The sequence below is a fragment of the Amphiura filiformis genome, chromosome 9 (genome assembly GCF_039555335.1).
Source record: "Amphiura filiformis chromosome 9, Afil_fr2py, whole genome shotgun sequence".
NCBI classification, from domain to species: Eukaryota; Metazoa; Echinodermata; class Ophiuroidea; order Amphilepidida; family Amphiuridae; genus Amphiura; species Amphiura filiformis.
Genome location: NC_092636.1, coordinates 69,296,149 through 69,368,237, shown reverse-complemented (window position 1 = coordinate 69,368,237; position 72,089 = coordinate 69,296,149). Strand labels below are relative to the sequence as shown.

Here is a 72,089-nt window from a genome sequence, read left to right as displayed (position 1 = left end):
GTGGCGACATCTTCAAATCCCTTCAACACTTTGTTGCACTCAGTTGCACTCAGTTGCAATTGACAGACGCATCTTGCAATAAAAAGTGCAAAATTCTGTAGCTGCTTCTTGTACATCTGATGGGAGGGAGCTTGTCCCAATTATCATATGCAGCGGATAGCAAAGTAGAACAGATAGATTTCAGTTTGTCTTCGGTCATGTATTGTGCCTTTGTGTCTGCATCCAGGTTCTCCCGTCTTAGTATGTGTCCACATATACTGAGCGCCTCTAAGGTTATTTTCTGGGTCGCTGGTTTCTGCCGTACGAGTAGGTCCAAAACTGCGAAGTCCCGTTCACCCACCATGTTCGTTGCAGGCACATTGCTCCATCTGCTCTAGCTCATCTATATCCCAATAAATGCCTCCTGGCAGTTGGTCCTGGCATTGTCTTTCAAGTATTAGCAGCATCGCTGTACACAGGAGTTCAAGGGCCTGTATGCATAATGCTTCCTGAGCAGGATCATGATCCCCAAAGAGACAATCATAAATATCATCCTTCTTGATAGGAGCCATTGTAGTGTCAAATACTTCTTGGCCATTGAAGAGAGGCGTTGCATCTGCACTAAATCTTTGAAGAGCTGTTTGAAGCTGGTGGAGAATTGGATTCATACTGATGGATGTTCTTGCTGGTTTTGACAATATGCCAAAATGGAGCAGTTATTATTTTGTGTATTATACCAAGTGTCAAGAGCTCTGCAACATAAATAGGTTCAGTTAAATCTTCATGGACAGCTTTCAGCAACTGATTAGGAGCTGGAATAAGTTGAAGGAAGAAAGTCTTGTGATTAAGGTGGAAAAATGCTGCAGCAGAACCTTCAAATAAAATGTTTGCACGGTTCCCTATATAGTGCACCAGGTGATTCTTTGTGTCATGCTCCTGTTGTAAATAAGGTGTGAAAAACTCTTCCACTCCAGATTTATCACATCCATGGTGGTGGAAGGACTTGCTGGTAGTTCGTACAACGCAGGTTTACACCTGGTTCAGTACTCAGGAAGGTATGTACATTCTTGCCTGATGTGGCAACATCTTCAAATCCCTTCAACACTTTGTTGCACTCAGTTGCAAAATTAATTAACAGATGCATCTTGCAATAAAAAGTACAACATTCTGTAGCTGCTTCCTGTACATCTGATGAGAGGGAGCTTGTCCCAATTATAAGCAGCTGGTAGCAAAGTTTTATTTATTTATTTATTAGATCTTATTTTGCCTGGGGAAACCCAATCAGTGTGAACACTGTTTTTCATGGGTGCCCAGGGGTCAAACAAAATACATCGAAATGGTTAACAATTTACATAAATAATAAATATTATATATTAAAATACATTCAAAGTTACAACTCTGGAAATAAAAGACACTTAGGTACTAGGTACAGATAGCAAATATATATTGAAAATATAAAAATATATTAAAATTCTTTTAAAAGTTCCAAGCTTGGCTGGAAGTGGTGCTTTTGCAGCAGTTGGAAGGTTGTTGAATGCTAAAGCCCCCTATAACTAAATTTTCTACTGTCGGATGTGTTTCGACAGAGAGATAGGACCAAATTTCCCTGAGAACCAGCTCTTGTCCCGTAACTATGAATGTCAGAAACAGTTTTAAAAATATTGCATAGATTTGAGGGTAGACTGCCAGTAGGACTTTGTAGACCATAATATTAAGGTGTTCAAACCATGATCACAAAGTTTTTCCCAGCTCAGTCTTAATAAAACATCAGTTTGAAAACGACGTGGTAGACTGAGAATGACTTTACCAGCAGTATTTTGAACAAATAGATTTCAGTTCTGTCAGAAAATTATGGTATAGTAGGCTCCTGGTTGGGCATTAAAAAAAAAAAAAAAAATGTGGCATTTTCATCTTCTCCTGTTGCAAATTGAAGAGCATCATCCAACTCTGTGATGCGACTGTTGATGAGACTCTGTGATGCAATCCATAACTGCATCTGTATCACTGCCCCCCCCCCATTGGTTGACAAGCAAATGTTCTCTGTGTGCCATCTTGAGGGTGACCCAGAAGTTTTGGTACTTTGGTAATTCCATCACCATGAATGGCATTACCAAGCACATCCTCCAAATTGGCTCCTTTCATTGCCTGTGCCACTTAAGCCAAGTAAGCCAAAAATGTTGCTTCCATCAGTATATTGCAATGACTTGCCATGGTTGGAAGGAAGTCTGTCACTGTTGTTTTGTTGTTGTTGTTGTTTGCAAGTTTTGAGATTACTGTCATGATTACCTGATTTACTTTGTTCATGGACACGTTTAATGACCTCCCTCACTATATCATCATACTTTCCATCTTGAAAGGTCTCAATTTCTTCAGATTCGAGAAGGATGAACAACTGTTCGACTTCTTTGTTACACACATATAAAAATTTCATCTTTTTTCTTTCAGCTCTTTTACGTACTCTTCTCCAAAGATCTCTTTATCAGATTCTGCTTTTCTCCTTGTCTGTCCATAGTTGCTTGGATCGATGTTATCAGTGATTCATACACTCTTAGATAGCGAGAACCAATCAGAGCAAGCGTTAGAAAAATCCAAACCATGCATTGATTGTGTCTAATTGCACTCAGCATTACTACGCGCAGTGTTTTCGCTGCGTTCACGCTTTCGTGAGGCTTGATTCATTTTTCGGGCGGGTTGATGCATTTATATTTGGTTCTATTTTCCAATATTTTTAGTGATAAATTTGTTATAAAAACAGCAAATATCACATGTTTTTTTCTTCTTGTGTATGAAATAGGTTAATGAACTTGTATTAATTACTTGTTGCTCGAGAAATTAGACAAAATAATGCACTTGCGCTGATGTTGATGCGCCTAATGCACTCCCCCCTTCGGGCTTGTGCATTAGACGCATCAACATCAGCGCGCATGCATTATTTTGTCTAATTTCTCTTCCAACAAGTAATACGCGTTCATTAACCTATAATTGGACCGCTTTACACGAGGGACAGAACCATGTAGGGCATTATCCAGAGCTGTTCACACCAGCACATTGAGTATGAAATTCCTTTTGACACATACTACACTCGATAGGTTTACCTATTACCTGGTGGTTCAAGATACAGTTAGATAGACATTCTATGGTGTTGTCGTTACAGTGGGTACAGATGTGGACGTGTCTAAGTGGAGAAGCCATTAGAAATCAGTCAGCGAATTTTGTATTCTGTCCTTTACTCGTTCTGAAAGCTGCTGATCATAATGACACTGGCATTGGCAATTTCAGAATTGGCAAAATTGCCGTCAATGTCTCTTTAATTACGGAGTTGTTGAATTGTCATGCCATCAATTTGCTTCTCAAATGTCATATACTCTATCTTTGAGGCATCAAGTTTCATAATCTTGTCATCCACAACTCGTTCCTGTGTTTTAGCTCTCTTTAGCTTTAAATATTTTTTAAATACAGTTAATAGCAAATAGATAACAGTAAAAACAGAATTATTAAAGACAAATTTACAATGTAGAAAACAGAAATAACAGCATTTTGTAACGTAAATTAAGCAATTTTTCCTTCTTGTTTCACACATTTTGACCTACCCAACTGTACATGTACAGAATCCGCAATCAATGTCCCCTTCTCTAATTACAACATATAGCCACTTAGTGTCATTCCGATCTGTGGATTTTGAAGGGTTGCATTGTGCACAAACAATGCAGATATTTCCTTCACATTTTATTTGTAGTCCATGCACATGCTTACCCTTCACAAACTTTACCCTGTCCTTCACTCAATCTCGATGTGATCCTTCTCCCAACGCGATGTCCCAATGAACTCAAGGACCTGCAAGGCATACTGCCCGGCTGTACATGTTTGGCCCGGCGACAGACGGTGGATCCAGATTTCAGTATTTCCTCCTCTGAGCATAAACATTTCCCCATTACCGACTTCTCAACCATCCACCATCACCGGACTCACCTCTGTGAGGGCACGTATGCCGCACAGCCCTGTTACTTCCACTTTCTTGTCTCCAACCTTTAACTTTTTCTGTTGCTACTCCCGCCTGCCTCCTCTGCTCCCCGCTGAGTATGATTCAGCAATTTTGGCGCATCTAGTAAGATGTCATGTAGGTCACATAGATTTCTGAGGACAAATTCCACCCGAAGATACAAGGGATCATTTTCGATGTAAAAAAGTGCTCCTTTTACACTTTCTCTCCAAAGCAATTGCTTCTCAAAGATGTCTTTATAGGAACCATGTTATAGTCGACCACCAAGAAGAATGAAGACCTGCTGCTACAATACCATGAATTGTCTTATCTTAAAGACGGTGGACGATTGTGCATAAGTGTAGGGTAATATGACCTGACTTCAGCGACACGGTCAGTTCTCAACAATCTAGCAATATGGGTCATATAGGATCCACAACTTCCCCCCAAATACTTTTTAAATAAATTTGAAACATTGCATACATACAAGTAAGGAAGAAAATGTTGTGACCAACGAAAATCGCCTAACAAGTGATTGTGTTTAAAAAAAAATTAGAATTGGTCTTAGTACAAGTCTTTTGGCTTCATTGTAACAACATAAGAAAATGCCCTAAGTTATCTCATGTTTGTGGCCCTTATTTCTAAAAATTATAGATACAATTAATGTGTAATTGGAAGTTGGACAAACTGGATAATGTTTTTTTAATCCAGAAAAAGTAATGCTGTGATTTTCTGGACTATTGCTCCAAGTCCCCACGTCCTACATGTAAGTGATCAGCATTCTTGTAGAAATCCGGAATAAAATAAGAATACATAAAAACCCTTACCATCATTGAGAAAGGGTTTTAACACAAGATCATAATTGTTAGGTCACTGTAGGTCACTGACACTAGTCTAATTTGATGACTCGTGTAGGGGTGTCTTCAGCAGGGATGAGGTGTCTTGTTAATGTGTTTAATGACTCCGATATGTCAGTTAGCTTCTTTTACACTTTCTCTCCAAAGCAACTGCTTCTCAAAGATGTCTTTATAGGAAATGTGTTTAATGACTCCGATATGTCAGTTAGCTTCTTTACAATGTCTTGCAACAACGCGGTCTGTGTGTCATAACTCACTTCATATACCACACATCTTTAGCATATGAGTACATGAAGTATCTGAGCAGCCTTGAACGCAACAATGATCGTTTCTTGCGTACCTTAGCAATCTGCGTTTCAGTAGTGGAAGGGGACGAGTTATCTTCCTCTTTCAATACCAAGGTTGGTTTTTTTCTCTTTTCAAATAGCACATGGCCCACTTGCCCAGGAGGCCACTCACATAAATGGTCTGTACGCATGTGTGACCAACAATACAAGTAAAAAGGGGTGTTTTTTTAGGCAAGGCAAGTTACGAGCATAGATACATACATACATACATTTGAGGCATTTATATAGCGCTACATACATAAAGAGCACAGCGCATATGACAAAAATGACAAAATAACATGGCACCAGGCAATGTATTGGATTCCCTGATGGTAGTGGGCAGATTGTTCCAAATATGTGGTGCTGAATGCTGAGCGTGACGTATTTAGGGTCTCAAAACACTGATTTTCAAGAATAAGTGTAGTTTTCTGAAACTGAACAACCTGTTTAGGGTACCTTTTCAAATTTTTGGTAAATTATGAGTCCAAAAATGGTACATTTTTACTAGCCAAAAACTCATTAGGGGGTAAATTCTATATTAAAGGGGCTAAATTTGCTTGTAGGGTAAAACTCGTTTAGGGGGTGTTTAAAAAAAATGTCACAAGTTTACCTTAATGACTATTCATCTTCTTTCAGATTGTAACATCATATGAAAAATCATGTATTAACTGTAGGGCGATTCAGAAAAACAAGTTTTGATTTTTTAACAGGCCAACCTCTAATATTGTTCATTTTGGTGTAAAAATACATCATGTAAAATTTTGTGAAATTCAGTTTAACTTTTGAGGTGCGCCTGGGTTTTGAGTTAGGGTTAGGGTGTTGTTTTCTTTTCTTTTCATTTTTTCTCTTACGCCACTTTGAAATCCAATTATCCAGAAGAGAAAATACACACTTGCTGTGAAGGTGAATGAAGGCTTCTAGATGCAATATTGGCTTTAGTTCTGCATCTTCAATCAAATTGACCATTTTTACACATCTGGTGGGTTTTCCTTGCAAGCATCAGGTTTCACATCTTGTGGATTGGTGCAAAAGACCTCAATGGTGTTTGATACGTGTCTCTTCCAAATTTTAAATAACCTTTGTCTTTCCTTCTTCTCTCTCTCCTTCCTTCTTCAGCTAACCCTGCTCTTATCTTTCTTTGTGGCTTCCTCTTTTCCAAATCTACGTCATAGCTCCAGCTCAGTAGTGATCATCTTTTCACACAACAGCTACACTTCCTTAGTTAAGTACTCTTTCTATCAATCTCAGAGTTGATTTTCTCCCTGGTAAAAGAGACAAATCTTTTGAATATAAAGCTTGTGAGCTGAGCTGAGTTGGGAGCTCAAATACAAGTGAGGGGGGAACATCAATTTTTTTACCTGATGGATGGGGGGAACCTGAAATTTTTCTGAAGCCATGAACAAATGTGGGAAAAAAGCTTGGACATCTTCCATTCCCCCTGGTGTAAATAATGACTGCTCCTTAATAAGAGAAAATAAACAAATTGTAAGAAACTTGGCAACTCAATAGCACATGTAATAAATTATTCAAGCATCAAATGATCCTAAAGGATCAAATGCAATAATTAGAAGTTGAATAATTAATAATTAGCAAATCAGTAGATGAAGCGATTTATAAAATCCATAACAAATAACTTGTAGTAACTGCACAAACCTAGAAAAGACTTCTCTAGTATCACTTCCTATTGGCCGTCCCCTGGTAGTTTCCAACACCTCTTGATATCTGTCTGTGCCCCACCGGGTACAAAAGTCTCATAATTACTGCCTATTTGATGTTATTGGAGTGTAAATTTGGATTAGACATATACCTCACGTATCAACAGCATCGTACCTGGTCTTTAAGCTGTTATATGGGCATGTTTAGTCCACAGCTTAGGCAAAAAAAAAAAGATTGTTTGCTTGCCCTCAACAACCTTTGTCAGAGTTAGGTTGGGAAAACCTTTTTTTTTTTTTCGTGCAAAACCATTGCACTCCCAAGTTAAACATGGTAGTATGGGCCAGCATAGGTTGACACTTTGCCCAATCTGACCAAGAAATAAAACACTTTCAATTACAACTTACAGTTGAACATAAGTATCTTTATTAAATTGTTGCACACAAAAGACATCTTTTCTGCAATAAAACTTCTGTTAGCACACTTTAAGTTCCTTGAGTTGAATCTCAAACCTTTACATATCTACACTCTGACCCTGTAAACAATTTTAAAGACAAAACATGTACAATGTTCCTAGTCTCTCCGCTGTTACAATTTGTTTGTAGTGACTGCCAGACCTCTATAGATGTTGCCATGCTTTCTAATGAGGTCCAAAAATGCTGCACACTTGCTTTTCTAAAAGTTCAAAAGCAGTAGCATCATGTACCTCAACTGTGCAGGAATTCTCTCTACATTGTAGCTATAACTTCTCATATTGCAGGTTGGACATATGAAAAGTCTACCTTGGTAAATCCATCAAACGTCAAACATGTCAACTACTGGTATTGAATCTTCCAGCTCATCTTGCTATCGATTTCTACACCAAGGTATAGATGAGAGTTGACCACAGAAGTTGTAACTTCTGACGGGCGCTTCTTTCTTAGATGATAACTTAATCACTTTGGGAACCAGTTGAGTTGAAGGAAAGTGGGTGATGAGTTACTGTATCCATTGTTTGCTGTGCCCTTTTGTTTTGCTTTATTCTGGTGAAGTCGGTACATGCCCTGATTTGCCTGGTGGCTGTGGACCAAAAACCTCTCTCTTGTGTTGTTGGGCAATCTGTTATTTCATTTTTTTATTTTTTTATTTATTAATGCATCTTTATAGAGGGTAGCCCAGATCAGTGAACAAAGCACCGATGTCCACTGGGGCCCTCTTTACATATTAAAATACGCAGAAAATAGGAAGTTATAAAGAATATACAAATATTGAAAAATAAATTATGTTAATCTTAAATTACACAGCACTTATAATATCAAGAAATTACTTATAAATTGCATGCATATCATTGAAATACATTTGTTCACAATTTAAAATCAAATGAGTATAAAATATAGGTACAACAAAATTGATAAAATTGCTTTCATTATATAGATTGCAAGGATACAATGATAAACAATATATTTATTACAAAATTATTAGAGCATGTCAGCAGCACATAATGGGATGCATCATCGTTGATAGTTTGTTTTATCAATTCTGTTACATTTGCAGCATTGCTTCAGCAAGTCATTGTATAGGTCCCCATGAACCAAGTCCAACATCATTATCTTTCTTCGAAAACTTCGGGCTCTCCCATTGAATGACATGCCTTGTGGATTGACTTGCTGTTATGGTGGTGGTGCATGGTGCACCTGCTGCTTCTGTTATAGGTGCAGTCATGGCAGTCACCATTGGTCTGCCGGTAGAGGTATCACCTTATAATATGCATTTGCAAGTATGTCATCGCCGAAAGTATCATCTTCACTTGGCAAAATTGCCCTATTAGAGTCATCTAAGAAGTATATTACATAAGAGAAACCAAATATCCTGGCCAGATTTGCCACGGAAGCATCATCTCTACATAGTGTTATACGGAGGATGTCAGTATAAAATAGACTTGTGTCCATTCCACTACTTTTACTAGTTTTAGGCTTATAATAATATTGCCTTGATTTGAGTTTGAGTTTATAACCTCGCAATGCTCAGCTCAGCTTATGTACAGTTTAATTGGATCAGACTTCTCATGCATTGCCTCCGTATTATACGAAAAATATCATGTCACTAAATTTGGGCACTTATCGAATAAAAAGAGGAAATTAATGCATGGTTGATTGATTGATTTTACTTGATTGAAATTCAACATACAATATAAAGACGAGAAAGCAATATAGTAATACAATAAATTTAAAACAAATACAATATATCAAACAATGCTGAATTAAAATCTTGGATTACCCAAGAAAGCCTTCAAAAGGAGGCTTATTTCCATTGGGATCCAATTGTAAAACAAGTAAAATATGATAAGAAAAGTATACACAGTATTTAATACAGAATCAATAAAGATATATATATATATATATATATATATAGGTCTATATATTAAAAGAGAAGATGAAAAACAATCCATAAAACAACACTGAAAAAGAAATGAAACCATGATTATTGATAACACCATGGAAGAAAGAGATGAGAAGGAACCACAACGACTTCGATCGGCCAAGTTTTAATCCGCTTATCTATTGACGCATGAAAAGAAAAGCTATCAATGGTACCTCCTTTCATGTATGATCCATTTACCGCTATCGATGCTTGGCGAAATCATTACTGGGAAAAAAACTATAACAAACCCATCCACGAACAAACAAACGCTACACGGAAGTAAGATTCTGAAATTTCACTGATGCTCTGAACATGTCGTTATGAATTCGGCAGAGTGACGAATCGAGAATTTTGAGTAAATTGAGTTATTGTATGCTTATGATTATGTTTCAGGTGATCTTTTATTTCCACCAAATATTAATGGTAAATGTTACTCCATAACATAGATACCAACATTTTGATTTGGACGAATCGCGCCTGAGTGCAATTAATGAATTCGACCAAAAGACGAATCGTATACTTCCCTGTACAAATCAGGTTGATCTGTAGTATTGTATAGCTGGAAACCTCGAATTTTCTATATTAAATGTTCTATACTATTATATTTGATACCAATGGATAGCTATATGTGTCATCTATCCAGTGACACCAATATAAGTACAAACATTCCCCACATGATATCGCTATGGCTTAATAATGTGAGTGCGCCCTCGTAAAATCCCAAAAATTGTATGCAAAATATAGGCCAATATTGTTATTTTTGGCTTAAAATCCTCGGGTTTTGCTAAATATTACAGTGATGACTATTTTATAACTTATAAATCAAATATAAAGTCAACAGCCTTTGACAAACCAATAATTTCTACACAAAAGCCCAAAATCAAGAATGCGTGCTATAGTTTTACACGTAGTTGAATGCGTATTCGACCTCGTATACAACTATTTGTGCAGCGATAGAGACATTTTGGATTCAGCATAAAGCCGAATAGCTGTAAATACCCATTTGGAGGGACGATATCGATTGTTTCAGAACATTTAATTATTGCAAATAATTCGTGCACATTCACTTCTATATTATACATTTCAAATGAGTGCTCAAGAATGTTCTCAATTTTTAGAAGGACCAATGGAATGTTACCAAGATTTTCAAACGCCGTTTTCTCAGAACAGCAATTTTGCGTATTCGGCACTCTGCCGTGTTCATAACGATGTATAGTAGCTTTGTTTTGGGATCTACATTCAAACTGTTTTCTTGATCGTATTGTGTAGAAAACATCGAAAAGGTCGTCAAAATCAAAAAAAGTTTTTTTGCTGAGTTTCAGCTTTAGCAAATAAGGTAAGATTTTGGTGACTTTTTCGATGAAAAATAGATGTAAAATGTTCTTAAATAATGCACAATGTTCGGTTGAGTCGGTATATAAAACATGTTTAATTGAATAGTTTATATGTGTATAATCGTAACTAGCTAACTCGTTTCAGTGCCAAAGACTGCCAACTCTGAGAAAAAAGTCATCAAAGTTCGGGAAAATTGGGCAAAATGGAAGAAAAAGATGTAGGCCATCAATGACCGTTGATCACGTCACCAGAGAAAATCCTATAGGGTGCTTGCACGGAAGGTAATTAGTTCAAATCATCCTTCAGACACGCTCCAGAAGACATGCAAATACATGGAGTACAATACCAATCACCTATTTAACGCTGGGTATTACTCAAAGTAAATCCTCATGAATAACAATGTCAATTAAATGTCGGTAAAGGGAGTGTACAAAGTGAATGCGTTCGTTGTGGTTCCTTCTTATCTCTTTCTTCCATGATAACACTTAGGTCTTTATTGCATTTTTAGTAGCAGTGTAATAAATTGATCAACCAAGTACAAATCAAGATCATACTTCACGAAATTACACAAATATTACAAATGTCACAAACTGGTAAAATAGCTCAAAATAGTCAGTGTAGGTTCCAAGATTGTATGATGCGAAAATTACAGTTACAAGTGCCCATAAGATAGTAAAATGGGACAAGTTGACAGAGCTCCGCACAAGTGCTGCCAGTAGGCGCCAGAGTTGCCAGTTGGTATGGTATGATAAGACATTTACTTGACACGTGTAACAAAGTCGCTGTCCTTTGTGGATACCGCATGTTCCATGTACATTTTGTCAATGATAGCGTTAATGCCCGCGTCAATGACACCATCTTCAGTGACAAGTGCAGTGTTGATGCTGTCAAAGTTTGCGGTTGTGTGTTATAAGATTTAAAAAGCATTCATTTTATCTGATTAAAGCAATATTATAACATTTTCAAACAAAATAGATTAGCATTTCTTTGCCATAAAATGTTAGCTTTTACTGTCAGATATATCCCTTTTATTTTTGAGCCGAACAACTACGTCAAAGCAAAGAAAATTGGAATTTACTACCAGCGCACATGTCACCAATACGTACCACTCCTTCGGTCATGTTGTGGTACGACCCTTTGTTGTGTATATCACCGATCCCGCACGCGTGACGTACTCTGTGTTATGAACATCGTGTATGCGTTCGACTAATAATTCCATCGTAATAATAAAGGGCTGAATCAGCCTTTAATTCAAAATCACGGATTTTGACAAAACTACAGCACTTAGAGTCTTGATTTTTTCTGGGTTTTTTGGTTAATAAAGTACAATTTAATCGTGTAAAAAAGGAATTTTAAAAATTCAGTGAGGCGTCTTCCTCAGCAAATGTTATAATATGGCTTTAATATGGAAAGTGTAAAATGGATGCATTGTTCACCTTTTCATTCATATTAAGCTTTTTTTTTTGATGGAATCCTTATCATCGAATCACTGGAATTGAGTCTCCTTGGTCTCTGTGGATTTCTTGTCCCACAGGTCGTTCCTTTCTCCAGCTGTCCCCAACTTCCCCTGCCCTTTTTTATAATCTCTATACCGCTTTTTCAGTGATTTGATATGTGATTTTAGCTGGGCGCCGTTGCGCTTCTTCTTGGAATATATCAGGTTAAATTCTTTTGCCAAGTCATCCCATACTTTCCCGTTGTGGACCATGCTGTTAAATGTCTTTTGGATTTCACCATTGGCCCACAATTCCGCCAGCATTTCTGACTCCTGCACGGTAAAGATTACTCCTCTACCACTCATTTCCTAATTATTTTAGAAAGTGGGGTGTGATCTCACTTAAAAAGCTAATAATAATAATAGAAGTAATAGAAATAAAAAAGTAGGGATCAAACTCACATTTTAATCAAATTTCCTTCACTCTGCAACCATTATAATACCTGCCTGTAATACCCTTGTAATGATTTATCGGAGACACTTTGCAAGTATGATTATGGTTGTTTGAATTTGAAAACTTATACAAAACATGCCAGGAGAGCCCCTCCCAGGGCCTTCCTGAAAGCAACAATCCAAGAGCGTATAGGGGAATCTGCCCCCTGCAACCCTGCCAGGGGCCTTGCGGCGTGCGCCGCGTGCCCATATACACACTGGGCTTACTCGCATTGAATATAGTGGCACTTCAGACTCATTTCATTTCAGACAGTGGCACTTCAGAATATCCATCTTGTAAAAAGAAACGGGGATGTGTCTGCTGAAACAGCTGACCATTGAGTGACAGAGCAAAAAGTATTATTCAAATACTAATATGGTGTGATATTTTTTAACTGAAAAAAACAAAAGTTGGTTGTTTTCTTTGTGTATAATACCATTCCTAAACCTTCCAAATCAAGTATTTTAAGTTTAAGTTGTAGATATAAATGTAGAAACATGTGAATATATCGAGGGTCAGTGATACAAAGCGTAACTCCGTATTATCTAAAAAGGAGTTACGTCTTTGTGTCACTGACCCTCGATATCATGTTTACATTGTCAATTTGTCCTTCTATGACATGGGCTATTCTGGTTCAAACACATGACCTTAATCTTCCTCACAGGGAGTGTGAATTTTAAATGGAGTTACCTGAATGGGTGGCATTATTTGAAATCTACACCCCCTGTGAGAGATTAAGGTCATGTTTTCCATAAGGGGCGTATGGATTGCAACTGGAATAGCACAAGCTTCCTGCAAAATAACTATATAGAGAACCAAAGTTATTTTTTTTACGTTTTATTTAATGAACCAATCAAGATTTTTAGTGGTGTTCACTGAATGTAATGATGTGATTCTTCATGGAACCACAAATCATTCTGTAAAGCCTATAGTACCAATTTTATGATCTGTTAATTTTGAAGAAAAAGAAGGGCTCTGAATAAGAGACCATAAAGCTGTAGGTTTGTGTATTTTTTATTTAGTATTTGATTTATGGTGAGTCAGAAGGGAGCATGACCTATTTCACAGCCATTTTCGCAAACAAATTGCCGATAACAAACGTTTATCAAACATTTTCGTAAACATTTGTGATCGCTAAATGTTTGTCATATGTTTGGCAAAAGTGGCTATAAGCAGTGTTTGCACTCAAATATTGAAATAAATAAAGCTGACACACAAAGGAGATCACATGGCTTGTCATTTCCAGCCCATTTGCATGATTTTCCTCAGGAGTGGGAAACTCATACAATTTAATATGGATATATTATTGGCTTGTACACAAGAACCACAAGACCTATGGAATTACATGTATAAATATATGGATATTGGCTTCCTATTGACTCATTTCATTTCCTATAAGATCAATGTATTGATATTGAGAAGCACACTAAGTGTTTTAGTTAAATGGTAAAATATGGCCAAAAAGTGGACAAATATGGCTGCTGTTATCCCCTCTCGCCTTAAAGAACTTATCTGTGGTGACAGTATAATAATTATATTTTGCATTGCTTATTATTGTTATTAAATGTTGAGTTATGTTATGTATTATATCATATAAAAGTAATCTTGTACAGAATAAGACATCTCAGTGTATATTTCATTTAACTGTAACTAATAAAGTGATTTATTGGAAACAGAAATCCTGCTTATGCTTATGTGTTTAAATCACGAGTGTGGACAAAATATGATTTGCCCAAAGAAAATTACAATAACAATTTGACAACATTATACAATGTTGAAAGTTATTTGTCATACAAAACATTTTTAAAACGTTTTCATGACTTTTATATAATCCTACATTTATTATTGATATAAAATGCCTTGACCATAACAAAAAAAAGTTTTAAAAACATTTTGTGTTTGTTGGGTATTAGGATCAGATGGTATCCCAAATGATCTCTTGTATTCAGTCATGAAGGATTTACTTACATTTCCAAAACATGATCAGTGGTTTCAAATGTCTCTGTGAGATTTTGTAAAACTTAGGCCCTTAATTTTGGTCAGTCTGTTTTTTAACATGTATCGTCCGTATATTAATTATGACGGCATCTAAATACATGTATATAGTTCAACTTTTAATACTGCAGCATCTTTCTTATTAAAGTGCACAATTTTGATATAAAATTGGATTGATTGAGCCCATATTTATTGGTCAAGCTATGAGTTTTAAAATATTGGACGAGACGTAGTCGAGTCCAATATTTTAAAACTCATAGTCAGACCAATAAATATTAGGAGTAAAGCATCCAATTTTATCATTATTATGTGTTGGATCCAATATTTTCACACACTTGGATTCATCAAAACATAATAATGTATTAAAGTGTCCGAACTCCAACTGGGTGAATATGGATAAAGACCATCTAATTGTATTCCTTATTATTAGGAATCAGAAAAAGTATAGTTTGGCCTATCGATGTACAGTTCTTGAGATATGCATTAAGGTCCAATGTCAAATCTTGGTCTCCACCATACTCCACAGGGGTAAAAAAATCCAAAATGTTCTGATTTGATTAAGGGATGGGGTATGAACGTTTGGACAGTATTTATTGTGGGACATTAGAGCACATCAGACATATCGAATTGCATTCTGAATACGAAGAATGTCCTTCTGATATCAAATAACTTTGATTTTTTGAAATTCGCAATGTAATACACATTTTATGGCAAATGATTAAAAATTGATATTTTTGATATTTTAACAGTACTCGAAGTAAACTTTATAAATCTGATGATTTATTCTTAAAGTGTATGTAGGTGGGATGAAAAGCCGACGATCAATTGAAAATTTTGACCTTTCGTATTGAAGATATGGATTTTTTCCCCAAAACACCAACAAAAATTAGGTCTTTTGGGGAAAAATCCATATCTTCAATATGAAAGATCAACATTTTCAATTGATCGTCGGCTTTTCCTCCCAGCTACATACACTTTAAGAATATATCAATAGATTTATAAAATTTACTTCGAGCACTGTTATATGTCAAAAATGTGAAAAATATCAAATTTTAATAATTTGTCATAAAATTTGTCGTGAATTTCAAAAAATGAAAATTATTTGATATCAGAAAGATATTCTTCATATTCAGAATGCAATTCGATATGTCTGATGTGCTCTCATGTACCACAAAAAATACTGTCGAAACGCTCAAAACGCTCATTCTAGATCCCTTAAAGTGGGCACAAATTGTTCTGCTATGAAAAAACATTTTAACCAAAGAATAGTTTGCCATATCTCAGGTGCTTTGTTACAGGGAAAAAAGTTCAAAGCCAATTAGGTCATGTTAACCTTGGCATATTTTGTGATGGTTAGCTAGGTAACAAAACACCTGAGATATAGTAAAACTCATGATTCTTTGTTTGAAATGTTATTCCAAGCAGAACAATTTAAGACCACATTGAAAAAAATTGTAGCACAATAGGCCTATTTGATTTTTTTTGCCCCTGTGGACAATGACTATGTGCATATAACTCAAGAACTGTACATCGGAGGCAGGTCAAACTATACTTTTTCTAAATCCTTTTAATGAGAGGAATACATTTAGGTTTTCATTCATATTCACCCAATTTTGAAATTTGAGCCCTGCATTAGCGGTCATTTTGAATATATGCAAATTACCATTTTAGGAGGGTCACTATAAACAAGCAAAAACATTGGTGTTTTTGTCTAGCTCAAACGTAAACTGTATATTTCTCGCTATCATGAAACACGAGGGGTGTAAATAATGTTTCCTTAGTGAAAAAAGACATTCCATCCTTTTTTTCCAGTTGTGCAGTTTGCTTCCTGATTACATAAGGGAAGAGCAGAAGTTTGAAATATTACTGTAAAACGTGCACAGTTTTCCATTCCAATTTTTCCATGTTCAATGATTTTAGTTCATTATTTCGCAGTACTAAAATTCTTAAAAACTGACACGACGTCCCCAGCAGTCACACTCTTAGTCTTGGTCGTACGCCCCAGTGAATTGACTGAATTCCATCGAGCTTTTGCAGTTTGCGAAAGGAAAGCATCATGTTCAGTTTGTATTGCTGAAAAAAGGACAAAAACAAACAAAATTAACAAAACGAGAAGAAAAGGGGGAGGGAGAAAGATGGCATAGTAGGAGGCATGGGGGCAGTCTTAATACCAAAATATTTACTACTACAGGATTTTAACCACGATTCTGATATTCTCATACGATTTCTTCAACATACATTTTATGTTCCAGGACTTCTACGGATAAGTAAGGCGTATGGGCATCAAGTGAGTTGCCATCTTGAAGTGCTCCAAAATATGTTGGTGACCAGATTCATTTTGTACCTCTCCCCATCAAAAGTGCAAATGACCTGACAGAATACTACCCAGCACAAGAGGTCATCATTGTCTATACTCTCTAATGTGCACCGAGTGGAAGAGAGAGAGAGAGTAAAATGGAGGACAACCCCGTTTTGAGTGGACAAATTTCACTCTAAAAGAATTGAAAACAGTAGCCTGTATAATACTCTTAAAAGAGTGAATATTGCCTAAAGAAAATGCACTTTCTTTCATTTTAGAGTGGCTTCCCTCAAATATGGGTTGTCCTTCGTTCAACTCCTTGAAAGAGTGGAAATTCACTCTTTTAGTAGGATTAGAGAGTAAGTTTATAAAGTTAATGGGCTAAAAACGATTAAATCCATCATACATATGTAATGTGCATAAAGAATGGATTCCTATATTTAAATGTTAGTTTTCACTTATCACATTGTCCTCTCTAATTTCGAGCCAAACAAGTGAGGTAAACCTACAACTTACTTTGTAATGTTGGTTGCGTATCTCGTAATTCTGTCGAAACGGTCCTGAGTTGTGTAATATCAAAATTCTTCTTGAATTCGTTGTGAAGACATTGTTTCATAGATTCACCCATTGCACAGGGTTCCTTTCGGTATGGTTCTGGGTTAAAGCTATAGGATAACAACAAAATAAACAAAGAAGGAAAATGTATGGAAATATCCCCAGATAAATCCTGAAATTGGTGGTATACGTTTAAGTTTATAACCACTATAGGGTTCCTTAAGCATTAGCGCCAATCCGGCTTGAAATGTATGTGTGTGTGGGGGGGGGGAACACCCGGCCAATATTGTTAAGAAATGGCTAAAAAGAACAAAAAATGGGTCATTTTACCGAAAGGTGGGGGACACGCCCCCCCTGCCCCCCCCCCCCCCCCCGATTGACGCACATGCCAAGAAGTAACCCCCATAAGACATAATCCAAAAATCAATCGATCATTTCTCTTGTTCGCTGAGTGAAAAAAGGGGGTCAGACACAAATTGATGCATCAAAAGCATAATATATATGTAGAAAAAAAATGCAACATTTTGTTGACCGAAAATTTCATAAATGGGCAAAATGGCTGTATTTCCCAATGGAGATGATAACAAGTAGACCCGCTCACTTGATACATAACTAATCAGTCCAAACTTTCAAACAAGACAAATGATCGATCGTTTTTTTGATTATAGGTCTACCAAAATGTTTTAGGGGGGCTTACAATGTACTTTTTGAGAACCATTTATCAATGTTAAAACATTTGGTATGTTGTAGAATTGTGAAATCGTTTCTTTTTATTTCGGTTTCACTAGCGGACGCATGGTTCGTTATAGGACCCCGTAATACAGAATTAAAAACATTAAACAGAATTAAACATAGGCCTACTCTCTTTTATTTTTAGGTAGGAAAACTTGATCAGATTCTTTCCGCTAGCAAAATGAGCACATAAATATATTGAGCAGGCGGCGAGACCTATTACATAATTCAAATCGCGACACAAAACAACAATATACGCTACAATAACAACACATGTCAATATGACAATCAATTAAGTCATCACTTAATTTATTTAGGGCAATTATTTCCCTGGCATGGTTTCTATGAAATTATCAATATTTTCTTTCGCTCCTGTCGCCTTGAAAGAAAGCGTTAGACATGTTAGATGCGCACTTAAAGGCTTACTCAGTGATCCCAGTGAAGGTGTAAACAAATTAAAATTGTTTGTAAATTGCCTAGTTTTATAAGAGTGATCATGGTGATGGATAAGTCATTAAAATTGTCATTAGGTACTTTTGCTAAAAACAAGGAAAACAGCAGTTTGACAAAGTTGAAGTCCCATTCAAATACATGTAATTAATTTCTCTACGTCTTAAAATTAATATAGAAATGACAGATTCATGTAAAAAGTCTCATTTTGTCTTTAATACCGGCTTTCGGCTTCACCACTAGCAGGCTATGTTATAACGTCTATATATGTAGGTGCAAAATCTGAATTTTGATGATTTTTACAATCCTTGAGCAAACCACTGAACTGGGCCTTTAAGAACAAGCAGTAAACAACACTGGCCAAATCGGTTGATGTACTTTAATATTGATAAAATAACACTAATTGATTTCATATAACAAGACAGAATACAAAGAATAACAAACGTCATTGATTAATATGAGCCTATTATTGAATATTGTTCGTGATTCTCGTCTGATGAAGTTGTACACCGTTTTGTCCATGTTCACAACAAAACGTTGATCATGTTGATGTGTTCATACCAGTTTTTTGGACAAATGATAAATATATTGAGTTTGTACTTTGTGTTTAAAAGTGCCGTACCCCGATCGATGTACAATTAAAGATATTTACTTATTTATTTATTTATTTATTTATTTGTTTGTTATGATGAGTCGTCTGATGAAGACGAAAGCTAGCAATTATCAACATCAATAAAGTTTACCTACGTCCGTCATATCAAATTTCTCACATTTATTTATTTGTTTGTTTGTGTATTTATTTATTTATTTATTTATTTATTTATTTATTTATTTATTTATTTTTTTTTTTTTTTTTTTTTTTTTTTTATTTATTTTTTTTAATATTTTTTTTTTCAACAGATAAAATAGCTCAAACAGTTATTAATTATACTTTTCACGCTATTTTTGTAAACAAGTATATTAAAATGACATAGTCTACATTGTCGAGATAAAAATTAAACATCAAGACAGTGCGTGCAGGGGTTAAGTACAAAATGAAAGCTGAAAATAAATGTGGGCCTACTATAATAATATGTTCATTACTGTAAACCTTCAATGTGAGAATGGGAACACTGACACCCTGAAAGTTGAACAATCCAAATACCCAATATTATTGCAAAAAAAATGTGCTAAAAGTAGAATAACAAAGGGATGCGTTACCGTTTAATACCGTTAGATAAAATGGAACTTACGAGTTTCTTGGCAGGTTGGGTTTTCCTCTGTTGGCCGACTTATTGTTTCGTCCGGAATCACCAGCCCAAAAATTGTGAGAACTGTACGGACGCGTTCTTAGCACCATCGTTGATGTGGTAAGTGGGCGCGACCTTACTCCCTGCCCCAGGGCCTGCCCCTGCTCATCTTGAGGTACTGTCAACGATGATTGTGCCGATGAATGTCTTGATGGTGATAATAATGCTGATGATGTTGGATGAGTTGCTGATGATAATGATGATGGTAGAGTTGTTTCTTCGTCTTCCATAGTCTTAATATCAAGTTCGGGCTTCGCCTTCGACATGGTTGTGATCAACTTGATGCTACACCAAACAAGCAATTACATGCTAATAATCCATATCTAAAATATTAGCCCTATTTTACTTCAAATTCACGTTCTCAGTATCATGAGTATGACTTGCGTTGTTTCATGTTCACTCCTGACATGGTGACTGCGTGCAATAAACTGATATTAGTCTGTATACTGATTTGATATTTCAATATGATTTATCGATCAATATTCTCATTTGAAGCATTGAAAGTAAATATACATACATCATAATGCCATAACAGCGAGCAAGTACCATAGGAAAAAGCAAACACTTTACCTCGGACCTCCATATATAGGGGCCTACCTAGCAACCACCTCCCAGGTAGAATATAATTAAGAAGTGTGTCTGTAGGGTGTGGGGGTGTGTGTCCCCGGGGTGGGTGGGTGTGATGTGGATGTGAAACAAATCTATAATTATATAAGGTCTTTTCCCTGGATCTATGACCTATCATGATAATATGCTGTCAAGAACTGCGAGTTCATTTTGCTTGTACATCCGTGACATGGAAAACCGACATTGCGCGAATCTTCTCAGCAGTTGCGACTATGCTTGTACATCCGTAACATGGAAAACCGACATTGCGTGATTTTTTTCTTCAGCAGTTGCAACTATGCTGCAATCATCACGTTTCTTGGGGGAGACGGTGTAGATGTGCGAGGGTGTGTATTTTGTTGTATTGGGGTAGGTTGGTGGGTGTTTCATGTGGGGTCTGATGGACGTGTACGCGGGGTGTGTCCACGTGCGGGTTGGCCTGCGATTTACAACTTGAATATACAGTGTGTCCAAAAATAAAAATGTGCAATTCTTCAAACTCAAAGCCATTCATATTATATTGTGATGTGCCCTGAGTAATTTGATTGATTTATCTTTGTTTACAATTAAAACCTATTTCATGAGACATTCAGGGAAGTTGATCAAAACAAATTGAATCATATCTAATATGGAATGTTGTGAAATCCCCTGCTCTATATAATGTTCAATGTAGGCCTACATTGCCTCATTAGGGGATCGGAATCCCTGATAATATTAAGTGGATATGAGATCATGGAGAATACCCACATGAAGTGTTGTAATGTGACAGAATTGTCTATTACTAGATCATGTGTTTTTAGGAGTATAAAAAGGTGAAAGCTTTAGTTTGCTCTTTGCAGAATATCATGAGAGTTTGTAAATGTCATCCTGTGCTTCAAAAAGAGGAACATTTGAACCAGTTTGCATAGCCAATAATGAGCTATTTCAATACAGCAACGAAGGAGGGCATGAAAGACTTGATGGAGTCTGGTTTATAAAACAATACATCTGTCAATAAAGTGGAACAGTACAGAAAGAAGCCTGTTTCCTGGAGAAAGGTGTTTGGAGATCTGCGCGAGGAGTTAAGTGTTTGGAGAACTGAGCAAGGAGTTTTTGGTGAACGGCGCAAGGAGTTTTAACACTTAAAAGTGTTTGGAGAAAGCAGCACCATTTCTGTGCGAGGATTTTAGACGCAAAGGATTTATAAATGCAATGCAAGTGCACAATGGACTTCGCTGAACAGTGATTTTCGCAGGATAAGCAAACAAGGAGATATACATCAGCCGTCCAGGACATTGCAATAGAACTCTATCTGCTGGTTAAGTACCAATTACTTAAAATTGTGATTGTGTGATTATATTGTATGTGTATTTGTTGTCATGTCGCTCTCATATTTTGCTTTTAATTAATAAAAATTCCTTTAAAAGGAATAGGGCGGGCAAATGAAAAATTGTCAAGAGAAATGAAAGAATGAGTATAAAGTCAAGTTCACAATTAAAAACAGGGAAAATATGACACAACATCGATTTCCAATGGGGGAATAACACAAAACGTATAAACAAAGTTAAAAGAGTTTTTAACTTTATACGTTTATATGTTTGTTATTCCCCATTGGAGGTTGTATCATATTTTCCTTGATTTTAATCTTATCTATTGCTTATCCTTTGTTCTCTGCTGGTCAGTTGGAACAGATTTTCCCTGTTTTTATATTAACCCTTCACATCATAACAGAAGACGTTTTATGTTAACATTTTATATAAAACATTGTTATAAAACTTTTGTAGATAATAGTTATTTAAAACATTTTCGTAATCATACTTAGATTTTTTTTTATCATCAGATAGAAAGACTTCTGCTCATCTTCTCTGGTGAGACAACAGGGCTGGGGTATCTTTCCATATCATAGCACGCCGCACCCGCCCAAAAACTTAGATTTTGTTAACTTAATCAACCAGTGAATTAGGGTAAAAGGTGATTGCGGCTCGTAATAATTTTTACACGCTTTGAATCTTCTCTCTACTGAATATCATTTTTAAATGTGCAGTATTTATGAAGTTATTCATGTTGTTATTTATGATATATGTCGGAAATCATTTTGTCATTTTCAGCAAAATGTTACTCGATTTATCTTGGGGTGTTTTTATTCATTACCGTTAAATTACCGTAAACAAGAATATGCTTTATGGTGTCAATTTGCACTATGGAGTTCTGACGGGTTTGCGCCCTGCCATTGCGCCCTACCCCGCGTGGTGCCACTACTGGTCAGCACTAATAAATGTAGGGATTGCAAATGAAATTACATGTACATCTATTTCACAGGCAAAATTGCTCAAATTCAGAGGATTAACATAAGACAGCTTTTGTTTCTGACCCGGGTTTCTGACACCAAGCGCGCCGAGGTGAATTGAGTAGAGCGTTAGATATGTAGTGAATCGTTGATTTACTGAAAATGGGTGCCCGACTTGTCTATATACTTCACAAATATAACTCCAAAACCAAGAAAACATATCTAAATTTGTTATTCATCATGTTCAACCGACAAGGTTTCGCAAATGTGATACTAAATTAAATCTGAAGTTCTGCCAAAAATGTTGCGGGTTTTCTTGGACATGCACTGTATACTTAATTTGTATTATGGGTTTATGAGGTTTTAAAATGCGTGCATTGTTGCTGCTACTGTTTTTTGTACATTTGTCGGTATTGCTGTCCGGCGTCCCCTCATTGTATTTCTATAGTCCGTATGCCTTCCTTGAGGTACGGTAGTTAAGAGAATTAAATTTTCCGATTTTCTCAAAAACTGCTCATTTTTGCAGGAATGTGTTATTTCCTTGCGTCATTTCCTTTATGAAAATGTATACTTTTATACACTCATCATCACGTTTAGAGATACAATAAAAAAAAACAATATCTAAATTACTACCTCGAGGAAGGCATACTGCCTATAAATAAAGAGTTCGGTTTCATTCAAAATGTCGCATTTATAACCGTGATAACGACTACAAAATTGATTACACAGAGTAGCCAATCATACACTTCATTTTGTTCATCGCAGATTTTAATATTTTCAATATCCATTGAAAAACAAAACGTTTCGTCTTATTTTATATTATTTGTTATTATCATCCCAGATGTCGTATGGATCGCTTATTTACCAAAAAAAACAAACAAAAAAAAACAAAAAAAACAAGATGTGTACAATTACATGAATCTTTTAAACCTCTGAAATATTTCATGTTTTTTCTTTAAATGAATAGCCTAGTTCATGGTAGTACCGTTTACATCCATTGCCTTTCAATCTTATTTGGTGTGGATTATCCGTCCATCCAGTACACGCAGTTCAAATATTCATTTGAGAAAAAAACCGGTAAATAAAAATTTGAACATCAACATTTTTAAATCACTTGGGCATAAAAAATAAAAATTTGGTTGACGTAACACAACGACCCTTATAAAAACTCGAGCCAAATGTTTTATTCCATTTTCAAAAGGCGAACAAAAATGTCTTCAGCCCGACTTTTTTAATTTTAATATTATTTTGAAAATTCAGTTCTGATACAGGCATTATTTAGTGTATTTTTCACATTTCTATTTATGTGTATTTGTAGCTGGCATTATGTCATGTGTACAGAACACATCAGCAAATCCGACCGATCGACGCTGACTTTTTGAGCCCGTTACGCAGATCCCGTTACGCCAATCAAACAAAATGTGTTTAGACCTAATGCCCATTGCATCATGAAGAATATAAAATAATGTTTGGCAAGTTTCATATAATTGTACTCAACATGCATAGGCCAAATCATCTGTATGATAAACAGATCCAATTATATAAATTTGATTTGGAATTATTTGATTATTTCATACTCGTAGAAAAATCTTATACAAAGTTACAAATCACAGACATCTAAAATACTATCTTAAATATTACATTGCACTTTTAGAAATACTTACACATTTGATCAAAACACTTCTATACAAAATATATCTGTCATTAAACATCTATTTGCACAAAATCACAACTTACTATTGCAACAAGGCTCCGCAGGAAACAAGAACGGCTCGGCATGATCACACACGTACAGCGATAATTTGAAATCACAATTATTTTACAGGCTTTTATCAATATTAAAGCTGCCGTATCACTGTAAATTATTTTTAAAACGTCTCATTTTTGCTGAACCATGAAATGGTATCATCCTATATAAGTGTATCTTACTTCATTCCTTACTTCCTTACTTACAGACTGACTAACCTTTTGGTCTAAAATGGGCATATCTCGAAATGCCACTAAGGTATGATGAAAGAGAACAAAATTAAGAATACATATAATAACAAATATTTTCCCACCGGGGGTGGCACTCATAATAAGCCCTGGGTCAATATTCATATGGGTCCTTTTTATATCTCAAAATGCCAAGAAGGTATGTACCTCCGTGTGGTGTCAAATGAAAGAGAACAAAGTAAAGAATATAATAAAAAAATAATTTCCTTACCGGGGGGTCACACTCCTCATAAGACCGGGTCAATATTCCTATTGTGGGTCCTTTTCATATCTTAAAATGGCAAGAAAGTACGACCACCAGAGTGGTGTCAAATGAAAGAGAAAAAAAGTACAGAATATATAATAAAAATAATTTCGCCACCGGGAGTGACACTCAATGTTCCTATTGTGGGTCCTTTTCATATATCAAAAGAAGGTATGAACTCCCGGATGACAATGTATACCACTTACCACAATATACTGCCGAAGCCCCATGGTTCAGCTTTGGTGCGGTAACCGCTCTAGTTCATTTACTTTATGCAAGCAGAACAGTGTCTTGTTACCTAATGAATCAGGTTAAATGTTCGAAGACACGCGAAGACATTACATGACGTTGTGTCGGGCGTGTCTTGCAGGCATAGCAGCTTCACTGAAATCAACTAATTGTTTGACCAAAGACCACTAAGTATATAGGACAGGTTTGAAGCTGTTTGAAGGAATAACATGCATCTTATAAATAGTATTATCCGCTGAGGGTAAAGGTAAAATCATGTCAGAGCAACAGGCCCAAGTATCCCATAAATGAACTTGATTTTGTTGAGGGGGTTCACATCCAACAAAACTAGTCAGCGTTATACCTTTCCCAGCACTATACCGTATACCGGTATTCATTTATACACCTGCATTGGTGAAGTAAGAAGATAGGTTAAGAGGCTTGTCTAAGGGTGCAACACGATATCATCACCACCAGGGCTTGAACCTGCAACCTGCCAAGTATGAGTCAGAACTCATACCACAAGCCACTGTGCCCTCACCTGATTTGCACTTATCACTTTTATAAAAATTATACTGTCATTATTATTTACAAACGTACATTTAACAGTTTGGATGGATTAACTCAATTTGAGATATTTTATTTCTTGTGAGTAAACTGAAGGTCGCATCGCGGTGATATTTTTTATATAAATATAATAAACGGTTTATTCATATTTATTTCAAAATTATAATTTAACTGCTTATTTATACGAGAAACAAAGGGGGTTGGTTACTAGATACACTACACTAAAATCGTTGTGTGTCTATGACAGTTTGTTTTAAACCATTAAGGTGTGTTGCTTATCTTCGAGTTTCGAGTCAAATTTTCGAGTCTCGAATTTCGAGTATCGAGTTTCAAGTCTCATATTTTTAGTTTCTAGTCTAATATATCGAGTTTCGAATCTCATATTTCGAGTCTAATATATCGAGTTTCGAAACTCGAAAATAGAGACTCGAAACTCGATATTATAAACTCGAAACTTGACACTCGATACTCGAAATTTGAGACGATCACGAAACTCGAAATATGAGACTCGAAACTCAATATATTAGACTCGAATCTCGAGATATGAGACTCGAAACTCGAGACTTGAAAATTTGACTCAAGACTCGAAGATGAGCAACACAATATTTAGGCCTATATCTCACTACAAAATTCTTATTAGGTATACCCTGTTATTGCCGAGCTACTGCTATTATTACTATAGCTATGAGAAGTATAATTAGGGCTGGTACCAATGTGTATCGGTCCCAGACTGACGCTAATTGTCAAAGCATCCCTTTCTTGGCGGTTTCCTCCATCGTCAGTTCCCAGTCGAACTTCTCTCGCCCTGTAAAAACATTGGATAACAAAATAATTAAGGCTACACGATCTATTATTGGTCGAAGCAGCTGAAAATACTTTGAAAACGTGCTTAAGGGATCTAGAATGAGCGTTTATGCCGTTTCGACAGTATTTTTTGTGGGACATGAGAGCACCTCAGACGTATCGAATTGCATTCTGAATACGAAGCATGTCTTTCTGATATCAAATAATTTTAATTTTTTGAAATTCACGATATGTAGCTGGGAGGAAAAGCCGACGATCAATTGAAAATTTTGACCTTTCATATTGAAGATATGGATTTTTTTTTCCCAAAAGACCCATTTTGTTTTGGTATTTTGGGGAAAAAATCCATATCTTCAATACGAAAGGTCAAAATTTTCAATTGATCGTCGGCTTTTCATCCCACCTACATACACTTTAAGTATAAATCATCAGATTTATAAAGTTTACTTCAAGTACTGTTAAATATCAAAATATCAATTTTTAATGATTTGCCATAAAATGTGTATTACATTGCGAATTTCAAAAATCAAAATTATTTGATATCAGAAGGACATTCTTCGTATTCAGAATGCAATTCGATATGTCTGATGTGCTCTAATGTCCCACAATAAATACTGTCCAAACGTTCAAACCCCTTCCCTTAATTTATTGTTGGGAATAAGTTATGTACGTTTTACAAAAGTGTTGTTGTTTCAACCCTCTTTACAACATAACTCAAGAACCACAGATCCTACAAGAGTATAACTGTGATATTTGAATTCTTCTACACACTCGCTACGAAATGATCAATGCAATTTTGCCAAAGCTCACTACCATTCGCAAGATGCTGTGACCTACCAAACCGCACAACAGTTTATCCTTAACGCGATGACCGACATGATGGCGTATAACTGTATCGTCAGACTTGAATTTGGATAAAACCCGAATCAAATTTGACGAATACTTTATACATTTGCACATTAAAACTGCTTTCATATACTTTTCAGATTTTAAAAATGTATTGTTTCGTTCTTGAAGTATAGAATTTGACCAAAATCTCCCATTTTCAATCCGTTTCACGGATCAATCATCTCATCTGGAGTACCAAGATCAAAGCATGAGACATGATAGTTATAATGCATGATTTTCAATAGCTTATGTGTGACATCGTGGAATTTAATTTAAAATGAGATGTGATTTTCAAATTGTTATAATTCAAGATCGGAGTGATCAATCAAAATTCAAACATGATAGCTGTATTAATTTTCTACAATATCAATATTGGTTAGTTTTGTTTGGTTCGGACAGAATGCCTAAAAATTTGTTTCCAACGATATAGTTCTTTCAAGGACACCTTGTACATTCATTAAAATAGAATTAAACATGGTAACAAGTACACGGGGTTCTTGTGAAACAATTTATTAGAGGTAACATTTTAAAAATATTTGAAAAATGAGATATATAAAACAATCTTACCACAATCCTTGAGATACTTAGCCACCGATGAATGTGATTGCTTTTTGGCCATGTCAAGTGCTGTGCTCCCTTTTTTGGATTTGGTGTTGACATCACAACCTTGATCCACAAGCCACTTTACAGTTTCTAAAAAAAAAATAAATAAAAAAAAAAATAAATAAATAAATAAATAAATAAATAAATAAATAAATAAATAAATAAATAAATAAATAAATAAATAAATAAATAAATAAATAAATAAATAAATAAATAAATAATGAAATAAATAAATAATGAAATAAATAAGTAAATAATGAAATAATGAAATAAATAGATAAATACAATTAATTAATTAAAGAATTAATTTGTTAATTAATTTGTTAAACAAATTAATTAATCAATAAACACAAATATATTAAGGGATCCAAAATGAGCGTTTATTGCGTTTCGACAGTATTTTTTTGTAGGACATGAGAGCACCTCAGACCTATCGAATTGCATTCTGAATACGAAGCATGTCTTTCTGATATCAAATAATTTTCATTTTTAAAAATCACAATATAATACAAATTTTATGACAAATTATAAAAATTTGATATTTTTCAAATTTTTGATATATAACAGTCCTCGAAGTAAATTATATAAATCTAATGATATATTCTTAAAGTGTATGTAGCAGGGAGGAAAAGCCGACGGTCAATTGAAAATTTTGACCTTTCATATTGAAGATATGGATTTTTTCCCAAAAAGACCTAATTTTTTTTGGTGTTTTGGGAAAAAATCCATATCTTCAATACGAAAGGTCAACATTTTCAATTGATCGTCGGCTTTTCATCCCACCTACATACACTTTAAGTATAAATCATCAGATTTATAAAGTTTACTTCAAGTACTGTTAAATATCAAAATATCAATTTTAATGATTTGCCATAAAATGTGTATTAAATTGCGAATTTCAAAAAGCAAAATTATTTAATATCAGAATGACATTCTTCATATTCAGAATGCAATTCGATATGTCTGATGTGCTCTAATGTCCCAAAATAAATACTGTCCAAACGTTCATACCCCATCCCTTAAGGGTGCCTGATACGAATGTATTGTTACATCTGTGTGGACGTGTGATGTGTGTTTCAAAGATTTATTTGTATAAATTGGTTATGAAAAGGATTAAAAAAGTATGTTTTCCAAAAATTAGAATACATAACTTGAAATTAGTCTTGATTGTCAGAACATGCAAAAATGCCCTAAAATTGTTGTTTTTGGACCTTATTTCCACAAATTGACCAAAAATAAAAATTTGACTTTCATTGCCAGCTAAAACTAAATAAAGGATTAGAATATTGCTATATTTCAATGGGCAAAACATGATGATGTTTTTCTAATCCCCAAAAATTAGTGTTGTATTTTTCTGGAATAGGGCCATTAATTTTAGTCATCTTAGGTATTGCAGATAATACCCATTGATAAAGTCATGGTAGGTAGATAGCATTAGCTCTTTGGTAAAATCTTCTCATGTATTTCACCCACATTTTTTCACATTTTTGTCACTCTATGAAACTCACAAATGCACATAATAGCTCATAATGGTGATAAAACAAAATTAGAACACATTAGAACAGACATTGATGTGCTCTAAACGATAGTGCAAAAAGTTTACCTTTTGCTTGCAAACTTTTCGAGTTATCTTGTCACAAAAATGGTACAATTTAAAAGTGAACTCTGAGAAAACCTCAAAGATCCAAAAGCCCAAGGAAAATGCGAAAGCAAAAGTTGCAGATTGCTCCATTTGATGCCATATTGATTTGTACACAAAGCATTCTCAAATAAGAGAGCTATCGCTGTGCTTTCCATTGATTAGACTATGCCATAGTCTATTTTTGATAAATAAAAGCATGTTAATCATGATGAAAGCATTCAGTTGAACTCGAAATTATACTGATATTTAATACATCAAAATACTAGTATCAAATTGTTATGAAAAAGTTAATATAATTATATTAGTGACAGTAAAAGTAAAGTGGCTTATATTATTCAATGCAATTTATCATAATGTCATAATTGTATTGGCACTTCAATACTAAACAATTCTGATTTTAGAATCTGCCAGTTTATTAATCGCGAAATTCCAGGTTAAAATTACAATTTTAGTAGGCCAGATTTCCGACAATCTCATCCATAGAAGCTCATAGACAGCCGTGTTAAGCATCTCTGACCGCAATCCAAAGTCAGTAGTCCACTTGGGAAGCTAACAAACAGAGGGAGTAGGGTGACTGAAAAGATCAGATGTGAAAATCTATCAATTGTGCACACATTAATTAAATCAGAGTTTTAAGCTTAAATACAATATCCAGAGTATGCACAATGGGTTAAGTGGACTACGGGGTAGTCTATCCATTGATTAGAATATGAAAATTTAACTTTTGATTTTGTTCCTTCCTTGGGTTCTCATTCACTGTTTCTTAAATTCTCAACCGATTTCAACAATGAAGTCATACATCAGAGCTAAAGGGTAAAACCTGCTGGTTTTAATATTTGGATAGCATCCATTGAATTTTCTTGAGCAGATATCACCTATTGATTAAGTCATCTTAGTTAGATATACTTAATTCATTTATGGAGCCATATCAGGTAGTTATCATTATTCCAATAAATTCATATAACCATCATGCACTTCATGTTTAATTTGCTGTATTTGGCAAAGATATGGTACATTTAATATTGATCATAATAGGCTTTGGAGGCGTCTTCATCAATGCCAATATCAGCAGTATGCTGCTACTTCATTAATACCGATATCAGCAGTAGGCTGCTACTTCATCAATGCCAATATCACCAGTGAAATGCCACTTCATCTATACTGATATCAGCAGTAGATAGCTACTTCATCAATACCAATATCAGCAGTAGATAGCTACTTTGTTAATACCGATATCAGCAGTAGATAGCTAAAATATCTTTTCTCAGGAGTGTCGTAGGGTAGTGATTGAGGTGTCAAAATGCGCAGGACAATCACCCGCATGCGATTATTTAGCAAACGTACAAAATTAATCGCTAGATTTTAATAGTGGGTAAATTTCCTAACCATAAAGACACTTTTTTTTGCGTAGTGTACTTCATCAATGCCAATATGAGCAGTAGACCGCTACTTCATCAATACCAATATTAGCTGTAGAGAGGTACTTCATCAATGCCAATATCAGCAGCAGATAGCTACTTCATCAATACCAATATTAGCAGTAGACAGCTACTTCATCAATACCAATATTAGCAGCTACTTCATCAATACCAATATCAGCAGTACATAGCTACTTCATCAATATCAATGCCAATATCAGCAGTAGATAGCTACTTCATCATTACCAATATTAGCAGTAGACAGCTACTTCATCAATACCAATGTCAGCAGTAGATAGCTACTTCATCAATGTCAATATCAGCAGCAGACAGCAACTTGATCAATGCCATTATTATGTTTTCAGGGTTATTAGACAGCTAGTTCATCAATGCCAATCTCAACGGTATATGGCTACTTCATTAATACTAATATCAGCAGTAGAAAGCTACTTCTTCAATACCAATATTGTAAGTAGTTAGCTGACTCATCAATACCAATATTAGCAATAAATTGCAACTTCATCAATACCAATATTAGCAGTAGATAGCTATATACTTCATCGATACTGGTATCTTCAGGAGACAACTACTTCATCAATGCCAATATCAGCAGTAGATATAGCTACTTCATCAATACCAATATTAACAGTAGATAGCTACTTTATCAATACCGGTATCTTCAGGAGACAACTACTTCATTAATGCCAGTATCAGCAGTAGATAGCTACTTCAACAAAGCAAATGTCAGCAATAGATAGCTACTTCATCAATATCAGCATTTAATAGCTACGCCATTATTGCCAATATCAACAGTAGACAGCTACTTCATCAATACCAATATTAGCAATAGATAGTCACTTCATCAATGCCAGTATATGGCTACTTCATCAATACCAATATCTGCAGTAGACAGCTACTTCATCAATACCAATATCTACAGTAGATAGCTGCTTCACCAATACCCATATTAGCTATAGAGAGCTACTTCGTCGATGCCAGTATATGGCTACTTCATCACTACCAACATCAACAGTAGATAGCTACATCATCAATACCAATATCAGCAGTAAATAGCTGCATCATCAATACCAATATTAGCAATAGATTGCTACTTCATCAATGTCAATATCAGCAGTAGAAAGCTACTTCATCAGTAACAATATCAACAGTAGATAGCTACTTCATCAATACCAATATTAGCAGTAGATAGCTACTTTATCAATACCAATATCAGCAGTAGATAGCTTCTTCATCAATGCCGATATCAGCAATAGATAGCTACTTCATCAATACCAATATCAGCAGTAGATAGCTACTTCATCAATACCAATATCGTCAGTAGATAGCTACTTCATCAATACCAATATCAGAAGTAGATAGCTACTTCATCAAGCCAATGTCATCAGTAGATAGCTACTTCATCAATACCAATATTAGCAGTAACTACTTCATAAATGCCAGTATATGGCTACTTCATCAATACCAATATCAGCAATAGCTGCTGCATCAATACCAATATCAGCAGTAGATAGCTACTTCATCAATACCAATATCAGCAGTAGATAACTACTTCAATACCAATATCAGCAGTAGATAGCTATTTCATCAATACCAATATTAGCAATACTTCACCAATGCCAATATCATCAGTAGATAGCTGGTTCATCAATACCAATATCAGCAATATACAGCTGCAATACCAATATCAGTAGTAGACAGCTACTTCATCAATGCCAATATCAGCAGTATATAGCTACCTCATCAATGCCAATATCAGTAGTAGATAGTTGCTTCATCAATGCCAATATCAGCAGTAGATAGCTACTTCATCAATGCCAATAACATCAGTATACAGCTAATGCATCAATGCCAATATCAGCAGTATACAGCTAATTCATCAATGCCAATATCAGCAGTAGATAACTACTTAAATACCAATATCAGCAGTAGACAGCTACTTCATCAATACCAATATCAGCAGTAGATAACTACTTCAATACCAATATCAGCAGTGGATAGCTATTTCATCAATACCAATATTAGCAATACTTCATGAAGGCCAATATCATCAGCAGATAGCTGGTTCATCAATACCAATATCAGCAGTATAGATAGCTCCTCCATCAATAACAATATTAGCAATAGACAGCTACTTCATCAATGCCAATATCAGCAGTATATAGCTACCTCATCAATGCCAATATCAGTAGTAGATAGTTGCTTCATTAATGCCAATATCAGCAGTAGATAGCTACTTCATCAATGCCAATATCAGCAGTATACAGCTAATTCATCAATGCCAATATCAGCAGTATACAGCTAATTCATCAATGCCAATATCAGCAGTAGATAACTACTTCAATACCAATATCAGCAGTAGATAGCTATTTCATCAATACCAATATTGTCAGTAGATAGCTGCTTCATCAATACCAATATTAGCAGTAGATAGCTACTTCATCAATACCAATATCAGCAGTAGATAACTACTTCAATACCAATATCAGCAGTAGATATAGCTATTTCATCAATACCACTATTAGCCTATATGGCTACTTCATCAATACCAATATTAGCAGTAGATAGCTACTTCATCAATGCCAGTATCCCAGCAAACACAAAAACGTTTTAAAACCGTTTTAAATAAGTTATATTTTGGCTTTTGGTTTAGGTAAAAACGTTTTAATAACATTAAAATGTCGGGTTATATAAAGGTCATGATAACGTTTTAAAACGTTTTGTATAAAAACACACTACAACAATATTTTTAAATGTTTTCAAAAAATGTTATTGTTAACTTTTTTTGCAAACATTTTTGCCAAATATTGTGTCAATACTGAAATAACATTATGTTAAAATATTTGAACCCAGCAAACACAGAAATGTTCTTAAAATGTTTTTTTCAAAACCTTTTAATAACATTTAAATGTCGGGTTATATAAAGGTCATGAAAACGTTTTTAAAACGTTATTGAAAATATTTTGGGCAAACATTTTTCGCAAAATATTTTTTCAACCCCAAAATTACATTCTGTTTAGAATGTTTTGTAAAAAGTTTTCAAGAATGTTTTTGGAATGTTATTAAAACGTTTTTATACCCTTCTTGAACAAATTCATCAGGACTGTTCATAGTAGAATTGTTAGTTGTGATTTCTTACGACTAGTCCAATAAAATATCCACTTACTTGCAGACGTTTCGGAAACTGTCAGTTTCCTTTATCGATGCTATTGATGTAATGACGATCTGTATACAGCTGATGTTGACTGCTGCTTAGCAACTGAGTTGCCAGTTGCTTTCTTGTCAGTTATCAGATCGTCAAAAACGTGACTCAAGTTGTATTGCCCTTCGTCTCTGTTCATGGTGTTGCCCCGCTTTCTGATGGTAATTGCCTCTTTGATCCACCTTTTATATCTGTTGCTCTCTTTGCCCACGATCTTAGCCTCATCCCAATCGATTACATGATTGTTTTCAACCACATGGTCTGTAATAGCCGACTTGTGGATGACAGACTGTGATGCCTTTCTCGTTGCTCTTGTTTTGATGTTGTCTCCGATTTTCTCAGCCTCAGTTTTATGTTCGTCAAGTCTTTTTCCAAATTTCCTGCCTGTCTCCCCGATGTAAGCCGAATTACAGTTTTTGCAAGGAATGGAATATATCACATCGGTAGAATTATGGGGTTCCCGCTTGTCTTTTGGATGTACTAAGAGATTGCGAAGTGTGCAATGAGGTTTCATTGCCGTGGCGATGTTATATGTTTTGAAAACCCTAGAAATGCGCTCGGACACACCTTCCACATAAGGAACAACTACCAACCCTTTAGACTTGTTCGAATCGTCTTTCTTCTTTCTCTCTTTCTTTGACTTTGGTTTTGCCATCTGATCTTTCACCTTCTTGATGCTCCAATCCGGGTAGCCACATTTCTGAAGCGCGCCTTTGATGTGATCGTCCTCTCTTTCTTTATCCTCATCTTCGGTGACAATTCTGTTCTTTCTGTCCATGAGTGTGCGGACGACCCCTAATTTATGGTGTAGAGGGTGATGCGACCTAAAGTTCAAGTATTGGTCGGTGTGTGTTGCCTTCCGATACACCAGTAATTTAATCGATCCGTCATCTCGTCGAACAATCAAGGCGTCTAAAAACGGTATCTTACCATCCTTCTCCTCTTCATAGGTAAACTTGATTGAATCTGTGTCGTCCACTTGGTTGAGGTGGTCGGTGAGGGCGTTAACTTCATCTTTAGCTACAATTTCCAAGATATCATCGACATACCTTTTCCACAGCTTCGGTTTGCATTCCATAGGCGCCGTAGCAATCGCAGTCCCTTCCAGGTGTTCCATGAAGATGTTAGCTGCCAATGGTGACACTGGACTGCCCATGGCTGCTCCGAAGCGCTGTCTGAAGATGTTCCCACGAAAGGTAAAGTATGTTGTAGACAAAATAAAATCAAGTAACTCCACCACGTCTTCTGTTGCCAGATTGTAACCGTAGGACTTGTTGTATTCTTTAAGCCAACTTCCCTTCTGCAGTCTTTCTTTCACAATGTCAAGTACTTTGTTGACAGGTGTACACGTGAACAGCGAGACCACGTCATGTGAGAGCAACAGATATAAAAGGTGGATCAAAGAGGCAATTACCATCAGAAAGCGGGGCAACACCATGAACAGAGACGAGGGGCAATACAACTTGAGTCACGTTTTTGACGATCTGATAACTGACAAGAAAGCAACTGGCAACTCAGTTGCTAAGCAGCAGTCAACATCAGCTGTATACAGATCGTCATTACATCAATAGCATCGATAAAGGAAACTGACAGTTTCCGAAACGTCTGCAAGTAAGTGGATATTTTATTGGACTAGTCGTAAGAAATCACAACTAACAATTCGTTTTTATACCCTTTATATAACCCGACATTTAAACGTTTTTTGTAAAACATTTTTGTTTGCTGAGCAGTAGATTATCAAAAAGGTTTTTAAGGTTATGAAAACGTTTTATACTCTTAATATACCCTTTATATAACCCGACATTTAAACGTTTTCTGACAACCTTTATAACCTTTTGCGAATGATGTCGAAAACGTTTTGTGTTTGCTGGGATATGACTACTTCATCAATACCAATATCAGTAATAGCTGCTTCATCAATACCAATATCAGCAGTAGACAGCTACTTCACCAATGCCAATATTAGCAATAGATAGCTACTTCCGGGGCTACTTCATCAATGCCATATCAATACATCAATACCGCCACTGTCCATCTTCTCAAAGGTTACCCCCTCCCCGTGGTGACTTCTTTCGTTATATTAACAATATATTGTGCCCACCACGATAAATTTTGGATTGAAGCCCACTTGCTGTCAAAAGTAATAGATGTTTCATCAACACTCATATCAGCAGTAGATCATGTAGATAGCAAATAATTATTCACAATACTTTTGAACCGTTAACCTAGCCCAATTATATGAGATCGTGGCAACACTTGGTAACATTCTTTACGCCAACAATCTATTTAATTATATCGATTGAGGATATCAGGGGTCGCGGTCTTTATTCCTTGTTGGGTTGTGTTTGTACCAGAGGGTGAAAAGATCGTGAACTAATAATGTAATGATGACAAATTAATCCAGGAACCTGCACGTAGATATGCATTATTCTTCTTCCTTTTGGTTATCAAAATGGGGGGGGGACCGAGATCGATCGGGGGTGGGTGGGTGTATGAATACCTCATGAATATATTGATAAGGGGATAGTCCATCCCCCATGTTGTTGCCACCTGAATGTGTCTCTAACCAAATTACTCATATTTGACCATTTTAGCCTAATTTTTAGCGCCAGCTATGGCTTCGCATGCATCGCATTTGTACCATAAACTTATTCTGTTGTCAAGAAGTGCTTGATATACTTCAAGAATTTTTAAACCCCATCCCAAAAGGAAATCTACGCCACTGGTCCCCAAAAACTCCCAATGCATCTAAATTATAATGGATAGCGTACTTTTTTTTATTGCTATGACGACACTGAAATCGATAGAACCGGGCGCAGTATCATGGTATTACCATCTTTTGGTATAATAATACAATTACCCCTGCATAGGCCTTATATTCTACGGGTCATCCCGTTGCCATCCAAATCACAGTCCCCCAGTGGTATATTTGTATGGTTGCCAAATGATGACGTTGGGCATTGTTATGATAATAACGTCATGAATGACAATGGTCGATGAGGTTTTCTTGACAGTGAAATTCATTGTTGACCATGACATGCGCAGTGGTTGCAGTTCAGTGTATGCAAAGCTACCGTACATTTCCCGCCTGAATTCAATCATTGAGTTGTCAGCATTGTGAACAGACTGCTGCTGTTGTTTTCACCGCAGCAAACATGACTGATGAATGATGGTGAATGCTGTATGTATATATGGTATGTATAATTGATTACATTATACGATTTTGAGAGATCTGAAATTGATCATAAATCTGAAAAGTTGATTATCATTAACATTATTTATTTTGGTCCGACTGTGTGGACCAATTTACAATTTTATATTATTTTCATTTTGTCTTTCTTCTAGCTCCTGCACAAATATAGGCCGTATCAGTATTATGTCGTGATTTTAATAATTAACACATTGATTTCAGCAAAATCAAATGGTGCCTCCAATAGAAAATTCCCGGAGAAAATTTTGTGGCAATCATTTTGGTCACTATTTCTCACATTCCCATTGTTCCCATTATCATAATGAGTACAATGGGAATGGACTGATGTACATGGGACTGATGATGATCAGTTTGTAACTGGATTTCTCCAAACACCTGTTGTTGTATGCATGTTATGAGGTGCAATTTCATTTATTTTTATTCTGTTAGGTATTAATTTTAATCCGAGTCCTGTATAAGATTAATATAAAATGAAATGAAATGGTTAGTCTGACAACATTGTCTTGATTTGTTTTCTTCGTCCTTTCAAGTGCAGTCCTCTCTACGAGAGTATTGTCGTACGAGAGTATTGTTGGCCTGGTAAGCAATTGGGCTGGTGCTACTTCGGCATATTAAATTGGACAACAATAGAGGTTATCCGTGTTCTATAAGCTGCATATCCTACCAGCGACTCCTATACCATGTTTAGGACTTTCAAAAGAAGTACCTGCATGTGCAACCATGACTAGTTCAAAATAGCCCGCCAAAGTCATGCAGGTAACTCCGAGGTCGTGCATTGAATTAGTTTGAATAAGGAATACTACGGGAACCAGCGCCTTTTGTTAGAAGTCACGCATGAGTAAAGTGGATAACCTCTATTGGAGAAAAAATTGAAAATGTTACAGGCGTGTATTTGCTACACAAAGTTGTTGTTTTTTCTTTGCTTCTGAGCAAAGTGCACTCATCAAATATTTTCTAGTCAAGAATGATTTAAAAAAGTAAAAAATTGCATTCTGATGCATCTCAAAGCACCTGCTGCCAAACGTTGGTCCAACATGTTCTGAGTGGCCTAGGGTCAATCAGTGTACTTTTAACAACATCATAATTAGGCTTTAAAAAAAGGGTTATCTCAAAGTCCCTTTTGCACGTTCGTTTCACTTAACCCGCCCATTTTTTTTAATTAACATAAAATCATGAAATTCCGAAAAATATACTTAATTCGATATTCGCAAATTTTCGTAAAATTAATTGAAAATTAAATTTAAAAAAGAACGCATTCGGCATTTGTTTTTGAAAATGCCATGGGCTTTCAGACATAACAATAAAGATTTTTAAGCCTTAGGAGTTAACCCATAAACATCTACTGTACTTGCACCCCGTTCCATCAAACTTTTTGACTTGAGAGATCACCAAACTTCCATGTATTCAAAGGGGCATGGGAAGAGAATTTTGGATACCTCAAGAAGGCTGTCAAAGACGTTTATTGGATCATTGATTTGTTCACATCGTTGATGGTTTTGATCAGTGGCTTATATCATCTACCCGGCCCCCAACGCAACACAAACGTTGGTAGGCATGAGAGTTACCGAATCTTTCAAAGACCCCTTTGCAATGATTTTTCATCAAATTTACCCCCCCTTTTTTTTTTTTCATTCAGAATCGAGGACAAAATTTGGCCCAAAACAACCCTTTGTTTGTGGTTTTCAATGACTATAATTTCAAATACCCCTGTTCTATGACACTATTGACATAAAATTACCGGATTTTCCCAAGGTACCTCTTTTATCCAAATTTCGCGGACAGTCCTTGCTACTTGTAAAAAAATTACACATGGTTACCAACTTTTGTGTTGAGTTCGGGGGGGGGGCAGAATCATCTACTAAGAATAACTTTAAAGACAGGCAGCATCCTTCCAGTTATGTACATTTTGATATACTATAAAATGCCAAGTTTAAATGATTTCACCTACCTTTTATATTTCACTTTTACACGCAGATTAATAATTTTGTGATACCTGTAATATTTTTAGGAGTACGGTACAACAATCAACGAAGAGGCTAAACATGCGAGTATTTTTTTGGGGGGGGGGGCTTTGGGGCGCCAGCCCCCCGGGGTAAAAGCAGGGGGCGGCCAAAATGAAGGGGCGGCGGAAGAAGCAAAAACAGGGGCGACAAAACCGAAGGGTGCGGCTAAATGTATTAGTAAATAAAAAAGGGCGGACAAAGTTTGATAAAGCATAAAAATTTTTGAAAAAGTGGTACTATACATCAAAACGTGCTGCTTTTAGGGCGCTAGCGCCTGAAACCTTTTTTTTTCACCTCCATCCATTTAATATTTCTAGTGATATGGAGTCTTATGGAGACTAGACTACCCACATCAAAATAGCTTAAAATGGCAATATATAACTAGGATTCACCTAATATTTTTGTGGGACCTGAAAGCATATCAGATATATCAAATTGCATTTTGAATACAAGGAATATCAAATAATTTTATTTGTTTGAGACTCGTTATATAGGCCTATACACATTTTATGGCAAATGATAAAAAATTTAAATTTTTGAAATTTAACACTCAGTCTTCGAACTAAATTGTATTAATCTAATGATATGTATGTATGTAGCTGGGAGGAAAAGCTGTCCATCATATGAACATTTTGATCTTTAACACCAACTAACTTTTGGAAAAAAATGTACATTTTCAATATGAAAGGTCAAAATTTTCAATTGATGGTCGTTTTCATCCCAGCTACATACACTTTAAGTACATATCATTAAATTTAAAAAATTTTCTCTAATGACTTAAATATGAAATTTAATAATTTGCCGTCAAATTTGTTTTATATCAGGAAAAAAAAATCAAAATTATTTGATATCAGAAAGACATTCCTCATATTTCGAATTCTATTCGATATGTCTGATGTGCAAACGTTGCTATCCGATGAAAAACAATCAAAACTGATATATGGGAATACCATAAAGCTTGCGGTTTTTTCTTTAGTCCATATCTAGCAAAACATAATGTATAGACCTACATTTATTTTATAGCATCATCTGAACATGACCCAATCTAACATGTTGGCAACCTTCAATGTAAGGGCTATCTAGCACATGTTTTTGTTCTTTTCAGAGAGCTGGAGTACCACACAAAAACACCAACCAGTCCACCCTGTATTGTCATACTCATTTTGTACATAACACAGAGTATATAACATGAAAAAAAAGTACCATGTTTGCCCCCCCCCCCTCCTTGATCTTATGTGAACAGTTCTTTTTAAATTTGATCATGTTCAAGACGCATCCAATAATTTACTAGAAATGATTTGATATATATTTTGTAACTTTTCTGTATGTTTACATTTACAGCATGGAAGTAGAAGACAGAAGATTGATACTTGCAATTGAAAACAACATACATGGAATGGATGGTAACAGTAAATGATAATAACTATAATGAACAGGGGACCGAGAACAGTGGTTGTCAAATGGCAGATTAATGATGAAGGGTCCAACCACAAGTATGTAAATATTGAGCAGCACAGATGGTGAGTAATTGGGTATTTTGCAGTCAAAATCGAGAAAGTGCATGCTTTTTGAATAAGCTTAAATTGTATACATCAATGTTACATGGGTCTTGTCTGACTTTGATGATGGAATAGTGTTGTGTGTGTCTTGGTGTTAATGCCCTGTGTCTATTTTGGCTGAAAGAGTCTGTTGTGCTTGTGAATGTACTATGTTTGATTGTATCTTTCATTCCATTCTATTCTATTCTATTCCATTCCATTCTATTCCATTTTATTGCATTCTATTGTCCATTCAATTGTACTGTACAATTGCCACTGGATGCCTTGGCAGTGTTATCAGCTTCGACTTCTGGAACTCTTCAGAAATCACACCCTCTCTACTGGCCTAGCCCCCCTAGTTAGAGAGATTTTATAAATCCCTGTCCGACCAGTTGTACTGTACAATTGACCAATTGTACCGTTCAATTGCTATTGTGTACCTCCTAGACAGTACTGTCGGCGACTGGTGTCCCGTTACCCTCTCCTACTGGCCTCGCCCCCAGTTAGTGAGATTCCACCCTGACCTTTACCCTATCCTCTCCTATACTGGCTTAGCCCACCACCAGTTAGTGAGATTCCATCCCTCCCCACCCTCTTTGTTTGTACTGTCTATCTGTTGTCTTTCTGTTTTGTCCTGTTTGTGCACTTGGGGTCTTTATGTCTGTTTTATGTTATGTTTTTATGTTTATGTGTTAATGTTGTGTTTGTTCACAAAGTGCATGGGCTGGGGAGGGGGAAGGTGGGGGGGGGGGGAGAGGGAGCGCATGGTTGATTTTTTTCTATATGTACTAACATTTCTCTTGTGCACTTTTCTTTGTATTTCAGACGGCTTGTGGAGCTGGAGATTGGGGTTATGGCAAAAAAGGAGGCAATAAAGGGTCAGTATTTTGTTTCTATATGTTTTTGTATGTATAAAATAGATATCGTAAGATAGATATGCTTGTTTGGCAACCTAAAAAGTATACTATAGATATGCTGAGATAGATAGCCTGTTGGCGAGCTAAAGTGTATAAAATAGATATGGTGAGGGACTGGTCCTTTACCAGAGTGAGGATATGAGCTTCCTCCACCTCCCTAGCTCTAGGATAGATAGCCTGTTGGCGACCTAAAATGTATAAAATAGATTTGGTGAGATAGATATGCTTGTTGGCAACCTAAAATGTATAACCTAGATATGGGGATATAGATAGCCTGTTGGCGACCTAAAATGTATAACATAGATATTGTGAGCATTTTACTTGAATTGCTGAGTATGAAGCCCACTCAATGTCGACTTCCTAAGCCTTTTCAGCTTGTGTAATGTGTAGATACATACTTGCTGTTCATCATGATTGTAAGAAATACTGTAAGTGAGTAGATCTATATATTGATCGGGAGTTCATGGTCTGGTATCTAGTTAGGCTAGGGTTAGAGATAGGGTTAGGGCCAGGGGATAGGGTTAGAGGTGGGGTTAGGGCTAGGGTTAGAGGTAGAGGATGGTTAGAACTAGGATTAGGCCAGGGTTAGGGTTAGGTTTAGAGGTACCAGCTTGACATTCTGCATCCGTACATAGTCCCTACTCATGAGGAGCATTTAGTGCAAACATGATGAGCAGTATGGTTGGTGTCTTCATTTTGTGCCTGCTGGATGGTCTTTTGTTCGTCTTCAGAAAGCGAGTCTAGTGCCCGGGTCTAGTGCTTGGCAATTGGAGTACTGTGTTCCTGTATGTATAACATAGCTATAATGATGAAATATGCTTGTTGGCAGCCTAAAATGTATAAAATAGATATGGTGAGATAGATAGATACCATAATTGTATAAACATTTCTCTAGTATGCTTTGTATTTCAGAACGACGCTTTTGCTGCATTTTATTTACTTTACTGACACTTTTTGTTTGTTTTTGTAAGTGATTTTATTCTTTCAGATCGTAATGGTATTTCAGATGGCTTGTGGAGCTGGAGATTGGGGTTATGGCAAAAAAGGAGGCAATAAAGGGTCAGTATTTTGTTTCTATATGTTTTTGTATGTATAAAATAGATATCGTAAGATAGATATGCTTGTTTGGCAACCTGAAAAGTATACTATAGATATGCTGAGATAGATAGCCTGTTGGTGAGCTAAAGTGTATAAAATAGATATGGTGAGGGGCTGGTCCTTTACCAGAGTGAGGATATGAGCTTCCTCCACCTCCCTAGCTCTAGGATAGATAGCCTGTTGGCGACCTAAAATGTATAAAATAGATATGGTGAGATAGATATGCTTGTTGGCAACCTAAAATGTATAACCTAGATATGGGGATATAGATAGCCTGTTGGCGACCTAAAATGTATAACATAGATATTGTGAGCATTTTACTTGAATTGCTGAGTATGAAGCCCACTCAATGTCGACTTCCTAAGCCTTTTCAGCTTGTGTAATGTGTAGATACATACTTGCTGTTCATCATGATGGTAAGAAATACTGTAAGTGAGTAGATCTATATATTGATCGGGAGGTCATGGTCTGGTATCTAGTTAGGCTAGGGTTAGAGATAGGGTTAGGGCCAGGGGATAGGGTTAGAGGTGGGGTTAGGGCTAGGGTGAGAGGTAGAGGATGGTTAGAACTAGGATTAGGCCAGGGTTAGGGTTAGGTTTAGAGGTACCAGCTTGAAATTTTGCATCTGTACATGGTCTCTACTCATGAGGAGCATTTAGTGCAAACATGATGAGCAGTATGGTTGGTGTCTTCATTTTGTGCCTGCTGGATGGTCTTTTGTTCGTCTTCAGAAAGCGAGTATAGTGCTTGGCAATTGGAGTACTGTGTTCCTGTATGTATAACATAGCTATTATGATGAAATATGCTTGTTGGCAGCCTAAAATGTATAAAATAGATATGGTGATATAGATAGATACCATAATTGTATTAACATTTCTCTAGTATGCTTTGTATTTCAGAACAACATGCTTTTGTTGCATTTTATTTACTTTACTGACACTTTTTTGTTTGTTTTTGTAAGTGATTTTATACTTTCAGATCATAATGGTTTCGCTAACCAACTGCCTACGTACCCGGCCTACGTAACATCCATGGCAAGTACCCAATAGTGATGAGCTGTACAGACGGAAAGGAGCTCGGCAACGCCTGCTGTACACAGAGTACCAGAAAAGGATTGGATGGACAGTTTTTATTATCCTGCCTGCAGGTTGGTATCATTAGTTATTGAATCATACTCTTCCCAGCTCAAATTTACGAGGTATTACTTTGCCTATAGCCGATGTTGGACATATGCTAAAGGAACATGCTACCTTATACTTTAGGTGAGAACAAAACCAAAATTATATCGAAGGTGACGAAAAAAAATTCTGGAAGCTAATGACCCTAAAATATCACCAAAAGCTTACAAATTTGGCAATTATTTTCAAAATTTTCAAAACCAATACATTTTGCCCCCAAAACGGCTGATTTTATATGATTTTAGCAAAAAAATGGTCTATTGCTTTCAAAATGGCTTGACAAAAGTAACATTATAATCATTTTGCATCATACCTTTTGCAATGTTCTATGTGCTGTGTCTCTTTGTTCTTGTTGTGATAAATACCCGGGATAAATATGTTTTTTTGTGTGCTTGGTGGTAAGTGAGATGCTATTTTAATGTAAGCTCTTTCATAGTTTCAATTGTTGTGTTTTGCAGATGCCTTGATTGATGTTGAGATGGTTTAAGATCTTCCAACTTCGATTGGTCTATGTAAGTACAGTTCATAGCAAATGTGATGTACAAAGAAACAACATACGTCTAGAGTACACAGCCGCGTTAATTGTGACTTATCATGCACTAGAGAATGCATATATTGAGTATATAGTTATTATGATGCTTTGATGATACTATTATCATGGTTATGAACATGATGAACGAGATGGACCTGTTTACTTTTAGAATACTGTAACGTGGCACCTGGGGCAAGAATACAGAGTGCAGCACCACTCAATTCTTAAGACAAGACAAATACCACTAATTTGGTTATAGTCAAGTTGAATTTCGTTCCTAAAATGTGCCCTGCTCCCACAAAACCAGACACAAGTCACTAAATTTGAGTTTTTTATGTCATCATTTAGTATAGGTCTTCAGCTTTCAGTTGATACCAAAATTATGTTTCTGGGACATGTTGTCCTCATTCTACGGTTTTTCAACGGGAAGGGGGAAGGGGGAAGCGACACAAAGGGCAAATACAAGAAAAATGGCTTTAAAGTGGTAAAATAACATGTTAAGGAAAAAATGCTAGATTTGGGTGCTTTGAACGTAAAACAATATTTTGTTTTCAATGGTAGGTTAAAGTAAACATTAAGGAATCTAAAAATAATAAAAACTGAAAAACGAAATCTGCAAGGTTTTTCACCCCTTTCCCAACTTTGACTCACCGTATCTCAAAATGGCTGAGTGCGACTTATGGTGGGTTTTGGTCAGAGCGGGACAAATGATATGCGAGCGAAAATGTTTACTTTCATCACTTGGAGGGGTGCAGAATCCATCTAGGGACACTGATTTGGCGCTCCCAATGGTGGCACCCAGGGCACGTACCCTCCGTCCATATAGCTACGCCACAATATGATCAATGATCATCCAATTGATAATTCATTATGCCATCATTAATCAAAAATAGCTAAAATACCCACTTTTCCTTCCTGTAGGTCATGTAGGCAAATGGTGAAGCAAGCATAGAGGATGTGGTGTTCACCGACCTCAATGAATGAAGACAAGGTAAGCATATAATGCAATTAAGGTAAACAATAAATGCTTCTCTTGATCGGAATATCTGTAGATCTTAACAGATTTTGAGCAGTGTACCTGATCGAAAGAAAAATGTACTCATCAATCATAATAATTCCAATCACCCATTTGATTTGTTGTCAAGTATTCGATCAATCAACTATAATCATTTCATTGATCATTAAAAAAATTGATCAATCATCATGCTCAATAATTATAATTATCAATTATATTATTAATCAATTATCAATAATTAGTTAATTAGTCAAGCAACTAACAATTTGATTAACTTGTTTATCTCCAATCAACAAATCAATTAATTTGTTCAATCAATCGATGAAACCGATAGTAAATCAATAAATCATGTATTTGAATCATATATTTATAAAAATGTTTAGGCCTACATTATTGTGCTAAACTTACTCACTGTTCCTTACCACAAGCTATTGATGAAGCAACCATCTGGAACAATTGTGTAAAATTTTTACCAGATTAAAAAATGTTAATTGTTAGTATCCTCACAGTGTTGGGCTACATCCAATTCCATTAAACTGCATGCTGCATACACTCATTATAAATGTAATGAACATTATTCCATTAAATTTGCTATTTTCTGGGCCATTAAAAAAAATGCTTCCAAATTCCAAGATAGTGTATTATCATGTATACTACCCACCCGGAAAAACAAATTGCATCTTGGCTTGAGCCAACCCTTGACACAAATCTGGACAAAATGAGGTGGGGTATTTGAAGTTGCCTGAAATTTGTGTCAATAATATTTTGTTTGCTTTATTTACCTACAAAGTCCTCTAACACTATTAATGAATCAAATATTAAAGAACAATAATTTAAAACATTCTTCAAAAATGGATTTTGTTACAGAAGTCTTATACATTTTTGATTATTGTGCAACTTTTGGGTTAATCACTAATGCATAGCTTGTTTAATTTCTGTCCTTTATGTTTCAGAAATTTGGTATCGTGATGCTACTTGGACATCTGATTCTATGATCTATCATAAAAAAACAAAGGATATACTACATCCAACATATGGCTTTACCCATTATCACAACAACACAAGTTTCCCCCCAAGAACAGTATCGTATGGGATCAATTCTGAAAATTCAACACGCATTGAAGCAGTTAGAAGAACAGTACCGACGCATCTGAAAGATTGAAAGCAACTCAACTGAATCAAATCTTTGTGCTAGGATTCGTTTCAGCATTGCAGAGTACATAGTACATAGAAGAAGAAAGATCCTGTTATTTTAACTTAGTTTTAAGTTTATAGTAACATTGGTAATTCTTATAGAAATCCCTGTGATGTTACCAGTATTGGCAGTATAGCTAACTTTGGGGCGTGTTTGCCCCCACAGGTGTCATTCACTCTATTCAGTAAAGCATAAAATTGCCAATTCATTTAGAAATCCTTGTGATGTCACCGGGATTGACATCACAAGGGGGGATTTCCAAACGGCCCGCCAAAAATTACTTGCCCCCCCCCCTCGGCCCGCCAAAAATTTGCTTGCCCCCTCGCAAACCTTAAATGGTCTAGATATATGTTCCGTAGTATTTTCCTAAGCCTTTTTAGAGCATTTAATTTAAAAGGCGCTCCCTAAAATGTGTGCCAAAAATGCTTGCCCCCCCCCCCTCTTGGCTTGCCAAAAATTGCTTCCGCCTGTCAGCTTGCTAATAATTTCTTGCCCCCCCCCCCCCCCCATTTTTACCCTCCCACCAGGGCTCATAATTATTGCACAGCCCCTGACAGAAGCATAAAATTGGCAATTCATTTATAAATCCTTGTGATGCCACCGGGCTTGGCTCTTATGCTACATCGGTGGGTCTCTCACATGCTTCTTACATAGGCAGCCCGCTCCATCCTTTGGATGGAGATGGGTTGTCTTTGCATGAATTTTTGGTTTGCCATGTATTATTGCTGTTGTGTATAATTTTGTTGGTGTGTGGGAGGCTCATGAATGTGTTTAAATCGATGAGTCTCTTACACACTCTACACAGGCATCTCCATCTTTGGATGGTGATGGTTGTGTATAGTTTAATTTGGTTTCAGTGTGCTTTTTGTTATATGAGAATAATAGTATCATTTGTATCATGTAAAACTGTATTTTTATCTTGCCAAAAATGTCTTTCCACCCACCCTCCCATCAGAGCTCATAATTATTGCACAGCTCCTGACAGTAAAGCATAAAATTGGTAATTCATTTAGAAATCCTTAGAATGCCACCGGGGTTGGCGGTATAGCTAACTTGGGGTGCATTTTCCCCCACAGGTGTCATTTGCTCTATTCAGGGGCTGTGCAATAATTATGAGCCCGGGGGGATTTCCAAAGGCCCCCCCCTCCTTTCAGCTTGCTAATAATTTCTTGCCCCCCCCCCATTTTTACCCTCCCACCAGGACTCATAATTATTGCACAGCCCCTGACAGAAGCATAAAATTGGCAATTCATTTAGAAATCCTTGTGATGCCACCGGTGTTGGCGCCTTGGCGGTATAGCTAACTTGGGGTGCAGAATTTGCCCCCCACAGGTGTCATTCACTCTATTCAGTAAAGCATAAAATTGGCAATTCATTTAAAAATCCTTGTGATGCCACCAGGGTTGCCGGTATAGTCAAGTTGGGGTGCGGAATTTTCCCGCACAGGTGTCATTCACACCAGTAAAGCATAAAATTGGCAATTCATTTACAAATCTTGTGATGCCACCGGGCTTGGCTCTTATGCTACATCGGTGGGTCTCTCACATGCTTCTTACATAGGCAGCCCCGCTCCATCCTTTGGATGGAGATGGGTTGTCTTAATTTTTGCTTGAATTTTTGGTTTGCCATGTATTATTGCTGTTGTGTATAATTTTGTTAGTGTGTGGGAGGCTCATGAATGTGTTTACATCGATGAGTCTTTTACACACTCTACACAGGCATCTCCATCTTTGGATGGAGATGATTGTGTATATAGTTTAATTTGGTTTCAGTATGCTTTTTGTTATATGAGAATAATAGTATCATTTGTATCATGTAAGACTGTATTTTTATCTTGCCAAAATTTCTTTCCACCCACCCTCCCATCAGAGCTCATAATTATTGCACAGCTTCTGAGAGTAAAGCATAAAATTGGTAATTCATTTAGAAATCCTTAGAATGCCACCGGGGTTGGCGGTATAGCTAACTTGGGGTGCATTTTCCCCCCACAGGTGCCATTTGCTCTATTCAGGGGCTGTGCAATAATTATGAGCCCGAGGGAATTTCCAAAGGCCCCCCCCCCTTTCAGCTAGCTAATAATTATTTGCCCCCATTTTTATCCTCCCACCAGGGCTCATAATTATTGCACAGCCCCTAACAGAAGCATAAAATTGGCAATTCATTTAGAAATCCTTGTGATGCCACCGGTTTTGGCGGTATAGCTAACTTGGGGTGCTGAATTTTCCCCCACAGGTGTCATTCACTCTATTCAGTAAAGCATAAAATTGGCAATTCATTTAGAAATTCTTGTGATATCACCGGGCTTGACTGTATAGCTAGCTTGGGGTGCAGAATTTGCCCCCACAGGTGTCATTCACTCTATTCAGTAAAACATAAAATTGGCAATTCATTTAAAAATCCTTGTGATGCCACCAGGGTTCAGCCGGTATAGCCAAGTTGGGGTGCGGAATTTTCCCCCACAGGTGTCATTCACACCATTCAGTAAAGCATAAAATTGGCAATTCATTTATAAATCCTTGTGATGCCAACGGGCTTGGCTCTTATGCTACATCGGTGGGTCTCTTACATGCTTCTTACAGAGGCAGCCCCGCTCCATCCTTTGGATGGAGATGGGTTGTCTTTGCATGAATTTTTTGTTTGCCATGTATTATTGCTGTTGTGTATAATTTTGTTGGTGTGTGGGAGGCTCATGAATGTGTCTACATCGATGAGTCTTTTACACACTCTACACAGGCATCTCCATCTTTGGATGGAGATGGTTGTGTATAGTTTAATTTTGTTTCAGTGTGCTTTTTGTTATGAGAATAATAGTATCATTTGTATCATGTAAAACTGTATTTTTATCTTGCCAAAATTTCTTTCCCCCACCCTCCCATCAGGGCTCATAATTATTGCACAGCTCTTATTGGGGTGCATTTTCCCCCACAGGTGTCATTCACTATATTCAGTAAAGCATAAAATTGGCAATTCATTTAGAAATCCTTGTGATGTCACCGGGGTTGGCGGTATAGCTAGCTTTGGGTGCATTTGCCCCCACAGGTGTCATTCACTCTATTCAGTAAAGCATAAAATTGGCAATTCATTTAAAAATCCTTGTGATGCCACCAGGGTTGCCGGTATAGTCAAGTTGGGGTGCGGAATTTTCCCGCACAGGTGTCATTCACACCAGTAAAGCATAAAATTGGCAATTCATTTACAAATCCTTGTGATGCCACCGGGCTTGGCTCTTATGCTACATCGGTGGGTCTCTCACATGCTTCTTACATAGGCAGCCCCGCTCCATCCTTTGGATGGAGATGGGTTGTCTTAATTTTTGCTTGAATTTTTGGTTTGCCATGTGTTATTGCTGTTGTGTATAATTTTGTTGGTGTGTGGGAGGCTCATGAATGTGTTTACATCGATGAGTCTTTTACACACTCTACACAGGCATCTCCATCTTTGGATGGAGATGGTTGTGTATAGTTTAATTTGGTTTCAGTATGCTTTTTGTTATATGAGAATAATAGTATCATTTGTATCATGTAAAACTGTGTTTTTATCTTGCCAAAAATTTCTTTCCACCCGCCCTCCCATCAGAGCTCATAATTTTTGCACAGCTTCTGACAGTAAAGCATAAAATTGGTAATTCATTTAGAAATCCTTAGAATGCCACCGGGGTTGGCGGTATAGCTAACTTGGGGTGCATTTGCCCCGACAGGTGCCATTTGCTCTATTCAGGGGCTGTGCAATAATTGTGTGCCTGGGGGAGTTTCCAAAGGCCCCCCCCTTTCAGCTTGCTAATAATTTCTTACCCCCCCCCCCCCCATTTTTACCCTCCCACCAGGGCTCATAATTATTGCACAGCCCCTGACAGAAGCATAAAATTGGCAATTCATTTAGAAATCCTTGTGATGCCACCGGTGTTGGCGGTATAGCTAACTTGGGGTGCTGAATTTTCCCCCACAGGTGTCATTCACTCTATTCAGTAAAGCATAAAATTGTCAATTCATTTAGAAATTCTTGTGATATCACCGGGCTTGGCGGTATAGCTAGCTTGGCGTGCAGAATTTGCCCCACAGGTGTCATTCACTCTATTCAGTAAAGCATAAAATTGGCAATTCATTTAAAAATCCTTGTGATGCCATTAGGGTTCAGCCGGTAAAGCCAAGTTGGGGTGCGGAATTTTCCCCCACAGGTGTCATTCACACCATTCAGTAAAGCATAAAATTGGCAATTCATTTATAAATCCTTGTGATGCCACCGGGCTTGGCTCTTATGCTACATCGGTGGGTCTCTTACATGCTTCTTACAGAGGCAGCCCCGCTCCATCCTTTGGATGGAGATGGGTTGTCTTTGCATGAATTTTTGGTTTGCCATGTATTATTGCTGTTGTGTATAATTTTGTTGGTGTGTGGGAGGCTCATGAATGTGTCTACATCGATGAGTCTTTTACACACTCTACACAGGCATCTCCATCTTTGGATGGAGATGGTTGTGTATAGTTTAATTTTGTTTCAGTGTGCTTTTTGTTATGAGAATAATAGTATCATTTGTATCATGTAAAACTGTATTTTTATCTTGCCAAAAATTTCTTTCCCCCCACCCTCCCATCAGGGCTCATAATTATTGCACAGCTCTTATTGGCTCTTATGCTACATCGGTGGGTCTCTCACATGCTTCTTACATAGGCAGCCCGCTCCATACTTTGGATGGAGATGGGTTGTCTTAATTTTTGCTTGAATTTTTGGTTTGCCATGTATTATTGCTGTTGTGTATAATTTTGTTGGTGTGTGAGAGGCTCATGGATGTGTTTACATCGATGAGTCTTTTACACTCTACACAGGCATCTCCATCTTTGGATGGAGATGGTTGTGTATAGATTAATTTGGTTTCAGTGTGCTTTTTGTTATATGAGAATAATAGTATCATTTGTATCATGTAAAACTGTATTTTTATCTTGCCAAAAATGTCTTTCCACCCACCCTCCCATCAGAGCTCATAATTATTGCACAGCTCCTGACAGTAAAGCATAAAATTGGTAATTTATTTAGAAATGATCCTTAGAATGCCACCGGAGTTGGCGGTATAGCTAACTTGGGGTGCATTTGCCCCCACAGGTGCCATTTGCTCTATTCAGGGCTGTGCAATAATTATGAGCCCGGGGGAATTTCCAAAGGCCCCTCCCGCTTTCAGCTTGCTAATAATTTCTTTCCCCCATTTTTACCCTCCCACCAGGGCTCATAATTATTGCACAGCCCCTAACAGAAGCATAAATTGGCAATTCATTTAGAAATCCTTGTGATGCCACCGGTTTTGGCGGTATAGCTAACTTGGGGTGCTGAATTTTCCCCACAGGTGTCATTCACTCTATTCAGTAAAGCATAAAATTGGCAATTCATTTAGAAATTCTTGTGATATCACCGGGCTTGACGGTATAGCTAGCTTGGGGTGCAGAATTTGCCCCCACAGGTGTCATTCACTCTATTCAGTAAAGCATAAAATTGGCAATTCATTTAAAAATCCTTGTGATGCCACCAGGGTTCAGCCGGTATAGCCAAGTTGGGGTGCGGAATTTTCCCCCACGTCATTCACACCATTCAGTAAAGCATAAAATTGGCAATTCATTTATAAATCCTTGTGATGCCACCGGGCTTGGCTCTTATGCTACATCGGTGGGTCTCTTACATGCTTCTTACAGAGGTAGCCCTGCTCCATCCTTTGGATGGAGATGGGTTGTCTTTGCATGAATTTTTTGTTTGCCATGTATTATTGCTGTTGTGTATAATTTTGTTGGTGTGTGGGAGGCTCATGAATGTGTCTACATCGATGAGTCTTTTACACACTCTACACAGGCATCTCCATCTTTGGATGGAGATGGTTGTGTATAGTTTAATTTTGTTTCAGTGTGCTTTTTGTTATGAGAATAATAGTATCATTTGTATCATGTAAAACTGTATTTTTATCTTGCCAAAAATTTCTTTCCCCCCACCCTCCCATCAGGGCTCATAATTATTGCACAGCTCTTATTGGGGTGCATTTTCCCCCACAGGTGTCATTCACTATATTCAGTAAAGCATAAAATTGGCAATTCATTTAGAAATCCTTGTGATGTCACCGGGGTTGGCGGTATAGCTAGCTTTGGGTGCATTTGCCCCCACAGGTGTCATTCACTCTATTCAGTAAAACATAAAATTGGCAATTCATTTAAAAATCCTTGTGATGCCACCAGGGTTGCCGGTATAGTCAAGTTGGGGTGCGGAATTTTCCCGCACAGGTGTCATTCACACCAGTAAAGCATAAAATTGGCAATTCATTTACAAATCCTTGTGATGCCACCGGGCTTGGCTCTTATGCTACATCGGTGGGTCTCTCACATGCTTCTTACATAGGCAGCCCCGCTCCATCCTTTGGATGGAGATGGGTTGTCTTAATTTTTGCTTGAATTTTTGGTTTGCCATGAGTTATTGCTGTTGTGTATAATTTTGTTGGTGTGTGGGAGGCTCATGAATGTGTTTACATCGATGAGTCTTTTACACACTCTACACAGGCATCTCCATCTTTGGATGGAGATGGTTGTGTATAGTTTAATTTGGTTTCAGTATGCTTTTTGTTATATGAGAATAATAGTATCATTTGTATCATGTAAAACTGTATTTTTATCTTGCCAAAAATTTCTTTCCACCCGCCCTCCCATCAGAGCTCATAATTTTTGCACAGCTTCTGACAGTAAAGCATAAAATTGGTAATTCATTTAGAAATCCTTAGAATGCCACCGGGGTTGGCGGTATAGCTAACTTGGGGTGCATTTTCCCCCACAGGTGCCATTTCCTCTATTCAGGGGCTGTGCAATAATTATGAGCCCGGGGGAATTTCCAAAGGCCCCCCCCTTTCAGCTTGCTAATAATTTCTTGCCCCCATTTTTACCCTCCCACCAGGGCTCATAATTATTGCACAGCCCCTGACAGAAGCATAAAATTGGCAATTCATTTAGAAATCCTTGTGATGCCACCGGTGTTGGCGGTATAGCTAACTTGGGGTGCTGAATTTTCCCCCACAGGTGTCATTCACTCTATTCAGTAAAGCATAAAATTGTCAATTCATTTAGAAATTCTTGTGATATCACCGGGCTTGGCGGTATAGCTAGCTTGGGGTGCAGAATTTGCCCCCACAGGTGTCATTCACTCTATTCAGTAAAGCATAAAATTGGCAATTCATTTAAAAATCCTTGTGATGCCACCAGGGTTCAGCCGGTAAAGCCAAGTTGGGGTGCGGAATTTTCCCCCACAGGTGTCATTCACACCATTCAGTAAAGCATAAAATTGGCAATTCATTTATAAATCCTTGTGATGCCACCGGGCTTGGCTCTTATGCTACATCGGTGGGTCTCTTACATGCTTCTTACAGAGGCAGCCCGCTCCATCCTTTGGATGGAGATGGGTTGTCTTTGCATTAATTTTTGGTGTGCCATGTATTATTGCTGTTGTGTATAATTTTGTTGGTGTGTGGGAGGCTCATGAATGTGTCTACATCGATGAGTCTTTTACACACTCTACACAGGCATCTCCATCTTTGGATGGAGATGGTTGTGTATAGTTTAATTTTGTTTCAGTGTGCCTTTTGTTATGAGAATAATAGTATCATTTGTATCATGTAAAACTGTATTTTTATCTTGCCAAAAATTTCTTTCCCCCCACCCTCCCATCAGGGCTCATAATTATTGCACAGCTCTTATTGGCTCTTATGCTACATCGGTGGGTCTCTCACATGCTTCTTACATAGGCAGCTCCATCCTTTGGATGGAGATGGTTTGTCTTTGCTTGAGTTTTTGTTTTGCCATGTATTATTGCTGTTGCGTATTTGGTGTGTTGGAGGCTCATGGATGTGTTTACATCGATGAGTCTCTTACACACTCTACACAGGCATCTCCATCTTTGGTTGGAGATGGTTGTGTATTGTTTAATTTGGTTTCAGTGTGCTTATCATGTAAAACTGTATTTTTATCTTGCCAAAAATTTCTTGCCCCCCTCCCCAATTTTACCCTCCCATCAGGGCTCATAATTATTGCACAGGCCCTGACAGTAAAGCATAAAATTGGCAATTAATTTAGAAATTAGTAATTACATAAGAAAGCAACATACAGTTTTCATGATTTGTTATCATGATTACAGGTGATTTTATGGCTGACTGATTCTCCTTGGGCATGGGGCATGGTCCAAAACCACATAAAGGTGTTTATTTTTGGCATATTTAAAAAAAAATTTGGCACATTTTCATGGTCTAGTAAATCCATTCTAATATCACGTTTTGTTCTGTGCTTTCCATCTTGCTTCCATTTTTGGCTGAGGTGTATTCGTCTAGATTTGTCTTGTTCCCCTCTTGTTCTGGGTTGGATTTTCTTTCTTTCCCCTTTTGGCTGTTTGTCTTGTTCTGGTTAGGATTCTTTTTTCCTTATAACAAACGTGATATTGGAGTGTATGCGCTCGGTCATGTAGATCAAAAGGGGATGTGCTTTTTGGAATTAGTCAAAAAGGGGTGATATTTGGGAGCTAAAAAACAACACCATTGTGGTACATGCATGCAACCTTGCGATGTACACAACTAAATCAAAATTCACATTCATGATTGACCTTGGAGCTTCATTGCCTTTCTCAAGTTGCTTGGTCGCCTACGGGGGTCGGATAGGAATTTCTGAGTATTTTGTCCTGATTTAGTGTTTTAAATGGTCTATGGTTTTACCTGTTTTCACCTATACCGGGGGGAGGGGGGCACTCGCATACCATTATGTGTTGTCATCCTCAAGCAGCCTATCAGATTCCCAACCCTAAACACTGACCTTCATTGAGTGAAAAAATGAACCCATATCACTGAACGGAGCAAAATAGGACCCCTTTTCACTGATCAACTCAAAATACACACCCTTTTCACTGATACAACAATGATAAGTAGGCTTAATACTCGGCTCCCGTATGGGCTTTAATATTTATTGCTGTGTATGTAAAATACCAGTTGGAAAACGTTTCCGACAAAACATGAAAATTACTACCTTTAACACCGTCTTAGTGGCTAAAAAGGCTGACTTTTTTGTAAAAAGCTTGAAATTGATACCCTTAACGTGGGCCGTTTTTCTGCTCGAGGATGACTTTTATGCGAGTGCCCCCCGACACCTAATATACTAAGGTCATTTCGGTTTGTTCCCGTTGGACCCCCTAAGACCACACTGTATGTATTTAGGGCTGAGTTGAGATTTTTATATTATTATTATTATTTTTTGATATAACATGTTGTAAATTACAAAGCATAATAAAGTTCTGTATTCGCAAATTCTTTTCTGATAATCAAAGGGAAACTTTGTTTCCAATCCAAATATTTTCTTTATATTAATTGAAGATTAAAATGATGTTAAGTTTATTATGTGAAAAGCCTTATTATTATTATGTCACAAGTTATAATTTGTATGATCTCCATTTAAAACAGAAACACTGCATGCATTTGAATTTTGTCGTTTGTTGGGGAAAAAAAGTAATTGGACATCCTCCAAGCTGAGATGAGATTACTTAGTAATAACTGATTAATGTTCAATTGTTTTGATAAGTTTGGCCAGTGGTGGCACCCTACAAATGCCCCTAAGAACTCTTTCCCCAGCTCCCAGTAAAGATGCAAAATTACAAGATTTTGCTCCCTGAAATTCACTTTGTGCCCCATGCTCGCAACCCCACAAGAAACTCCGGGTGTTAGCACTGGCTTTTGATGGTTATAATTTACTGTGTGGTTTATTGTAGGTATGTTATCATGATTTTAAGGTGATTTTATAGCTGACTGTTTCTCCTTGGGCATAGTCCAAAACCATAATATAAGATGTTTTTATATTTGGCATATTTAAAAAATTTTGGCACATTTCATGGTCGAGTAAATACATTTTGATTATCACATTCTGTTCTGTGCTTTTCTTTTTGCTTCCCTTTTTGTCTGATGCATTCTCATAGGTTTGTCTTGTTCTGGTTTAGGATTCTTTTTCCTCCCATTTTTGGCTGAGATGCATTCTCATAGGTTTGTCTTGTTCTGGTTTATAGGATTCTCTTTCCTTCCCTTTTTGTCTGAGGTGCATTCTCATAGGTTGGTTTTGTTCTGGTTAGAATTCTCATTTTCTTATAAATGTGATATCAGAGTGTATGTGCTTGACCATTTAGATTAAAAAAGGATGTTATTTTTGGAATTTATCAAAAGGGATGGGATTTTGGGGATTCAAAAATACATACATAAATAACAACATCAAAATTATGTGTCCAAGTATTGTGAGAAAAGCAGTTTGGTTACCCACAGACCTGCCAAACAATCTTTGCCCCCCTTGCACATGGCAAATTTTTTGAATCCCAATTTACAATTGTGCATATTTAAATGTACAATGCCCCATACATGTGTACCACAAATTGCTCCCCCCTTGGATTGCCAAAATATTCTCCCAATTTTACCCTCCCCCAGGGCTCATAATAATTATATTTCAGCACATTATTATTATTATTATTATTATTATTATTATTATTATTATTATTATTATTATTATTATTATTATTATTATTATTATTATTATTATTATTATTATTATTATTATTATTATTATTATTATCATCACTATTATTATCATTGTTATTATTATTATTATCATTATCACTATTATTATCATTGTTATTATTATTATTATCATTATTATTATTATCATTATTATTATTATTATTATTATTAAAGAGTCAGAGATAAATCATGTTGTATATCGCTTCTTTTGTCACATGTCTCATTGTCAAATACAGGGTGATCTGCACCCAAAGTTGTATACTGAGGTAGACTATTTGATGTGAAAGTTTTATGAATGCAACACATTTAATTTGAAAAACAAGACATTTGAAAGACACCCAAAAAAAGTTGCACACAGATATTACTTTCTTCGCGAATTATCCAATGTAAAAGGAAAACTCACTAGGCTTTTATGATACATGAAAGGTTTTTTGGTGGACCGCATAGCGGGAACACCCTACAGAAGTGTATGTTACTTGCTTACTAACTTGTTGATTGATATCCTTGTTCACTCTTTCCAGAGTGAAATTGTATCACTTTTATATACATGACTTTTAATTTGCTGCTGTAAAAAAATTGTGTTTTTATGTGTGTCAACTTCAAGTGCAATTATAATTTTGATTGTTGAAGGCTATGTCATAAATATTTTGATGTGTTTTTAGATTGTAATAATATTGATCTGAATGACCCTTCAACAGGGCCGTTCCTAGGGATTTTGCCGCCCTAGGCAAAGCCTCTCCCTACCTCCCCACCAAAGCATACCAACAAAGTGTTAAGGGCAATTTTAGAAAAAAACACTAAAATGTAAGAAATGGCCGCGAAGCAGGGGGGGTGTATGAGGGGGAACGTGCCCCCTCATAAGTTAGATACTTTTGGAAAATGAAGACCCAATTGAAGCCATTTGGTGGACCATTTTGTCACTATTATTGTGTAAAATTTTAGTTGAAAACCCCTAAAATGTGCGAAAAGACGGTCCAATTGAAGCCATTCGTGGACAAGTTTGGACTTTTATTGTATAAATTACAGGTATTGCTTTACATGTAAACATAAAGTTGCGCCAATTGACAGGCCAATTGAAGCGACTTTTTTTTCACTGAATTATTGGTTTTAAATCTTTCTTGGGTCATCGTTGAACAAACATCAGTCTTAATCAGCTTTACACTGCAAAAACAAGTGTTTATATTTAAACACCATATTGTGTTTATTAGAGCAACACTTAATAAACACATAATTCATGTTAATGGTCTAACACTAATGTTAATGGTTCTAACACTAATGTTCATAAATTAACACTTGGTGTTATATTACAAACACTAATGTTTGTAATATAACACCAAGTGTTAATTTATGAACATTAGTGTTAGACCATTAACATGAATTATGTGTTTATTAAGTGTTGCTCTAATAAACACAATATGGTGTTTAAATATAAACACTTGTTTTTGCAGTGTAGCTTAGAAAAGCTATGTTCACCACTGGCACCAAATACAGCTAAATACGAGAAGGGCCAGAAAATGCCCCGTTTCTTTTCTTTTTCTCAGTCACCCATTTTCCTATTCCGCCCTGTTTTCTGTTTCTTTGTTCACTCCTTTATATTTTTCCTCCCATTTTTTCTTTTTTTTCCCCCTCATTTTTTCTTCCTTTTTCTTTCTCCATTCCCGTTTTTTCTTTTGCCCCTTTTTTTTTATTTGCGCCCCTCTGCGTTTGCCGCCATAGGCGACCGCCTTACCTGGCCTAATGGTCGGAACGGCCCTGCCCTTCAAAGCAAATTACAATCTATGTAAATCGTATATCATACGGGATATCATACTTACTAAGATGTCCATTTCTGGCGGCCGAGTGAAGTGGAATGCATCCCGTTATATCATGTGTGTTGAGATCTCCACCCTTCTCTACTAGCAACTGCAGGCAATCAAGATGACCGTTAGCCGCAGCTTTGTGCATCACTGTCGTACCAGATCGATCCTTCTGACATAAGTCCTATTGACAAACAGACAAGCGGGTCACGACAAAATATATATGAGTTGCGAGCTGGCACAGAATCCTGACGATATTTTAAATTCGTATAAAGTAATGAACTTTCAGAAATGTGAGAAGAGCCTTAACAGAGTAGTGTTAATTATTGCATACATACTTATCCTCAACACCCATATCCCACACCCCACACACCGACACACACATAAACCACACCAATTAAACAATAATGTAACTTACTGGTTGCATCTATGTTATTCAATTAACACAATGCTACTTGTAATGAAGGCTTTCCATAATCAGGATTTCCTTGCAAAAATATCTATCACACGCATTACGTGTTACGCGTCCACCTCACACACATACACAATTGAATACAGTAATATTATCAGTGACCAGTAACACGCCTTTCAGTCGCACATAGGAGTAGGCCAATACGGTATATTGTAGGGAACGCAATGTTGCTAGTAATGAAGACTTTCCATAATCAGGATTTCCTTGCAAAAATATCTCATCACACGCATTACGCGTCCACCTCTCACACATACACAATTGAATACAGTAATATTATCAGTGAATGATAATACAATCGCAGTAACACACTTTTCACTCGCACATACGAGTATATAGCAACGCAATGTTGTAATGAAGACTTACCATAACCAGGATTTCCGTGCAAAAATATTATAACACGCATTACGCGCCCACCCCGCCATACGCATACACAATTGAATACTGTAATATTATCAGTGATAATACAATCACAATACACCTTTCACTCTAGGAGTATAGGGAACGCAATGTTGCTAGTAATGAAGACTTTCCATGATCAGGGTGTCCTTACAAAATGCAAAATCTTATTTAATTGTTATGAAAACCCATATCTTTATCTCTTTAATTCCGTCGAAAGACTAGACTATGCCATAGTCGATTTTTGATAAATAAAAATATGTTATTTGATCATTATGAACGCATTCAGTTGAACTCGAAATTATACTGATATAATTTTATTACATCAAAATACTGGTAAATACTGGTTATGAAAAAGTTTATATAATTATATTAGTGACAGTAAACAGCAAAGTATACGTATGCTTATTGAATGCAACATAATATAATGGCACAGTTCTGATTTTAGAATCTTCCAGATTAATAATCGCGAAGGCCCGAGTTAAAAATAAAGCCAACAAACAGAGGGGGTACGGTGATCAGACGTGAAAATATATCAATTGTGCACAAATTACTTTAGTAATTAAATCAGAGTTTTAAGAGTATGCACAATGGGCAAGTGGACTACGGAGAAGTCTATTGAAAGACATAATTTGGACATTATAAAACCAGAACATTACTGGCGGCTGGCATGACATCAATGCTATAAAATGTTTCTGTTTTTCAACAGGCATAATTTTGTATTGCCTTTAAAAACTACAAATTAATGGAAATTGTCGATTTTGGAAGCACATTCAAAAAAGAAATTCTCGTAAATGTTTGTGAAATTCCAATTAAAAAAATTGGCTGCTAAATCCAAAACGCAAACTGTAAAAATTTACATTTACATTTTTATCAGTGTGATAAGTTGTAAATATAATTTCCTTTCCTAAAAGGCCCTTGAATGAGTAAAAATAAGAATACCCGCGCTATGATCAGGTGGAATTTGACCTCGCATTGTTATACATACCTGGCCTTGCTCCAGTGCTAATGATAATGCAACAATGTCCCCACGGAAAGCTGTTGTCATGGAAACAGAGCAATAAAATGAAATCACAGAATGAATAGTCACATATATCTTGTCAATGATTGTCAATTCAATTAAATTTTATTCACCAAGTTCGCCGTCGCAAATAATAAAGGAGACAAGTAGAAAAAGTGATCCGCCAGGGAATCGAACCTAGAACCTTAGGTTAATAGGTTTTACAAGACCTGTGCCTTAACCACTCGGCCACGGGAGTTTCCTGATTAGGCTGGTTTAAATTCGAACTTGTCTCCTTTATTATTTGCGACGGCGAACCTGGTGAAAAATTATGTTTATTTATATAATTCTCGTAGACCATGCCACTGTTTTTCCATGTAAATTTTAATCATTAATCATCATAAAAAAAAACAATACAAACAATACAAACATGGTAAATATAGCAATACAACAATGAAATCAATCAATTTTATATTATGAGGAGTAAATAGGTAGGCTTACATTAAAAAGCAAAATCATTACAAAGGTTATATATGCCGATGCATTATTATTAGTAAAGTGATATAAACGGTGGCGGCGCGACGGGGCATGGGGTAAATCCCCCAGTCAGAACTCTTGTCCCCCTGTTTACCCCCCCCCCAGTAAAACCCCAAAATTACGAACATTTCCACTCTTTGAGGCAATTTTGGGCATTATTATGTTTTGATGGATCCAAGTGTGTGAAAATATTGGATCCAAAACATAATAATGATAAAATTGATGTTTTTACGCCCAATATTTATTGGTCTCGCTATGAGTTTTAAATATTGGACTCGACTACGTCTCGTCCAATATTTTAAAACTCATAGCTTGACCAATAAATATGGGCTCAACCGATCCAATTTTATATCAAAATTGGTTGATTTTGCGTGTACATCCGTAACATGGAAAACCTACATTATCATGCATGTGTAAGGCTCCACCGGTGTGTGCTGCCATTTAGTGTGGTAGATGGATATGGATTGAGTGTTTATTGGTCTGTATCGAAATCTTTTCAATAAATTTTTAGGACACTGACTATGGATGTTAAAACGCAGTTGCAAATATAGCTTGTCGTGTTTACTACAACCAAGATAACATAATTTGGTGTACATGTTCACGTTATTGAATTCATAGTCTGTGAGATGATAGTTTCTCCCGGGAGATTCTCGTTCAATCTAAAACGTGTAGTGAATCACATGCTATTATGTTCCTGGGATCATGCCAATAATTTTATACTATAGCAAACAGTATAATAATTATTTATACATGTATATCTGCAGTGATCATTTTATACAGGTGTCAATAAACATGTCACAAGGTGAGATAAGAATCCTCGTGCAAGATTAGTACGATAGCTACAATCCAAATATATATAGATAGATATCTGCACAAAATATCAGTAGTAATATACAAACCTGCTTCGTGCAGTCTTCCCATCATGTCATCGGCTCATACAATAATACAAAACGTGCGCTGTAATATCTCTTTAGCAGAAAATGTATTCCTTCAATATTGCATTAACGTAGACAATTGTATGTCTCAGCAATACTCCACACAGATTCGCAACTGACATAACCTGTAATCAGCTGTACTTGACGCTGCTATAGAAACGGTGATAATTATATCATTGGCAAATGGAGATTGTCAAATCTCTGCTTCTACATGCATACATCAGCGCTGCTATACTTGGCCTTAAAATAATTAACATAATGGTGACAGTAGCGCAGTATTAAGCTTGTGTCAGAAATATTTGGTTTAACAATTGTCTCCATTTATCAACATTTCTGAACACATGCGTTATAGATGATGGAACAGATATTTTTGTGTGTCTCCTGAAATTTAAATTAATTTGGATTTTCGTGTTTGGGTTTTTTTTTGTGTGTGTGCGAGGGGGGTGTTTGTTTTGATTTTTTTTGCGGGGGGTTAATACGTCTGTTTATTTTGAAAGGGCTATTTAAACTTCACATAGACAAGCTGCTTTTATCATTGAAAACACACTAAAAACGCTATTTGGAATTATCTTTGATTTAACCTTTAAATATCGGTATTTTAAGCCGTCACTTTGCGGTGATCTTACGGATAAATGTACAACATTCAGTTTTACATTCCGAAGATGTCGTACTTTTACTTGGTAGCCTGATAGGTGTAAAAAGTCGGTTCTATATAGATACCTCCAACCAATTCTATAACTAAAGCTTCTATTAAAAAAAAAAGTACCTAATGTACTTGGTTATACAAAGTAGGTAATGGTGCCTCCAACGGACAAGGTACAAAACACACCAAGGATCAAAGGATGATACAAGAGGATACCTAGAATTTATAAAAACAGAAAGATTCGAGCCAGGTATACCAACTTGGTGTGGGGAACAAAGACAAAGACCAGATAAAAACTAATGCAGTATGTAAACCAGAATGGTGTACATGCACTGTTACGTCTGCATTAGAAAAAATCCAAAACCACAGGGAAGGTAGACAAAGTTAACAAAAATACAACCGACGTTTCGAGCAGATAAACTGCTCTTCTTCAGGGACAGACAACAAAATATAAAAGCAAACAACGAAAACTACATACTGTAACTGTAGTTAAAAAACAATTTTGTAAAAATAAAATTCAAGTCAAAAACTGAAGGCAAGTTCAAATAGAACTCAGTAGCAAACAAAGCTCAGAGCAAAATAAGCACGTCTTACCTCTATGAAAGACGGTTTTTTGGCCCAAATTTGTTTCGTGCAACGTAACAAAAAAATTGTTTGGGCAAAAAATTTTTTTTATTAATTTTTAAAAACTAGATAAAAATATCTAGGCCCCTAGGGACCGTTTTTTTCATTTTTTTGAATTTTGACCAACTTCACCAAAAATATTTGAAATTTGGGCGAAAATCAGGCTTTTTTATGATTTTTTTGAAAATTTTGCATTTTTTGACCATTTTTGGTGCAAATTTCTCAAAGTTGGTCAAAATAAAAAAATAAAAAACGGTCCCTTTTTTTTGCCCAAACAATTTTTTTTTTGTTACGTTGCACGAAAAAATTTGGGCCCGTTTTTGGGATTTTCTCCAAAATGAGCATTTTGGCCCAAATTGGACCTCACAGATGAATTCAGCAAGTCATTTCCAGTCTAAAAATGTATACTTTTATATTCTTTAGACTAATAACTTAGCAGTTATGAAGCCCGAAAGTTTCCATAATTCCAGGGTTAAGACCAACCTTAAAGGAAATTTCCATTTTTTGGCAGCATCTCGAATTTATGCATAAATGAAGGAATGTTGTTTTTTAGTAAAAAAGAACAAACTTTCTTCTCCTTTAATCACCAATAACACACTAAAACCGCCATTTGGAATCGGTTCAGGGCATGGAATTACAATATCTTTTGGAAACATACAACTTTTACACTTATCCTACTTTTACATGGTAGATGTAAAAATCCGGTTCTAGATACATCGAACCAATCGGCCCTGCAAATTATGGACAACTTGTATACTGATTGTGTTTCTTTCCAGGATCTGTGGTGTACGAAATCTGTTTACAATCAATAGGCCTAAGAGAAATAAAATATATTGAAACGAAGAATGTCGGGGAAATGTCAGTGTGGAAAAATACCAACAACAAAAATGCATATCCGAACTTTAAACTTCACACGTGCATTTTATTCATTCATTATAGATAAGTGTGAGGTTTGTTTTGAACGAGTGACAATTTTTGATCAAGTAAACAAATAAAGAAATATTACCATCCGTTACTTGTGAAATCACAATGGCATGAATACATTTATTGAATAAAACGCTTCTTTAATTCCTTCATGGCACGATGTGTAATAATAATTGGTGAAATCGTTTTAATGAACAAATGGACATTCCGCTAATTGTCTCCCATTTTCTTGTTGTTGTTGTTTTTCCGTTTTTTAAATTATTATTCAATTAACATTATTACAGGTGCGTATGGGAAATCCCCAATAAAAGTATCACGGGACTACATAGGTCAGCCAAAGCAAATAAAGACAGGCATAGACCTTTGAAGTCAGACTCTGGAAAAATACTATGAGCATGTGATAAATGTCAATATTTTGATTTTGCATTGAGATTTTTAAGTATAACATTGTCATATCAGACTAGGATGTGTAACGTTGCTCATGAGTTCAACTGATGAGTCATATTCTCAAGCAGTTTGGGTCATAAAGGTGAGTCACTTTTACTTGAAATTAATTCGGATATCATGATAATTATAGTGTACTTTTTATTTCATGAGGGGGGTATGGGGGCTTCCAAAAAATGAACCTTTTTAGAATGAATAGTGCGATTAGTGCGCAGGTTGTGCAAAATTCACCCCGATCATGGGCCAAAATGGGCCTAATCAAAACAATTTGAAGCAGCCTGCAAGCCAACAAACTATTTTTATTAGTAGTCTGTACCTATATAGCCTATCTTTAAAAAAAATTGTGCAAGTGAAAAGCGCCCTATATGGCAATTAGATAATACCGTTGTGACATAATGCTTACATCAACGTCACGGGCGCAGTCTTAGCACTCAAATGCCGTTTGTTCTGTTCAATTTGCTTGTTCCAATTTCGAGATATGTTTAATTAACAACGAAAGGGTAAAATCACAATAATTGTGCCACTTTTATTAGGGAAGAGAGCTGTACATGTAAATCAATGATAGCTGATGTTGATGCGTCTACAGGCTGAGTCAAAAAGAAGTAAACTCATGTTTGAGGGGCTGTAACTCGAGATCTGTAAAGAATCTGCTAAAGATAAAAAATGCCACTGGAAAGAGCAAATTCTACACGTCTAAATAAAAAAAGAATTATTGCAATTGCTTACAGCAAATTCAAGTTATACTCATTTGAATACAACCGCCCATTTTTGCAGCTGCACACGGTTTCACTTCCCAAGTAGGGGCCTACCTTAATATATTGATTGGTAAGGCGCTATATTCAAATGCTAGTTATTGGTGTGGTTTCGATCAATAATTCCTACATGTTAAAGAGCTCTTTTGAATATGAATTTTACCTCGTTGCACTACATTAATAGGGATGACCATCATAATTTCATGTTGCCCCTTTTGCTACAAAAGATTGTTTTCTGGAAAGAACTCATCAACAGAAGTATTTTGGTGGTTAAATGGTCAAAATCGGTCAAAAACTTTTCGAATTATGAATTTTCAAAGTTTCCCATTCTGACCGGTCATTGAACGAAATAAATTGACAAAGTCTAAATATAGCAATGTGAGCAAAATTGGTATAAGCATATATTTACCTTTTATATTTCTTTATTTTAATATATATGCAAACATGAAACAAGCATATTGTGAAAGTATCAAAGGGTTTCTTATGAAATGGCACTTTACTAGTCAATAGCATGAAGTATTTCTTCAAACCGAGGCACTGAAATCATGCTTTTAGAAAACATTTGCCAAAAATCATCCATAATGGCCAAAGTGGCACAAAATCAAAAGTCCAGGTGAACTTTTTTTCCACAACAATATACACTACACATAAGAAAAATACTAATGTACTACAAGGGATTTTCAACATAGGAATCCAAACAATCAAGTACCAACATGCACAGCTTTGTCCTGATATCACTTCTGGGGTTTTAACAAAATGTTTAACCTCTATTGTGATTGGCAGCAGCATAAGGTATCTCTTTGATAACTGATAATGCCCAGCCATTCAGCAAGTGGCTAATAACTGACCTTGATAGGCTTGAATGAATACTGTCATGTGCTACAAAACCATCACACTCCAGGGCCTGGTCACTCTATATGCTACAGGGAGCACAGTACTTTAACAATGGAGTGAAAGACTCATTATTGATTAGGCGCGTATTTTAAAAGTACAGCTCCTGTGCGTGTAATGCAGCAAGTCAGTGCAGATGGTATAAATATAAGAAAATGTTTAGGGTTGAGATCAGGTGAATAATACAACAAATGAGCATGAAACTTCACGTTTATGTTCAGAAAGGTGTCTATTTAACATGATTCGAAAGGTGTTTGGAAATTCCAAAGGGAAGCTGGTGATTTAATTTTAACTCGAGATCTACTTGTCCGTTTTTTTCCTTTTTACAGAGGGTATGATAGAGGTAATAACAACAACTCTGCCAAATTACAGCTCAGTAGGTCAAGGTGTTCACCTGATCTTATTCATCTGAATATTTTGTGCCATTCTGAGCAGTGCTGCACTGGGCCACTGGCAATTAAGCGCACTGTATGTGGCGATGTACCAATTTTGACTCACACTTACAGAAAAACCAAATAAGTTATGATGCTGTAATTTGCAGGATAGTTACAAAACATAATTGGCATTAACATCTCCAATGTTTACAGAAAAATTATGAAAAATAAAAGAATGAGCTCAATTTAGAAATGTCTGTGCAAGCAGTGCACAGTTGAGCTCCCTGCATGTCTATGGGAGTGTTCTAATCAAGTTGATGGTTCATTGGTCATCCCTAATTATAATAAAACGGGCCAAATGACAACACTGCACCACAATTTACCGCACGGGAGCGCACGTTTCTGTCGACGAAGTATCATGAAGCTAAGAGTCCCACTGAAGTTCAGCGTCTTTTTTCGTCTCCAATTTCCTACAGCTAACCGGGTTTCATGTAAGGGAGCAGTATATAAGAATGTGAACAAGCTCAATGTGCATGGGACACTAAGGAACAGACAGCCGGAAGCTTCAGGCAGACCACGAACTGCTAGATCACAAGTGAACATAGCTAGAGTTAGACATGCGTTACAGCAAGACCAAAGATCAGCTCAATCCTTTACCTAACATTCCCCAATCAAGCTTCTGCCAGATCGTTCGTAAAGACTTGAATTGGTATCCATACAAACTATAGTACCGTCATGGACTTTGTTGAATATTAATTAAAAGCAAAAGTTGTCTTTACAACAATAAATCCTGTTAGCACTTTGCTGATTCGTCGAAATTGAAATGGATGAAAATCAATCGGCCGTGTGCAGCTACAAAATGGGTGGTTGTATTCAAATGAGTATAACTTTAGTTTGCTGTGAGCAATTGCAATAATTCTTTTTTTTATTTAGACGTGTAGAATTTGCTCTTTCCAGTGATATTTTTATTTTTAGCAGATTCCTTGCAGATCTCGAGTTACAACCCCTCAAACATGAGTTTACTTCTTTTTGACTCAGCCTGTATTGCACTCCTCCTTTCGGGGCGCATGCATTAGACGCATCAACATCAGCACGCGTGCATTATTTTGTCTAATATCTCTCCCAACAAGTAATACGCGTTATAAGTGCGCAATATAGTGACTAAGAGAACAGCATTTACCATGATAAAATCATGATATCATTGACATGCACATGTATTTTTTAATCTCTTTTAAGTGGAAAAAGAGAATCATCATTCCTGCATCATGATAAATCAGTAAAAACAGTCAAAAAATGTTTGAATTGTGTTATTGGTGCATTCTTTTGATTTCACGAAGGAACTCCTGATAAACTTCACAGTTACATGTAAAGCCCTCTTCCCTAGTAAAAGTGGCACAATTGTGATTTTACCCTTTCGTCTTTAACTAAACATATCTCGAGATTAAAACAAGCAAATTGAACAGAACAAACGGCATTTCAGAGCTAAGACTACGCCCTTGACGTTAATGTAAGCATTATGTCACAACGGTGTTTTCTAATTGCCAGAGAGGGCGCTTTTCACTTGCACAATTTTTTTGTACACTGCTGGAGTAATACTTTAGGGGCATATATCGGTGTGGGATTTTTTTTCCAAAAATTGGAGGTCATAGACTTTGGAAGACTATGATTCAATTCAATAATATTCCATGAGCCCTGTGGAGCCAGCCGAACTCAATAAAAATTCCCTTTAAAACGGAATGGTGGACTACTAGGTGATTCCTGAATTTAGGCTATGCTAAGTATGATAAATTTCCTGTCATATTGAATAATAATGTAATAAATATGACAAATAAAGAAAGAAAAAAAACAAGAGGAAAAGAGAAGAGGGGAACAATGTACTTTGATGAAATTTACATGATCTCATCAACGTAGAGCAACTGGTCCCCTACAGGTTTCCATCAGCCACGAAGTATTAAGTAGAGTGACACGTGACAAAAACTTTGTGCTGATTAACATATTGACCTCAATCAAACAAAAGTTTTTGTCACGAGCCTCGGTCACGAGCATTAAAACATCATACGGTAATCTAACAACACAGAACGAACTTTGGTTTTATCAAAGATTTCCGATTTTGACACGATAATTATGCTCAAAATCACTCTTTGAACTTCCACAAGATACATCTATTATCATTTTGTCAATATGACTTCAAGTTATGTTTGTTCACATTTATTTATGTTGATCTGAGAATGCCCGCAGTTCAAATATTTTGTATGATATACGGTAGCGGTGCCGAAATGTGTTTAGGAGGGTGGGCTTGCATGGAGGAAAAGTGAATTTTAGGGGTATGAACAAATTTTGCCGCAAAAATGGACATTTTCGTAATTTAGGGTTTTTATCGGAGATCAGAGGACAAGAGTTATTACGGGGAGAATTTGCCTCCCCATCCCACCCCGCGGTGCCTTCACCGATGACATAACATTGATTTTGTAGATAATTTCCTATCTTGAATGTGTTTGACAGTCCTAATGGAGAAAACGTAATAAATTTTCGTATCCAGAATGTTGTAATAAATAAGATAATATTATTTTATAAAGTTATGATTTACTTTTTTTACAGAGTCATAGTATACGGTAATATAAGATTGAACGAGCCTCTTTATCATGTTGATGAAAAAAACCGGAGGTGCAGATTTCTATCCTGGTGTTTCTTGCTCAGGTAATTTCTTGCTTTCCACAAATTCATTTAAAGTCTACTTCTTGCATAGTTCAAGTGCCGTTATCATGTGCATTACGTATGTATACTGCGCCAAAAAAGGTATCCTTCGACTTGGAAAAAATCCTAATTCTAAAACTGAACCAAATTTGGGTAAATTTATTTTTCAATAGATGCACTATCTAATCCTACACATCATGACACCCCGTTGAATCCAATGTGACCTCAAGAAGTAAAGTTACAAGCAATTGAATAGAGGTCCAGTCCAGTTTTAAAAGTACTCGAACAAACTGGCTACGGCGAAAGATATTCCAACAAGCGCAACAACAAAGAGACAACACAGTTTCTTCAATGAAGCTTATTTAAAGCAGGTTTCATCTCATACTTTTCATAACTTTGATTTTGTTTATCAGTTCTTTTGTTTTTAGTCCGTGGATTTTCAAATAGGCCAGTTTGTCACTTTTAAAACTGGACTTTCGTCTAATCAAATGATTGTAACTTTGCTTCTTGAAAACATATTGGATTCAATGGGGTGTCATAATGTGCCGGATTACATAGTGCGTCTATTAAACAATATAGTAATCCAAATAAGGATAAAAGGTTTAGTTTTAAAATTAAGATTTTTTTCCAAGTCTAAAGATACTTTCTGCCGCAGTATATTATTCTCAGCATTCTATTTAAAAGATCCATTCAATTTGACATTACTACATTCTAGAAGCCATCAACAAATTCACCACATAAACAAATTTGTATGAAATACTGATATACATTTTTCCTTTGATTTATTTTTTCTAAGCAATCCCAATACGTATTGTAAACATGTAAAAAAAGAGTGATTAGATGAACGAACATTGACGCAGAAGACATTGCCTTTCATTTCAGATTACATGTAATTCAGTGACATCCCTCGAGACAATCAGTGTTCAAGTGTGTGTGAAGGCTCGGTAAGTATTTAAACATCTCAAAAAAAGTAACTAACCCCCTTTAAATAATGGCCATTATTCAAAAACGGGCTATTGTTCTGCAAATCTGCAAAATGCGCTGGAAGCAAAATTTATTTCTGCGCATTTTGACACCTCATTTGATACGATAGCCCAGAAAACAATAAAACACCGGTCAATTTATACATGTTGAGGAGCTAAGTGGACTTACGGTCTTCTTGCGCTCAGGTCTTCATATGGTAGTTGAATAAGATATGCTTTGCTGTTAAGGGTTGCGATGTTTTATGTAGCAGCAAGCTTGAAAAGGTCTGCGTCAAACACGAATTAGTAGAATGAAGTCAAACTCTATCCAACTAACAATTTATATTTCTTTACAATTGTTATTTCATTATGTTCATTATAGGGACTTCTCTATCGCCTGGTGCATCACATGTGCACCTTGTCCCGAAGAGAACGCATACGAGAAACTAGACCAAGCCTGTCCTTCAGGTGCCTCAACTGACTGTCGACATCTCTGCAAAGCCTACCAAGATAACCCAGAACCACGCCCAATTGAAATTCTATCTAAAACACTGAATGACTATGGCATATGCCACATAAGCACCGTGGAGTATAAAACTATGGTTTTGACATCTCCACCTCCTCCGTCCAGTACCAGTACAATTGCCGTCAGTATACTCAACCAAGTCCTTATCACCGCCTCCAAGATTCAACATGTCTTTTGGAGATACAATGCTTATAGTACTTTGTATTGCGATCATAGTTCTGATAACAGGTGGGTTATGCCGATCGGGCATAAGAAGGAAACGTCAGGAACTTAAAAAGAGACGCGCAAACGATGTGGAAGCTGACAGAATGAGTGTTGAGATTAGGGATTCACGGGAACCGTATCCGGTGAGACGAATGTCAATTGGCGCAGATGAGCAAGGGTGCTTAAAGTGGTTTACGCAATTAAAACAACAGCGGAGGCAAACAGACGTTGAACGGGAACAGTCCGAACAGGTGCAACCAGAACGTGAAGAGAGAGTAGTGAATATTGAGCAGGAAAGAGCAACTGATATTGAATCCAGGGGTAAGTTCGTCGTCAGTTTATTTACTTGTTTGTTTGTTTGTTTATTTGTATGTGTGCGTGTGTTAATTTTCTTATACCAAGCTCATCGTATTGAGTCGGTT

The 72,089-nt window shown here is 36.4% G+C and overlaps 2 protein-coding genes and 1 long non-coding RNA gene across 3 annotated transcripts; 1 reads left to right on the top strand and 2 right to left on the bottom strand.

The window, feature by feature from the left end:
* Nucleotides 1-15,486: 15,486 nt before the first annotated feature.
* On the bottom strand, nucleotides 15,487-20,225 carry LOC140160403 (uncharacterized). Its single transcript, XM_072183638.1, has 3 exons — nucleotides 19,721-20,225; nucleotides 17,268-17,416; nucleotides 15,487-16,525 (listed from the first exon to the last, which is right to left on the bottom strand). The coding sequence occupies exons 1-3, from the start codon at nucleotides 20,041-20,043 to the stop codon at nucleotides 16,377-16,379; spliced, it is 621 nt and encodes a 206-aa protein (XP_072039739.1). The 5' UTR covers nucleotides 20,044-20,225; the 3' UTR covers nucleotides 15,487-16,376.
* A 3,818-nt stretch (nucleotides 20,226-24,043) lies between these two features.
* LOC140161391 (uncharacterized) lies at nucleotides 24,044-62,728 on the bottom strand. Its single transcript, XM_072184905.1, has 5 exons — nucleotides 62,594-62,728; nucleotides 61,146-61,195; nucleotides 59,308-59,473; nucleotides 27,943-28,068; nucleotides 24,044-26,488 (listed from the first exon to the last, which is right to left on the bottom strand). The coding sequence occupies exons 1-5, from the start codon at nucleotides 62,616-62,618 to the stop codon at nucleotides 26,427-26,429; spliced, it is 429 nt and encodes a 142-aa protein (XP_072041006.1). The 5' UTR covers nucleotides 62,619-62,728; the 3' UTR covers nucleotides 24,044-26,426.
* Nucleotides 44,686-47,376, top strand: LOC140160402 (uncharacterized). Its single transcript, XR_011859982.1, has 3 exons — nucleotides 44,686-44,715; nucleotides 45,657-45,726; nucleotides 46,704-47,376. It is a non-coding gene; the product is annotated as an uncharacterized lncRNA (long non-coding RNA).
* Nucleotides 62,729-72,089: the final 9,361 nt, after the last annotated feature.

Bases quoted from the DNA above. Each gene is read 5' to 3' on its own strand.
- LOC140160403 (XM_072183638.1), bottom strand. From the start codon at position 20,043: ATGTCGAAGGCGAAGCCCGAACTTGATATTAAGACTATGGAAGACGAA. The intron at 17,417-19,720 runs GTAAGTTCCATT...GTTATCCTATAG, and splicing joins CCCAACCTGCCAAGAAACTC to CTTTAACCCAGAACCATACC. The intron at 16,526-17,267 runs GTAAGTTGTAGG...TCCTTTTTTCAG, and splicing joins TACGCAACCAACATTACAAA to CAATACAAACTGAACATGAT.
- LOC140161391 (XM_072184905.1), bottom strand. From the start codon at position 62,618: ATGATGGGAAGACTGCACGAAGCAG. The intron at 59,474-61,145 runs GTATGTATAACA...GTTTGTCAATAG, and splicing joins TAGCACTGGAGCAAGGCCAG to GACTTATGTCAGAAGGATCG. The intron at 28,069-59,307 runs GTAAGTATGATA...TTTTTTTTTTAG, and splicing joins CGCCAGAAATGGACATCTTA to AAACTGTAAAGTGGCTTGTG.